The sequence below is a fragment of the Pelophylax lessonae genome (assembly GCF_965119305.1).
Source record: "Pelophylax lessonae genome assembly, chromosome: 10".
NCBI classification, from domain to species: Eukaryota; Metazoa; Chordata; class Amphibia; order Anura; family Ranidae; genus Pelophylax; species Pelophylax lessonae.
Genome location: NC_138777.1, coordinates 237846232 through 237907179, shown reverse-complemented (window position 1 = coordinate 237907179; position 60948 = coordinate 237846232). Strand labels below are relative to the sequence as shown.

Here is a 60948-nt window from a genome sequence, read left to right as displayed (position 1 = left end):
CATTTTTGACACTTTTGGGGGGACCAGTGACATCACTACAGTAATCAGTGCTAAAAATATGCACTGTCACTGTACTAATGACACTGGCAGGGAAAGGGTTAACACCAGGGGCGATCAAAGGGTTGAATGTGTTCCTAGGGGGTGCTTTGTAACTGTGGGGAGACGGGCTTGCTGCATGAACACAGAGACCTGTGTTCCTAATAGGGATAGACCGATATGCTTTTTTCAGGGCCGATACCGATATTTTGGTCACAACGTATCGATATCGGCCGATATTTTGTACATTTAAAGTTTTGAAAAATAAAGACAATTTTTGACACAAATCTGGTACTGAACATGTTCATTTTTGTTTAATGCTTAATGGCTGGCTGGTACAGGGCCTGTGGCTGGCTGGTACAGGGCATGTGGGTGGGTGGCTGGCTGGCTGGTACAGGGCATGTGGGTGGCTGGCTGGCTGGTACAGTGCCTGTGGGTGGCTGGTACAGTGCCTGTGGCTGGCTGGTACAGTGCCTGTGGGTGGCTGGCTGGCTGGTACAGTGCCTGTGGGTGGTTGGCTGACTGGTACAGTGCCTGTGGCTGGCTGGTACAGGGCCTGTGGCTGGCTGGTACAGTGCCTGTGGGTGGCTGGCTGGCTGGTACAGTGCCTGTGGGTGGTTGGCTGACTGGTACAGTGCCTGTGGCTGGCTGGTACAGGGCCTGTGGGTGGCTGGCTGGCACAGTACCTGTGGCTGGCTGGTACAGGGCATGTGGGTGGCTGGTACAGTGCCTGTGGCTGGCTGGTACAGTGCCTGTGGGTGGCTGGTACAGTGCCTGTGGCTGGCTGGTACAGTGCCTGTGGGTGGCTGGTACAGTGCCTGTGGCTGGCTGGTACAGGGCATGTGGGTGGCTGGCTGGCTGGTACAGGGCCTGTAGATGTGGTTGGCTAGCTGGCACCGGGCTGCTGTGGGTGGGTGTACGACTGTGATACACTCCCACGAGACTAGTCCCGACTCCAGACAAGGCTGTTCAAGGCGAGGGAGGCTGCCTAAGAAGGCAGAATGACGTCACAAAAATATCAGCAATTTCGGCCAGTTCCAGGGGCCGATACCGATATATCGGGGAAACTGCATATCAGCCACCGATATATCGGCCTATCCCTAGTTCCTAAATAAGAGGATCCCTGTGTTCATTACTGACAGAACAGCGGTCTGCCATGTTTACAATGCCGTTCTGTCTCTACGGGGATCGATCGTGGGTGCCTGGCCGCAATTGCGGACGCCAGACCCGCTGATTGGCTCTCCCTGTCCCTCATTAGTGCGTGGGTGCTCCCCACTGGCGGTGCCGCGAAATGACGTTCAGTTACGCCGTTTTGTGGGTCAGAGCCGACTTGCCGCAGTATATGTACTGCTGGCGGTCAGCAAATGGTTAAAAGTAAAACAAAAAATGATTATGAAAGGGGTTTTCCTTCACCTTGGAGAGATCTTCTCTCACTTCCTCTCTTCTCTTTGGGGCAGGAAATGAAGGCCCCTTTCTCACGGGGCGGATCCACTCGGCAGACTCCGCTAGTTTAGCTAGCTATTCCCCATCCGGGGGTTCATCTTCTCTTTGCTGGAGTGATTTCTGCCCTAACCTCTACTCCTGCCACAACATTACGGATATTGGCCTTATAACAAACGCTCTACTTTGATGGATCTTTCGGCCTTTTTTTGCCTCTATACTGTCTGAATTTTTGGCAGATACCGCAATTCCAGTGAGCCTTCAGGCTATATGGAGATACTTGTTTACCCATCGCTATAATTATCTACACTTGACCTTTTGGGCGTTCCCTGGCAGCACACTCCAGAAAGAGAAGACCCCCTCGTTATTTGCTATACCCGTCAAGGTTAATCTCCCCTATATGGTTTTCTATCACTACTTGGCTCTAATCCAGAAACTTACACATCAGTAGCTCCAGAGGAAGCGTGCTACGTAAGCGAAACATGTAGGGCAACCTGGCTACATGCAACGTCTACCCACCAACTCTTGTACAATGGAACTCAGGGACGATTGAACAAACTTTCTGTCATCGTCTATGAGGCCTACTAGATGTGATGTACCATTTACTTTTGCAATATGTAATGTAGTTTTATTATGTACCATATGTGTGATTTTTCCATATATGTTCATTGAGGCACTGTGCTTCTACTATATATGACTATTGTTTCCCCCTTTTTTATATACAACAATGTTGTTGTATATAAAGCATTGAGCGTCCTGCCGTCCAATCAAATCACCCTGATGAAGACATGTGGTCCCTTGTGTCGTCACGCGTAGGGGAGGGGCAAGGACGGACGGAGCGCTCCACTGTCAGTGAGACTGTCGGGCTGTGTCAGCGTAGGAGGACACACACAGCCGCGGCGCCTCCCACTCCATCACCAGGGTACCTGCTTGGTGATCGGCTGTTACCATATGGTGTTTGAAAGGCGCATGGATGCACCGATATATGTGAGTGCAATAGATTACCTTTCTATCTGAATAAAGTTTTTTAAAAAGTTATAAGCACTATTGGAAGCTTTTTGTCTCTACATGTCACGCTGGTATTGTGCTTGATTGACCTGACTTGAGCTACTGAAGTGATATCACCCGGATGAGTCATCTCTAAAGATCCCCCGAATTTGTGCCTGATTGCATCCTATATGAGGTGAGCACCCACTCACAAGGGTGGATTTTTAGGGAGCTTAGTGGACTTACTAGAGGCGGCGGCGGGCTTCTCAGAACCCCTCGTCCGCTGTGGTAGACCGTGCGCGGCGCCATCTTGGGGCCCAGACATCCTGGAGTCCTCCCATAGTTTGCGGCGGAGCATCGCCCGGAGACCAACCGGAGAGAGCTCAGGCGTGTACCCGACGGCACAAGGATTCCACGGTGACCCAGTAGGTGTATTTGGAGACCGGGGAAAGGATCAGTGCACGGATGATAGCGGGAGCTCAGTGAGATGCGTCCTCTCACATGCCACTCCTGGCCACGCCCCCCACCCACTCACAAGGGGGTGCACAGCTAATATTTGATCTGTGACACTCTGGTCACTCACTCTCCTGAGGAAGCACCAGCCACCCTCAGCTGGCCTGAGCACATACTGAGGATTTTTGGTTATTTGCACTTTTCACAAAGACTATTATTTAAACTTTTTATTTATATTGTTCACAATTATTTTTGGTCTGGTATATATTTATATATTTATTCATCATCACTGAGATTAGCACATTGAAGATTTTCCAGACACTTGTTTGCACCTTTTTGGCTGTCAGTATTGATTTTATTGAGGAATTATTGTGCCATATTTTTTCATAGTATTTTATACACCTACTTGAGTACATTTTATATGAGTGTATTTTATACACCAGTTATATATATATATATATATATTTTTTTTTGCCATCACTTTATGCTTTACAGGTATTTATTGTGCAACACTATTATTACACTTGATTGCTTTTTGCACTTTTTATGAGAAGTGAGGTGCCTGCAGTACTTAATATCTGTTAGGCTGCATTCACATGTCAGCGTATGGATCACGTGCAGAATCGCCGCGATTCCGCCCGCGATCCAAGGATCATTGCAAATCGCGGGACGCCTGTGCATTGCCCGTGATTTGCAATAGCACCCCAAATGCTGAGCGATGTTGCCGCGATTTCCACCTGCCGAATCGCGGTAACATCGCGCGCAAAAAAAATCGCGGAACGCATTACGCCCAAAAAAGTACAAGAGCTTCTTTGGAGCATATTGCGCCCCGCATTTTTGCGCGATGTTACCGCGATTTGGCAGGCGGAAATCGAGGCAACATCGCTCAGCGTTTGGGTGCTATTGCAAATCAGGGGCAACGCACAGGCGTCCCGCGATTTACAATGATCTCCGGATCGCGGCGATTCTGCCCGCGATCCATACGCTGACATGTGAATGCAACCTTATAGGGAGGTTGCTTGCAGGAACTTTTGTTTGTTTTGTGAAAGATGATGTTACGCCGAGTAAATAGATACCCAACATGTCACGCTTTAAAGTTGTGTCTGCCTGTGAAAAGCGGCAAAATACAGTGCTCAAAATTCTCCTTAGGCAACGCTTTAAATGGCAAGAGAGAAACCCAAAGTGCTCTCTTGCCTTGTATTTACAAAGAGTTGATTCTCTCTTCAACCATCAGCAGCCATCTAAGTGGACCAGAACCTTTTGGACTCATACTGGACCGGTTATAACCCCCCTCCCCCCCACCTCTCAGCCCAGCATAGTCTGCTCCAGTATCACTGGCATTTGCTTGCGCCAAATTTCCCTTATCCTCAACGCTTTAAATGGCACCAGTTTAGAGTTATACATGAGGTCTGGTGATAGAATTATTGCTCTTGCACTGACGTTTGCGACAATACCTCAAATGTGTGGTGAGATCACCGTTTACATGTGCAGGAGTAACGCATGCGTTCGCATTTGCACATAAGCACAGTGGAAGTGGGATGCTTTAATTTTTTTTTGAATGAACTTTATTGCTATCACAAAAGTTGAACATCATCCCTTGTGACAGCATGGTCTGCGATAGATCCTCTTTATGGAGAGATCTGGGGTCTATTAGACCCCCAAATTGCTCCTCTAGCACCCAATGCAGACGATCAGACACAGATCAATCTGATCAGCTGCTTTCCTAGCCGCTGGTAGCCAGGTAAACAGAGGTGGAACCGGAAGTGACAATATACCCATCGCTCCTGGGGTTACAGAGAGAGGGGAGCGGTTAAGGATTTATTCAAAGGCAAAAAAAATGTAGCTAAATAAAGATACAAATATATATATATTTCATTAGTAAGCCTATAAAACTAGAATTTATTCGGAGTCAAAATTCAAATTTGTGGCAAAGCCCAGTCAGGACGAATTCTCCATAATGTACAAAAAAAAAAAAAAAAAGACCCTTTGGGCATTGCTTCTATACAGAGCGACCTTCCTGTACAATATTGTTGCACAGAGTAGGCAAGTATCAACCTTTTTTTTTTTTTTATTAAATAAAAAAGTGCCTTTAGTATCACTTTAGAGTCTCATATAAGAGACTTGTAGTTCCGCAACAGCTAGAGGGCCACAGGTTGGACACCCATGAGTTAAAGGAGAAGTTCAACTACAGAGAGCCTTTGTGGCTGTCGGTTTGTAGTTCTCAATGAACTACCATGGTGCTATGGTAGTTCCTGGTCTCTTCCTGTCAGTGTGCATCTGCCTGTCCGTATCGAGGTATGAGCAGACAGATACACTGACAAGTCTGCCTGAGTCCTGCATGGCACCCGTGATCTGCTGATCCATAGTGTAATGCTTTACAGGCTCCAAGAAAAAAAATAACAACAATAAATGCACATTTGTTTACCTGCAGAAAGATGTGCACTTTCTTCTAAAAAGGTGAACTTCTCCCTTAAGGACTCCATTGGAAAGATTTACTAAAACTGCTGCATACAGAATCTGGTGCAGCTGTGCATAGCAACCAATCAGCTTCCAGGTTTCACCCCCCTGTTCACATTGGCGCGATTTGACATGATTTTGCGGCACCGCACCGATTTCCAAAAGTATTTCCTGCACTACTTTTGGCAACTTTGGGGCGATGTCAATAGACATCAATGCACAAACCCGCACAGATGGCTTTCAAATCGCCCCCAAAGTCGCACTGAAATGCAGGTTTGAAATCGTGCGAGTTCAGCTGAACGCACTGAATGTGGGGTTCAAAATCGTGCGTACCCTTGTTGTCAAAGCCTAATTGAAGCATAGTTAGAAGCCGATTGGTTACTACCGTGTTTCCCCCAAAAATAAGCCCGGGTCTTATATAAATTTTTGCACCAAAAGACACAGTAGGGCTTATTTTCGGGGTAGGTCTTATAATGTTCTGTCCTGTCCCTGCGTGCCAAGAATCCAGTGTGAACCTAGTTTACAGTAGTGTATATACAATCCTAGGATGCACTTTATTGGTGTTTTATATACGTCCAGTGTGTGTTTTTGTAATACAATAGTCATTACATCACTGCTCTGTGCTCCGCTACGGTAATCTCCCACTCCCGTCTTTCTCCTCTCAAAGCGTGGCTGTCAGAGGGGGATCTCAGGCCCTCCCCTCTGCAGTTTACACAGAAGCGCAGCATAGATTAGATTACAATAGTGTGAAATACCTTCTTCATCGCCGTTCCGGGCTCAGCCGATCTGCCGCCCTCTCCTCCCCCGCTGACAGCTGGGGGTCACGGAAGCGCCGATGTAAAGGTATTTCCCACAATTCTAATCGAACACCCAGCTCTTCTGTGTTACACTGCAGAGGGGAGGGGCTGATATCCCCCTCTGACAGCTACCGTATGGTATGAGAGGAGAAAGACACAGCGGGGAAATCAGCTGAGAGCGGAGCGGCGATGCAGGGAAGGTATTTCACAGTATTATATTACAAAAACACACATTGGACATTATTTAAAACACTAATAAAGTGCATCCTAGGATTTTTCATACACTAAACTAGGGCTTATTTTCAGGGTAGGGCTTATATTGCAGCCCTCCCCAAAAATAACACTAGGTCTTACTTTCAGGGTAGGTCTTACTTTCAGGAAAACACGTTATGCACAGATGCCCCAGTTTTAGTAAACACCACCCCCCCCCCCCACCCCCCACATTTCTTGAGGGATCACTCATAACATCCAGCAAAATCTACTTGGTAGGACACAAAGGATGCAGCAAAGAGAAGAACTGTAAAAAGGCAAACAAGTCTAATTAAATAGAACAAAGTAAATGAATACAAATCTAAAGCCACAGGCAGAAAACAATATAATGATAAAGTTGGATTTTAGCAGATTAGGAACGTTGATCCGTTGGTTCTGCATTAAGCGAAGATTAGACGCCGTAAAGGATCTTCAGTCTTCTGTGGCATGATTGGCAGATTCTGATCCCATAGTCTGTATATTGTATGAAGCCTCCTCCCTCCTCCCTCCTCGCTGCTGTCACACTGGGTTCAGGTTTGTGTCATTTTCTGGGTCTCGTGGAGGCGGCGGCCGGCGTGGCTCCTCCTCTCCCGTGTCCTGTTGGTCCTTCTCGGCCTCAATCCAGCTCTGTGGAGCGATCGTTCTCTTAGGTCCATGTGGAGGAGGGCCAATCAATGCTTCAATGTCACTGTAATCAATGACTTCACGCTCCAACAGGGCATCGGCCAACTGAGAATACACAAAAAGGGAATTTATGAGCAAAAATGGTGACAGGTCACGTCTCACATAAAAAAATCCCTGCTCCTGACTTTCACAAACTCTTAGGCAGACCATACTCAGATACAGTATCTCACAAAAGTGAGTACACCCCTCACATTTGTGTAAATATTTTATTCTATCTTTTCATGTGACAACACTGAAGAAATGACACTTTGCTACAATGTAAAGTAGTGAGTGTACAGCTTGTATAACAGTGTAAATTTACTGTCCCCTCAAAATAACTCAACACACAGCCATTAATGTCTAAACCCCTGGCAACAAAAGTCAGTACTCGATACCAATTACCAATACCTATTTTTCCCTTAGATGCATTTATTTTTTACGGTTCACACTAGTGCAACTTGTTATGCGATTTGACTGTTTAAAATCACAATAAGTCGCACTCATTTGCAATTTCATTGTGACTTGCATTGACTTCTGTTAACCGGTTGCCGACCGCCGCACGACTATATACTGCGGCGGTCAGCCCCGGCCAGGCAGAGTGACGTATCGGTACGTCACTCGCCTGTCACTGACTTGCGAGCCTATAGCGAGCGGGCGCGCGCCCGCCGAGGCGCGCGCCCGCCGCGGCTCGTTCACAGGCAAGTCAGTGCGTGTGACCGGCGGACTCGATGTCCGCCGGCCACACTACGATCGCTCCTGTGAAGGGAGAAAGACAGAGCAGCTTGTGTAAACAAGCTGCCTGTCAGTTCTCCCTGTGTAAAAGTAAAGATCTGACCGTTCTACTATGTAGAACGGTTGATCTTTGCTTTTACACCAATAGCAATGTCCCTACACAGTAGAAAGCACGCCCCTAGGACACACTTAACCCCTCCCTTCCCAATAAAGTTAACCCCTTCCCTGCCAGTGTCATTTTTGCAGTAACAGTGCATATGTATAGCACTGATTACTGCAGTAATGTCACTGGTAACCCCAAAAGTGTCAAAAATGTCAGTCAAGGGTCCGATCTGTCCGCCGCAATGTCGCAGTACCGAAAAAAAAATCGCAGATCGCCGCCATTACGCGTTAAAAAAAAAAACACCAAAAATGACAAAAATCTTTCTCTTTGTTAGTAAACGCGATAACTTTTGCGCAAACCAATCAAAATACGCTTTTTGCGATTTTTTTTACCAAACATAGGTAGCATAAAACAAATTGGCCGAAAAATGTTAAAAAATTTTGATTTTTACTTTTTTTTTTGGGGAATTTCATATAAAAAAATGTGAAAAATATTGTTATTTTTGCAAAATTTACGCTCTTTTTTTGTTTATAGCGCGTGATCAAAAAATCGCACAGGTGATCAAATACCACCAAAAGAAAGCTCTGTTTGTGGGAAAAAAAGGACGTCAAATTCGTTTAGGTACAGCGTCGCACGACCGCGCAATTGTCCGTTAAAGTCACGCAGTAAAAAATCGCAAAAAAACCCCTGGTCCTTTAGCAGCCAAATCCTCCGGGGCTTAAGTGGTTAAAGTGGTTGTAAATTCCCATAGATGAATTGTACCTATAGGTAGGTCTATATTAAGACTTACCTAAGGTACTGTAAATATCTCCTAAACACGCACCGTTTATTTCCTGTATATGCAGCCGATGACGTCATTGCCTCATACATTATGAAGGAACAGCCACCCGTGTCATTCCTTCAGAGCAGCTTCCACGTGTATGCATGGGAGTGACATCACACGGATCCGGCCAGTCACACAGCCGGAGTCCGCGAACCAGAAAGCAAGACAGTTGAAGATGGATGCGGCCTTCAGCCATGACAACGCATTGGTGGAGGGCTTCGTTTGCAGGTAAGTTTCACCTAATGTGCTAGTATGTGAGGTATATAATAATAAAGCCGCGCTTATCCTGACATAGTTAATATCAATAATCAATAAATATAGGTGAACAATTAATATTGTGTTAAATCAGTAATAGATCATTCATATATTCAAAGTGTTCCTAGTGTCATCCAATGTGCAAAAATATATATTAACATAAATAATCTGTGAAGTGCAAACTGCTGTGACAAAGGTGCTAGGTGCAAACAAATTATATATAAATCCAGGGACGTCAATACAACTCTTCATCCCAGTGTGACGGCTAACTATACCTCCAAAAAATATATAGTGAATAAAGTGACAGGTGCACAAGCTGATGAGGTGGGCTGGTGCAGTGCATTCTGGGACCGAAGAGGACACCAAAGACGACGCTCTGACTTCAGCTACCCACACCTGAGATGGCAGCGCTGGAGAAGAAATTTTCAAGGTAAGTTTTTCTTCTAAAAGGTAAGTGCGACCCGGGACAGTTCAGAGGCTAGCCATTATGGAATGTACTATCCCTGACTGTCCCGGGGGGATTTTTATCTAACAAAAAAAAAAAACTTTCCGAGGCCGAACTCCGCATTAAGCAGCCCCATGCATAGTTCAGCCTGCAGATGAATCCAGACAGGCAAGCTGTCTCAGCTGTTAGCAGGAAATAGGATCCTTGAGCACCGGTCCAACTTCTACCAATGGCATCCATGGGCGTAAGAAACAACACCCCTCCCCCTATAGAATATTTCTAAGTACTTTTAAAACCAGAAAAATGAAACAAGGAACCCATACACCTCTTCTTTCTTCAGCTTTTATAAACTGACACACAGATTACTACACTATGTACAGACACGCGGGGTCCAGGAATTATCAGCTCTCAATGATCTCATTCTAGAGTATAGGGATCGTTCACACTTGCGGTGCTCTCTGAAGAGCGATTCACCTTGAATGGGTCGCGTTTGCCCACCGAAAGCAAAGGGGGTATAATTCCTGTTGCATCCTCAAAGCATAGAAGCAGCAGAAGGTGTAAACTCCTGGCCACCGCTTCTGCAGCTAAAAGGAGGTAGTGGTTGGGGGGGGGGGGGGGGGGCAAAAGTGTTGCTCAATCGTGGGGGTATTACAACTGCAGAACCTCACATGTGAATGAGCCTTTACTCTTCAATTGTCAGTTGCATTAAAATTCTGTTGATTTGAAGTTGATTTACTAAAATTGGAGAGTACAAAATCTGGTGGAGCGGTGCATGGTGGCCAATCAGCTTCTAATTTCTGTTTGTTCAATTAAGCTTTGACAATAAATCCTGGAAGCTGATTGGTTTCAATGCAGAGCTGCACCAGATTTGCACCCTCCAGTTAGTAAATCAACCCCGATGAGTCTGGTTGCTGAACACCATTATTACATGAGAGAGTGAAAACACGCCGGATGCACCATACATGACCATAGCCTGACACTCACCAACTGTAATTTCTCCTTGTTGTCCAGCAGTAATTTCTCTGTATGTTTAAAAGCGGAGGCCACCAAATGCTGCGCTTCCTGAGCCAAGAAAAAAAAAAAAAGGGATATGAATATTAGGAATTACATGCTTGAAAAGAAAATCTGGCAAGTAGAAAAGAAAAAGTTCCTGTATGAATTTTAACTGTCTACTTATCTGCCACTAGTCTGAAGTGGCTGTAAAGGCCAAAAGTTTTTTTACTTTAACCACTTCTGGACCAGAAGGTTTTACCCCTTAATGACCAGGCCATTTTTTGCAATTCGGCACTGCGTTACTTTAACTGACAATTGCGCTGTCGTGTGACGCTGTACCCAAATACAATGCCTTTTTTTCCCCCACAAACAGAGCTTTCTTTTGGTGGTATTTAATCACCTGTGCGATTTTTATTTTTTGCGCTATAAACAAAAAAAAAAAAAAAGTGACAATTCTGAAAAAACAAACAAAAATTTTCACATTATGATATACAACATTCCCAAAAACAAAAAAAAAAAATTAATTTTAGGCCAATTTGTATTCTGCTACATATTTTTGGTAAAAAAAAAGTATCCCAATAAGCGTATTTTGATTGGCTTGCGCAAAACTTATCCCGACTACAAGCTAGGGGAGAGATTTATGTCATTTTTAAAGGGTTAAGTGTGAGCCTAGGGGAGTGTTTTCTAATTGTGAGGGGGGTGGGCTTGTGAAATCAATACAGAGACCTGTGTTCCTAAATAGGAGGAGCTCTGCATTAATTCCAGAGAGACCAACGGTCTGTTGCGTTTACAACAGCAGACCGCCATTTTTATTTATTTTTTTTACCAAAAACATGTAGCAGAATACATATTGGACTAAATTCATGAAAAAATACTGCCTTCTGCCTCAGGGTGCCTGCACCCCGCTTCACTACTGCCTCAGGGTCCCTGCACCCCGCCTGCCTACTGCCTTAGCGTGCCTGCACCCCGCCTGTCTACTGTCTCAGCATGCCTGCACCCCGCCTGCCTACTGTCTCAGCGTGCCTGCACCCCGCCTGTCTGCTGCCTCAGCGTGCCTGCATCCCGCCTGCCTACTGCCTCAGCGTGCCTGCACCCCGCCTGCCTACTGTCTCAGCGTGCCTGCACCCCGCCTGCCTACTGTCTCAGCGTGCCTGCACCTCCCCTGCCTACTGCCTCAGCGTGCCTGCACCCCGCCTGCCTACTGCCTCAGCGTGCCTGCACCTCCCCTGCCTACTGCCTCAGCGTGCCTGCACCCCGCCTGCCTACTGCCTCAGCGTGCCTGCACCCCGCCTGCCTACTGCCTCAGCGTGCCTGCACCCCGCCTGCCTACTGCCTCAGCGTGCCTGCACCTCCCCTGCCTACTGCCTCAGCGTGCCTGCACCCGCCTGCCTACTGTCTCAGCGTGCCTGCACCCCGCCTGCCTACTGCCTCAGCGTGCCTGCACCCCGCCTGCCTACTGTCTCAGCGTGCCTGCACCCCGCCTGCCTACTGCCTCAGCATGCCTGCACCTTCCCTGCCTACTGCCTCAGCGTGCCTGCACCTCCCCTGCCTACTGCCTCAGCGTGCCTGCACCTCCCCTGCCTACTGCCTCAGCGTGCCTGCACCTTCCCTGCCTACTGCCTCAGCATGCCTGCACCTTCCCTGCCTACTGCCTCAGCGTGCCTGCACCCCGCCTGCCTACTGCCTCAGCATGCCTGCACCCCGCCTGCCTACTGCCTCAGCATGCCTGCACCCCGCCTGCCTACTGCCTCAGCATGCCTGCACCCCGCCTGCCTACTGCCTCAGCATGCCTGCACCCCGCCTGCCTACTGCCTCAGCATGCCTGCACCCCGCCTGCCTACTGCCTCAGCATGCCTGCACCCCGCCTGCCTACTGCCTCAGCATGCCTGCACCCCGCCTGCCTACTGCCTCAGCATGCCTGCACCCCGCCTGCCTACTGCCTCAGCGTGCCTGCACCCCACCTGCCTACTGCCTCAGCATGCCTGCACCCCGCCTGCCTACTGCCTCAGCATGCCTGCACCCCACCTGCCTACTGCCTCAGCATGCCTGCACCCCACCTGCCTACTGCCTCAATAGGAATACTCCAATGTGGTACAAATGTGCACATTCATAAACTGATCACATGACGATAATGACTGTTCAGCAGCTGAATTATGTCTGCAGATTACATACAAAAGTGATGATAGGCTGGGGTGGGGTGGCTGTGCCATTTCTGTAGCAGTATTCATCTACCATTCTTTCTTCATGTGTTCTCAATGTGGTAATACTCACATAATCCATCATTTCCTGAAGCCCCTGGCTGAATGGTCGTCTCCCAATGCCGGTCTTCTCTCCATCTGGGAATGACACTTGTCCGATGCTGGGCACCATGCCGTAATGCTTCACCATGTCATAAGCCACCCGTGTCACCTTCCGCAGGTCATCCTGAGCTCCTGTACAACATAACCAGCAAGTCACATGAGTCTTTCACACGTTTGGTATCCATTTACTCCACACAACCTTATCTTTCATACAAGTTTCTGAATCAACACAGCTAAAAGATCTAAAAGAAGGAAATGATACATTGTAATACATTGTGTATTAAATCCTTAACAATGTTAGTAAACATGTGCTGGGGCCCTTTTTGACAGCTGTGGGTGAGCAGAGAACGGCTCTGTAAGAATCGAGGACACGCCATTTTAAGATCAATTGTGAGGGGGGATGAATCGAGATTGCGATTTTTTAACGATTAATCGTGCAGCTCTAACACACACACACACCAATCAATATATACTTATTGCGAGGCACCTCCTAATTTTAATTCTTTGCTTGCTCTGGTCAGTCAAGTCTGGACCCGTGGGTAAAATCGAAGGGTCCATTCACACGGAGCATATCGATTTATTGGCATTTTGTCTGGCGTTTTTTAAGCTTTTTTGCAGCTCTTTACAAGCGTTTTAGAAGTGTATTACAAGCATTTTACAGCTTCAGGCTTTTTTGTTTAGTCAAAAGAAAGCAGTAGAGGAGGAGGAGAGGGAGAGGAAATTAGAGGTGGAGAGCCGCTACTTGAGCGTTTTACAAGCATTTCACGAGCGCTTTATGAGCGCTTTTTTGCTCAAGTCAGGCGTTTTCTATTGATATCCTGATAGATGTTGGGGGTGCACTGAATGGATGTTTATTTTTTTATGTCATATACTGTTGGTGAAAGAGCGAAGTGTGCTCTAGTTTTTATATTTGGCTTTTGAAACTAATAAAGCCATCTAAAAAAAAAAAAAAAAAAAAAAAAAAAAAATTACATTACACTGTATTTATTTATTTATTTTTATATATATATATATATATATATATATATATATATATATATATATATATATATATATATATATATATATATATATATATATATATATATATATATATATATATATATATATATATATATATACACACACACACACACATACACACACACACACATTATTATTTATATATATATATACACACATACACACACTGTGCGTGAGTGTATATATATATATATATATATATATATATATATATATTACATATACACACACTGTATATAATATATAAACACACACACACACACACACACTGTATATAATATATAAACACACACACACACACATACACTTATTGGGATTTTTTTTTTTTTCAAAGACATATAGCAGAAAACATTTTGGCCAAAATTTATGAGGAAATTCGATTTTTTACATTTTTTATTGAATATGTTTTATAGCAGAAAGTAAAAAATATTGGATTTATTTTGTTTAAATAATAATAAAATAAATAAAAATGCAGAGGCGATCAAATACCCATCAAATGAAAGCTCTATTTGTGGGGAAAAAAAATATATAAAATTTTGTTTGGATACAGCTTTGCATGACCTCGCAATTACCAGTTAAAGTAGCCCAGTGCTAAATAGCAAAAAAAAAAAAAAAAAAAAAAAAAAATGGTCTGGTCATGAAGGGGGGTAAAATCTTCCAGACCTGAAGTGGTTAATTAACCACTTGCCGACTGCCTAACGCCGATCTACGTCGGCAGTCAGCCCCTCACAGGCAAAGTGACGTAGGGCTACGTCACTAGCTTGTGAGGGTCTAGGGAGCGCGCGCGCGCCCCCGGAGGCGCGCTCCCGCTCCCGCGTGGTCACGGACCCCCCCGCGCGTGTGACCAGCGGACCCGATGTCCGCCGGTCACTCGGCGATCGGCGGGGGAGAGGGAGAATGTCAGGCAGCTTGTGTAAACAAGCCACCTGTCATTCTCCTCGGTGTAAAGACACTGATAAAACGGATCTAGTATGTAGATCCGTTGATCAGTGTCCTTACAGCTCAAGCCACAGCCAATCACAGTAGAAAGCACGCCCCTAGGGATACACACAGCCCCTCCCTTCCAAATAAAGTTAACCCCTTCACAACCAGTGTATTTTTACAGTAACAGTGCATATGTATAGCACTGATTACTGTAGAAATGTCACTGGTAACCCCAAAAGTGTGACAAATGTCAGTCAAGGGTCCGATCTGTCCGCCCCAATGTCGCAGTACCGCAAAAAAAAAAAATCGCAGATCGCCGCCATTACGCGTTAAAAAAAAAAACAACAAAAATGACAAAAATCTTTCCCTTTGTTAGTAAACGCGATAACTTTTGCGCAAACCAATCAAAATACGCTTTTTGCGATTTTTTTTACCAAACATAGGTAGCATAAAACAAATTGGCCGAAAATTTAAAAAAATTTTGATTTTTACTTTTTTTTGGGGGGAATTTCATATAAAAAAATGTGAAAAATATTGTTATTTTTGCAAAATTGACGCTCTTTTCTTGTTTATAGCGCGTGATCAAAAAATCGCACAGGTGATCAAATACCACCAAAAGAAAGCTCTGTTTGTGGGAAAAAAAGGACGTCAAATTCGTTTAGGTACAGCGTCGCACGACCGCGCAATTGTCCGTTAAAGTCACGCAGTGCCGAATCGCAAAATACCCCCTGGTCAGGAAGGGGGTAAAATCTTCCGGGGCTTAAGTGGTTAACCAGTTCTGGACAGGAAGATTTTCCCCTTTAATGACCAGGCTATTTTTTGCGATTCGGCACTGCGTTACTTTAACTGAACATTGCGCGGTCGTGCGACGCTGTACCCAAATAAAATCGATGTGCTTTTTTCCCACAAATAGAGCTTTCTTTTGGTGGTATTTGATCACCCTGATTTTCATTTTTTGCGCTATAAATAAAAAAAGAGCAACAATTCTGAAAAAAAAATAAATAAATAAATAAATATATATATTATTTATATATATATATATTTTTTTTTTTTCACTTTCTGCTATAAAACATTCCCAATATAAAAAAAAATAAAAAATCTAATTTTTTCATCATTTTAGGCCAATTTGTATTCTGCTACATATTTTGGTAAAAAAAATCCCAATAAGCGTGTATTGATTGGTTTGCGCAAAAGTTATCACGTCTACAAACTACGGGAAAGATTTATGTCATTTTTACTTATTTTTTTTTTTTTACTAGTAATGGCGGCGATCTGCGATTTTTAGCGGGACTGCAACATTGCAGCAGACAGATCGGACCCCTAACTGATATTTTTGACACTTTTGGTGGGACCAGTGACATTACTACAATAATCAGTGCTAAAAATATGCACTGTCACTGTACTAATGACACTGGCAGGGAAGGGGTTAACACCAGGGGCGATCAAAGGGTTGTTGTAAAGCATGGGTGTCCAACCTTTTGGCTTCTCTGGGCCACATTGAGTGTAGAGAGATTTTCTCTGGCCGCATATAAAATATATACTATAGTCTGAGGCAGCCTCTGCCTACGGTTAGTTGGAAGCTGCTGCGGCGGTGTCCCCGACCTGACTTCCTTCCTCCCCAGCAAAAATTGTCAGGGGGCAGTGGGCCGCATTGCCTGAGGTTCCGGGCCGCAGGTTGGACATGCCTGTTGTAAAGGAAAAACAGGGCCACTCTAAGTGCAGTAGGAAGGCTTTAATAAAAAAATGGTAATAACCAATGTACTCACAAGAGAGTATGTATACATGGCATCATAAGGTAGTGTCAGTGATCCGTTCGTGGGAGCAGTGATGCAGGGTGGCTCCGGGGTCCCAGATGCTTGGTAAAAACCAATGGATGCGGGCGCTTCCTGGTGGCTGAAACGCAGAGGCACTGCCCGACGTCACTTCCCAGACGCGACGTGATGACGCAGGCAGCGACGCGTTTGCGGAGTATGCGCTCCTTCCTCAGGCCTCTCTCAGGCAATCAAAGGGTTAAATGTGAGCCTATGGGGGGTGTTTTCTAACTGTGTGGGGGATGGGCTTATGGAATCAACACAGAGATTCTGTGTTCCTAAATATGAGGAGTCCTGTGTGGACTGCTGACAGAACAACGATCTGCTGTGTTTTCAACGGCAGACCGCCGCTCTGTCGCCACAGGGAGCGATCAGCTTCCCCACTAAAGAATGGGCACACGCGCGCCTTCACAACCGCTCCCGCGAAGTGACGTACAGATACGTAGCTTCGCGGGAACCTGCCGTCCTATATCTGCGGCAGGCTGCTCGGCAAGCAGTTAACGATGACAACATGAGAGTGTTTCCCACAAAAGGACAAATTGGCTTTTCGATGTGAGGCTCACGTACCGGTGGTGACCTTGTTGAAGGTGATGACCTCGGCTACTCTGCCGCCCAGCGCCATACACATCCGCTCAAACAGCTGCTCCTTGGTGAAGAGATACTGATCCCTCGGCAAGATCTGAGCAAACCCCAGCGCTGCATTGGTTCTCGGAGCAATGGAAACCTGCGGGAAATAATCTCTTCATCAGGTCTGCCCGTCATATTACAGCTCACAAAATTTATCAACTACAACCCATAATACAAAGAAAATTTACACTGAGCATTTGTCTTTCGTCATCAATGGACAGACCCTTTACAGGCAATATAAATTATTTTCAGGTAGATATTCAAGCATTATGCAAATTTATCCCCAAATATCCCTCTCCCACTCTACGGCATGTCCCGATATTATTTAGTTACATAGTAGGTGAGGTTGAATAAAGACAATAGTCCATCCAGTTCAACCTGTGTAGGTGTGTGTGACCGTAATCATCTCACATACCCCTGAATGTTCTGATCCTTGAGATGTACGTCTAATAGTCTTTTGAAAGTCACCATACTTCCCGCAGAAACCACCTCTTGTGGTAGAGAATTCCACAATCTTGTAGCCCTAACAGTAAAGAACCCCCCACGTTGCCTGAGGTTAAAACGCTTCTCCTCTAATAGCATTGTATGTCCTCGAGTCCTCATGCAATTCCTTCGAATGAACAGCTTTTTTTCTAAGCTGAGATCCCCATTAAGATATTTATAAATTGCTATCATGTCCCCTCTCAGACGTCTCTTCTCCAGGGAGAATAAATCGAGCGATTGCAGCCGCTCTTCATAATTAAGGTCCTCCAATCCCCTAATCAGTTTAGTTGCCCTTCTCTGGACTTTCTCCAGCTCCAACACATCCCTCCTGAGGACTGGCGACCAGAACTGGACGGAATACTCCAGATGCGGTCGGACCAGAGTTTTATAAAGTGGAAGGATTATAGTCTTATCTCTGGAATACATCCCTTTCTTTATGCATGCTAATATTCTGTTGGCTTTGGCAGCTGCCGCTTGACATTGCATGCTGTTGCCTAATCTATCATCAACCAAGACTCCCAGATCTTTCTCCATTTTTGATTCCCCCAAGGGTTCCCCTCCTAACGTGTATTGTGCTTTTATGTTTCTAGTCCCCAAGTGCAAAACCTTACACTTCTCCACGTTAAACCTCATTTGCCATGTCATTGCCCACTCTGTTATTTTGTCCAGGTCATTCTGTAGGATATCCGCTTCATGCTGTGCAGTTATTGCCCTGCCCAATTTTGTGTCATCTGCAAAAACTGATATCGAACTACTGATCCGTCCTCAATGCTGTTTATGAATAAATTGAACAAGGTTGGTCCCAGGACTGAGCCCTGGGGCACCCCGCTTACTACCTCAGACCAGTCTGAGTATGTGCTGTTTATTACCACCCTTTGGACACGCCCTTTTAGCCAGTTCCGTATCCAAGAGCAAACCCTGCTGTCGATGCCTGCAGACCTTATTTTATAAATTAAGCGCTTGTGGGGAACTGTATCAAACGCCTTAGCGAAATCCAGGTACACCACATCCACTGGTCTCCCCCTATCTAGGTACACCACATCCACTGGTCTCCCCCTATCTAGCTCACAGCTCACCTCCTCGTAGAATGTTAATAGATTGGTTTGACAAGAACGCCCATTTGTAAACCCGTGCTGATTACTGCTGATGATGTTGTTGTCTTTAGCATATTCTACGATATAGTCCCTTATCATCCCCTCCAAAAGTTTACATATTATTGATGTCAAGCTGACAGGCCTATAATTTCCCGGGATATGCCTCTGCCCCTTTTTGAATATCGGAATCACGTTAGCCTTCCTCCAATCCCATGGTACATCTCCTGTCCTAATACTGTCAGCAAAGATCAGGAACAGTGGTCTGGATATAACCTTACTGAGTTCCTTGAGTACTCTCGGATGTACGCCATCCGGGCCTGGTGATTTGTTTGTGTTAAGTTTATCCAGTCTTTCCCTGATTTCACCCTCTGTTAGCCATAGTGGCAAATCCTGTGTATTACTACTAACCATACAGTCATGGTCAGTGTACTCCATACAGTCATGGTCAGTGTACTCCATACAGTCATGGTCAGTGTACTCCATACAGTCATGGTCAGTGTACCCCTCCGTTTCCTGTGTAAAGACTGACGAGAAAAAAGCATTCAGCACGGTTGCTTCTTCCCGCTGACTCTTCCTTTTAATACCCCCTGTGATCACCGCGCTTATATAAAATTCTCATAGGGGGAACTGCTGGGAGCCCAGCTCCTGCCGACGCAGGCACATCCCCCAGAACTACATCTCCAAAGAGATCAGGAAGTTGGGTCAGCGGTTGCCATCCTGGATCCAAGTGGAAGAGTAACCATATTGAATGCTGGCATTTCTGTTTTTAAAAGGGAGTGCAAAATTGGAAATGTTTTTATTTTTACTGTTGCACTAAAAATGACTGCACTATGGCTTTCTATTTTATTATTTATTCATGATGGCCACAATGCATTTGGAGGACTAAAGGGTTTAAAGATCAGAAGCTGGATGGAGGTGACTTGGAAGGCTGGAAGACTCCCTGGAAGGACTGTGTGAATCTAAGCTACTGTGGACCCACTTATTAACCACTTGAAGATCAGGCATTTTCTGACACTTTTTGTATACAGTAAAACCTTGGATTGCGAGCATAATTCATTCTGGAAGCATGCTTGTAATCCAAAGCACTCTTATATCAAAGCGAATTTCCCCATAAGAAATAATGGAAACTCAGATGATTCCTTCCACAACCATTTATTCATAAGTCCTTCAGTTTATAGTCTATACACAAAGATTATAGCAATGTGATTGGTTGTGTCATCATAAAATGTCCATCCACAAATGGCGCCTCCACAAGGGGATTAGAAGCAAAATCCAGCAGGAGCTCCAGAGTATAAAAGAGAAGAGAGAGTGCCTCTAAGTGTAGCAATATGGTTACATTTAATGAAGGTTCAATATTTAGCAACTCACATGGTTGATGATTAAAGAGGCACATCTAAGCATGCCGGCATCCGGGGTAAAGCCGTCCACATAGACCATCCTCTGAACCACTGACTCTCACCGATGTCAGTCTGCAATTGTGATTGGAAAGACTACCCTGCAGTAGAGTGATCTGAAAGCGAGACTTCGAGTCGCTCGTGGAGCGCAGCGTGGAAGGGTGTGATGAAGATGGCAGCGCGGAGGATGGTCTATGTGGACAGCTTTACCCCGGATGCCGGCATACTTAGATGTGACTGTTTTAATCATCAACCATGTGAGCTGCTAAATATTGAACCTTCATTAAATGTAACCATATTGCTACACTTAGGGGCGCCTCTCTTCTCTTTTATACCCAGTTGTGACATGACGCTACTTGTATATCAAGACATCGCTTGTATATCAAGTCAAAATTTATTTGAAAAATTTGCTTGTCTTGCAAAGCGCTCTCAAACCAAGGTTTTACTGTACATGTAAAAATCTGTTTATTTTATTTCTGCTAGAAAATTTCATAGAACCCAGAAACAATATATATCCTTTTTTTTAAAGCAGAGGATAGAGAGCAAATTGGTGGGCTTTGCAATTTTTTATGTCACACGGTATTTGCGCAATGGTTTTTCAAATCCAATTTTTGGGGGAAAAATTACACTTTTTTAAAATTTTAGTGCAAAAAAAAAAAAAAAATACATAACCCAATTTTTTTTTTTTTTGTAAAATATAAAAGATGATGTCAAACATATACCAAACATGTCACGTTTTAAAATTGCGCACACCCGCACAGCTGCGAAAAAACAACGTAAATGTTACTATCCATAGGCGAGACTTTCAAAGCTTTTACAGGTCACAACTTTATATCTACAGAGGAGGCCTGGTGCTACAATTACTGCCCATAATCTCACATTCATGGTGATACCGCACATGTGGGACGATTACTGTTTGCGCGACCAACGCACGTGTCCGACTTTGTGCGCTAACACGGGAGCATTTTCAATTTTTTTTCTTTCATTATTAATTTATTTTTACAGATATACAGTAGATAGAGAAAACTCTTCTAGGAAGGCTGTCCACAAGGTTTAGGAGTGTCTATGGGAATGTTTGACCATTCATCCTGAAGCGCATTTGGGAGGTCAAGCACTGATGTTGGATGAAAAGGCCTGGCTTGCAGTCTCCACTGTAATTCATCCCAAAGGTGTTCTATCAGGTTGAGATCGGGACTCTGTGCAGGCCAGTCAAGTTCCTCCATCCCAAATTCGCTCATCCATGTTTTTTGGACCTTGCTTTGTGCACTGGCCCAAATCATTTGGTGGAGGGGGGATTATGGTGTGGGGTTGTTTTTCAGGGGTTGGGATTGGCCCCTTAGTTCCAGTGAAGGGAACTCTTAAGGTGTCAGCATACCAAGACATTTTGGACAATTTCATGCTCCCAACTTTGTGGGAGGAGTTTGGGGATGGCCCCTTCCTGTTCCAACATAACCGCCCACTAGTGCACAGGGTAAGAGTCGTACCCTGAAGAAGTCACGTGACTAGTGACGCAACGCGTAGGATCAGCCAGTGACGTCAGCTTCGTCTGTCCACAGTGTGATCCGTGTTGGGTGGTGGGGAATTGTAGCTGCACATGAAATGTAGAGATGAGGATCATATGAGGTTTAATGTCTAAATAAAATCATACCCAGTCTGATTCATGAGGAGGATACCAGGGGAACCATAGGACTCCCCCAGGTGGATTGGCTTACTATATACTGCACATTACTTTAGTTCTGCAGGTGAGCACACACTGCACTCAAAGGTGGACACCTGGTGGATGATTTTAGCACATTGAGCACTGAATTTTTTTTTTTTGAAGAAGCACTGCATGTCAAAAGTGATTAACGGGTGCACTATTCATTGGGTAATACTCTTCCCAATACGTTGTCATTCGTTATCTATTTGTATGAACTCATTCACACCTACCTTGGATTTACTGCAGGGTGCACGATTGGCACATATGTATATGCTTATATACTTTTATTAGCTGTGCGAGTTTGAATATGCTTTTGCAAATTGATTAGCACTTTTATTTTTATTCTCATCTTTCATTATATTCAGAATAGTGCATCACCTTCACATAATTAAAGAAACACGGTGCCGTATAGCAAGAAATGCCCTGGTAATGAAGGGGGGAGGGGGTAAATATTCCGGAGGACAAGTGGATAAAGATTGAACACATAAGTGATTTTGTTAGTATTTTCCATCAATCTGGAACTGTAGAACAGTATACATGTTATCCTCACCTTCAACACAGCTTCAGTGTTTTCTAGCAGCCACCCCACCAGGGCATGTCCAGACTCATGATACGCTACCACACGCCTCTCCTCCTTTGACATGATCTTGCTTTTCTTGACGGTACCTGCAGGAAAACAGTAAAGAGATGAATAAATGTTTTCCCCAATAGCAGCCCTGCTTCTTGGGACTACAGGAACTGCCTACACCTCGCCCCTCTCCATCCTACACCTCGCCCCTCTCCAGCCTACACCTCGCCCCTCTCCAGCCTACACCTCGCCCCTCTCCAGCCTACACCTCGACCCTCTCCAGCCTACTCCTCGCCCCTCTCCATCCTACACCTCGCCCCTCTCCATCCTACACTCCTACTCCTCGCCCCTCTCCATCCTACACCTCGCCCCTCTCCATCCTACACCTCGCCCCTCTCCATCCTACACCTCGCCCCTCTCCATCCTACACCTCGCCCCTCTCCATCCTACACCTCGCCCCTCTCCATTCTACTCCTCGCCCCTCTCCATCCTACTCCTCGCCCCTCTCCATCCTACTCCTCGCCCCTCTCCATCCTACTCCTCGCCATCCTACACCTCGCCCCTCGCCATCCTACACCTCGCCCCTCGCCATCCTACACCTCGCCCCTCGCCATCCTACACCTCGCCCCTCGCCATCCTACACCTCGCCCCTCTCCATCCTACACCTCGCCCCTCTCCATCCTACACCTCGCCCCTCTCTAGCCTACTCCTCGCCCCTCTCTAGCCTACTCCACAAGTGTACATTGATTTTTTTTTTTTTTTTTTTAACAAAACAATGCTGACTCCCAAGAGCCTGCCTAAACACTGCATGTAGGAAAAGGGCTCTTGGGAGATGTAGTTCTGAGGGCATGCTCACATTAACAGGAAATGAGCTATCCCTGCAAGAATTTTTAAGCGCGAGGATATCACAGGGAGTGATAAAAGCCGTTTCTTGCTACAAGAGCAAAATAGGAGACAAAAAAAAAAAATACTGGGACATTATCCAGAGGGGGGAAGTTTTGAGGTAAATTTACAAATCCTGCAAACTGTTATAACCTTGCTGTGCATGTTCACAGAGATGGACTACAAGCGGCTTTGGCAGTAGGCAGCACACCTAAAGGAGAAGTTCAGGTTTTAAAATAGTAAACATTTTTTTGCAGGTAAAAAAATGTGCATTTATTATTTTTTGTTGCAGGAACCTGGAAAGCTTTGCACCAGCGATCAGCAGATGCTAGTTTCCCGCACACTGTCAGTGTATCTGTGTGTACATCCTGTACAGGTGAGCCGATACTCCCTGACAGGAACACTCAATGAACCACCAAGCTCCTCCACATTTGAGAACTACAAGATAACAGGCACTAAGGTTGCTGGGGCTTGTAGTTCATTCAGACACATGGATCCGTGTGTCTAAAGGACGCGGCCGTGTGGGCGGAGCCCCGCACGGCCACGCCGTTTTTCAGTGGCAGCTAGTATGGGGAACTTCTTCCTCTACTGCTGGCACAGGAAGGGGGGGGGGGGGAAGCAGGCTACGGCTGCAGCATTGGGAACATGTTACATGTTCCACCCTAAAATCAGGTGGAACATGTAACATGAAGCCAAAGGTGAACTTATCCTTTAAATCTTCCCATCAGTGATGCATAAGCCTCCCGCAAAGCCCTGACAAACTTGATTGACAGCTGCTGTAGTAGGGAGGATCATAGACAGCAGTGGAATGGAGAACAGGAGCTGCTAAAATTAGAACTTCTTAAACTGGCAGCAACATCGCCACTGTGGGTTCATACCCACCCATTGCCATGGCTATGCACAGCATGAAAAGCCAGGCACTGGTCATGTAACCAATGAATTGAACTACACAAAAATACACCTAAAGTGGTTCTAAAACCTTAAGATTTTCTCTGCATTAAAGGTAAAACACCACCTGTGCTGCAGGGTCCCCCCTTGTACTTACCTGAGCCCAATTTTGATCCAGCATTGTGCACGGGAACAATGGCTCTCTCTGTTCTCTCTCCCCCCAAAGTGCAGATTGAGCCATTGGCTCCTGCTGCTGTCAATCAAATCCTACGGCAAGGGAGCAGGGATTATGTTAATGGACGCAGGCAGTGGGGCTAACAACTGAACCCACAGGAGCACCCCCCCCCCCCCCAGCAAGCGGCTATCTGGGGGGGGGGGGGTACTCAGAAGGAGCCAGGAGAGTTGGAGGGGGACCCCAGAAAATGAGGATCGGGCCTGCTCTGTGCAAAAACCATTACACAGAGCAGGTAAGTAGAACATGCTTGCTATTTAAAGAAAAAAATAAAGGTTTAATATCACTTTAAAAATGTTTCTTAAAACACCTTTTTTTAAATAGACCGCCTAATTTATAGAATTAATATGTGTTAGTTATTAAAAGTGATGCCTCATATCTGCTTCAATTTGACTCTTGTCAAACAGAAAGAATATGGGGAAATTTCACCTTTCCCATTAGGCAGAAAATTATGAAAATCTATCAAATGAGGAAACAGGAGGCAAAAAAGTTGACAGAAGGGTGGAATGCCTCAGCACATTATCCACAGGTAAAAAAATAAATAAAAAAACAACTTTGGGTTGAGTTGGTTGTCATTTTTTATTAAAGCCTTCCTACTGCACTTAGAGTGGCGCCTATTTTCCTTTACAACAACCCTTTGATTGCCCCTGGTGTTAACCTCTTCCCTGCCAGTGTCATTAGTACAGTGACAGTGCATTCTTTTAGCACTGATTACTGTATTAATGTCACTGGTCCCCCCAAAAGTGTCAAAAATGTCAGTTATGGGTCCGATCTGTCCGCCGCAATGTCGCAGTCCTGCTAAAAATTGCAGATCGCCGCCATTACTAGTAAAAAAAAAAATACAAAAATAAAACTGACATAAATCTTTCCCCTAGTTTGTAGACGCGATAACTTTTGCGCAAACCAATCAATATACGCTTATTGGGATTTTTTTTTTTACCAAAAATATGTAGCCGAATACAAATTGGCCTAAAATAATGAAAAAATTTGATTTTTAATTTTTTTTTATTGGGAATGTTTTATAGCAGAAAGTGAAAAATATATTTTTTTTTTTTTCAGAATTGTCGCACTTTTTTTATTTATAACGCAAAAAACTTAAAATCAGGGTGATCAAATACCACCAAAAGAAACCTCTATTTGTGGGGAAAAAAGCACATCGATTTTATTTGGGTACAGCATCGCATTGCCGCGCAATTTTCAGTTAAAGTAAGGGTGGAATGTCTCAGCACATTATCCACCGGTAAAAAAATAAATAAAATAAAAAAAAAAAAACAACAACAACTTTGGGTTGAGTTGGTTGTTAATTTATAATACTAACCAGACCAGATGAGATCGGGCGTGTTCAGGGTGATGTGGCCACAATGCCATCCATGTCTGTATTGGGTTTGTTCTGTTCTCTATCAGTATGCACATAAATAGCTATACCTTCTATATAAATTGAGATGTATGTAACTCTTACCTGCAATCACTCTCTCCACAGCATACTCGAAGTTGGAGGTGTGCACGGACTGATGTCCCTCCCGTGCTGCGTGCAGAGCGGCCTCGTTACAAATATTAGCAATATCTGCTCCTAAAAGGGAGAGAGGTGCAGGTTTGCAATTACTACTTCAAAAAAGGTCTTTCCACCTAAAAGGTAAAGCTTAAAATTTAGGAATATTTCAGGGGACTGAAGTCACCCACTAGATTATATTCACTTCTAGGGATTCCAGGAATGAGATCTCACTGCCTCAGTTTCTGGCTCTTTTCCAGCTTATTTTGGGGTTCACATGCAGCAAGGAAGTCGTGACTCTCCCAATGGCTGAAACATTAGTGCAGGTACGGCAATTCAACAGCAAAAAATCTCACTACCAGTTTCACCAAGACAACAGGTTTAGCCTGCGGTCACACCGCGGGTGCGATTTAAAGTACAACTTCAGCACTACTTCTGTGAGATTTGGAACGATTTGATAAGACTTCAGTGCTACTTCAGTGACAGGGGCTGTCCCAGGGGCGTAACTACAGTGGTTGCAATTGCAACCGGGCCCCTTGCTCCAGGGGACCTGTGTGGCTTCCCTGTACAACTGGATAGGAGGGGCGGCAGGGGCAGTGTGACGGTATTACCCGTCACTGGGAGTGAAAGACTGATGGTCTGGATTGCTTCAAATGGGGTCTGTATTAACAAGTAATGCTAAAGTGTATTCCAGCTTCAATGTAAGAGAGACACACAGACTGTCACTGGCAGCCTTGTCCTATTGTTTGTGTATTGGGAGGGAATGTGGATTGTGCCGTCCCATTGTTAAATGTTAATGACCTCACATTGTTCGGTCCAGATGGCTAGATAATTAGTTCAGGTTAATTCTGTTCCTGTATACACTTTCATCTGCATATGCTACTGTAATTAGGCAGAGAGGAGAGATTGTGTACACTGTATGGGAGTGTAAAACTCTGTTTTCATTGGATTGTGAATATCATGTCCTATTCTCCACAAGGTCCACCTGGGTGGTAACCTTGTGGGGGAAAACTGTATAAAAGTCTGATTCTTGTTCAATAAAGTTTGAGTTCTAGTTCACCCTCAATCTAGAGTCCTGTCTCTTATTGGGGGAATCAGCTACAAGGGATTACTATGCTCTTCATTCTCCCTTAAATAATCACTAAGCTCTTGTAAGAGCTTGTTCCTGTGTCTGCTGCACTCTCTGGGGAAAGAGATGTTCACCCACTGAACCCTGTCTAGGTCCAGGGTGGGTAGGAGATGGTGAGACCCCAAACAAGCTGCAGCAGTTTGTGGGGTCTGAGGTGGTTATGGTGTTTGGTGGAGTGCTCGGAAGCCCTTGAGAAGCACTAGGAGCATCCGTCAACGGAGGTACCAGGCCGGGGTGCTGGTTGATCCGTTACAGGCAGCATGTAGAGAACTCCCTGTTCTTTTTTCCTCCTGTAGCTTCAGGAAGAAAATTGAGGAGATTGGTTCCGCTGTATGCTGCCCCCCCCACTCCTCCTATCCAGTTCACTTGTGTTCTACTGTCTCTGGGCAAAAAAAATAAATAAAAAAAATCGCACAGGTGATCAAATACCACCAAAAGAAAGCTCTATTTGTGGGGAAAAAAAAAGGACATCAATTTTATTTGGGTACAGCGTCGCTATTGTCCATTAAAGTAATGCAGTGCCGAATGACAAAAAACTGTATCGCAAAAAATGGCCTGGTCATGAAGGGGGGGGGGGGGGGGGGTAAAACTTCCAGGGCTGAAGTGATTAATGTAGGGGTGTATGTTTTTGTTCTTATGGGTAAAATTTCGCTTTAAGAACATTGAAATACTTGAATGACAATCGAATTAGGATTTTGAATTAGGATTTGGTTCGGATGGCACTCTTACCACTGAATCCGGGGGTAAGTTCTGCCAGACGCTGGGAGTAGAAGTTTCCCGGTTGAGTCAACTTCAAGCTCTTTAGGTGCTGCTCATAAATCTCTCTTCTCTCCTGGAATTTAGAGAGGAGCTTTGCTTCAGTCAAAAGGCACAAAACCTACGACTAGGAATAACGACATAAGATGGAATTATGGAATCCGACTCACCTGTAATGTGGGGAGATCGATGAAGATGTGTCTGTCCAGTCTTCCTGGCCGCATCAATGCGTTGTCCAGAACGTCAGCTCTGTTGGTGGAGGCGAGCACTATCACATGATCTGTGGTGCCCATACCTGGCAGAGACATCAGAAGACACAGACATTAAAGTGGGTGTAAACCTCTCCATATCCCCAGTGAAGTGACTGGCCTCAGGTAATAACACAGAGATGAAACACATCCTCCTAAATAAGTTGTACCTGTTTATCTGCGGTCTTATTTTCTCTACATCCGTTCAAAGTGCTGAATTTATAAGCTTGTCTGAGAGTTCAGAAAAATGGGGGCGGAGAGCTGAAGTTACACTTTGTACAGCTCAGTGAGGAGAGCTCTGAGAACTGATTGGAGGGGAGAAGAGGGAATGGGCACCCCTCCCCCCTACTCCCCCTTTCACACAGCACACAGGAACAGAGCTGAGGCTGTCAATCACAGGCTGTGTGCTGGAGCTCCCTCCCGTCACCTTTTATCTCTTAGTGTCAGAAAAACTTGTCAGAAGTGACTCATGCAGATAGCAGAGGAAGGAGGCAGCAGACAGAAATAACACTTCGGCTCGGTTCACACTGGGGCAAGTTGTCAGGCGACTTAGACGAACTATGTACATACATACAACTATGTAATTTTTTACCCTGCTGGAGCAAATGTAAATCATGCTTTGCTGGGGTTTTCAGCTTCCTCTGGATCAACTGCGGGTATAGGATTGTGTATATGGGATTGTATGGTTGGGGTGGGTATAGGATTGTGTATATGGGATTGTATGGTCGGGGCAGGTATAGGATTGTGTATATGGGATTGTATGGTCGGGGCAGGTATAGGATTGTGTATATGGGATTGTATGGTCGGGGCAGGTATAGGATTGTGTATATGGGATTGTATGGTCGGGGCAGGTATAGGATTGTGTATATGGTATTGTATGGTTGGGGAGGGTATAGGATTGTGTATATGGGATTGTATGGTTGAGGTGGGTATAGGATTGTGTATATGGGATTGTATGGTTGAGGTGGGTATAGGATTGTGTATATGGGATTGTATGGTTGAGGTGGGTATAGGATTGTGTATATGGGATTGCATGGTTGAGGTGGGTATAGGATTGTGTATATGGGATTGTATGGTTGAGGTGGGTATAGGATTGTGTATATGGGATTGTATGGTAGGGGAGGGTATAGGATTGTGTATATGGGATTGTATGGTTGGGGAGGGTATAGGATTGTGTATATGGGATTGTATGGTTGGGGAGGGTATAGGATTGTGTATATGGGATTGTATGGTAGGGGAGGGTATAGGATTGTGTATATGGGATTGTATGGTTGGGGAGGGTATAGGATTGTGTATATGGGATTGTATGGTTGAGGTGGGTATAGGATTGTGTATATGGGATTGTATGGTTGGGGCGGGTATAGGATTGTGTATATGTTATTGTATGGTTGGGGCGGGTATAGGATTGTGTATATGGGATTGTATGGTTGGGGTGGGTATAGGATTGTGTATATGGGATTGTATGGTTGAGGTGGGTATAGGATTGTGTATATGGGATTGTATGGTTGGGGTGGGTATAGGATTGTATATATGGGATTGTATGGTTGGGGCAGGCATAGGATTGTGTATATGGGATTGTATGGTTGGGGCGGGTATAGGATTGTGTATATGGGATTGTATGGTTGGGGCAGATATGGGATTGTATGGTTGGGGCGGGTATAGGATTGTGTATATGGGGTTGTATGGTTGGGTTTTCATTACTGTTTTTTATTGGTTGAGCCGGATGGACTTGTGTCTTTTTTCAACCTGACTCTGTAACAATGTAACAGATTTCTGGCATAAAGCTTATGATTGGTTTTGGTCCAATGGCAGATTTATACACAAAGTTGGTCGAATGATTAATGAATGGATACAAACTAAACCACATGATGAGCGGCTGTAATTGGGACGTCACCTCACCATCCATCTCTACCAGCAGCTGGTTCAGGGTTTGTTCCTCCTCAGTGTTGGAGAATGTAGACATGTTTGTGGATCTCTTCTTTCCTACGGCATCGATCTCATCAATGTAAACAATGCAGGGAGCTCGGGCGCGAGCTTCTTTGAAGAGGCTGCGCATGCGTGCCGCACCTAGACCTGATGGGACAGGGGAGACCAGAGAGGTAATGAGGCATTTACATGTTTACAGCAAATTAAAATAAATCTAAAAAACAATCCTAGCCTTTAGTTGGAGCTCCATACACATCAACAGGAAATTGAATTGGTCTATGGCAGAGATGAAAGGACAGTATGTAGAACAGCTTTTCCCAGCCAGGGTTCCGTGGATCTTGGGGTTCCTCCAAAGGTTGCTGGTTAGGGTTCTTTCACACAGGTTTTCTGCCCGGCAGAAGTTTTGCTCAGTAGGTATCGATCCGCCGATCCCCGCTGAGCAGGCTGATGACAGCTCTGTCTCCGCTCTGTGTGGGAGATCGAATGAAAACCGCCTGTCCATTTTCATCCGACCCGATCCTCCAGATGGATGGAAAATAGGGTCTCCATCTGTCCGGATTCACGGACAGGATCAGATCGGATAGCAGCGGGTGTCAGGGGACATGTCACCACTGACATCCGCTGCCCCATAGGGGGTGCATGGAGCATCCGATCCGGTCCGCCTGAAAAACTGACAGGGATCTGACCGGATCGGAAAGCCCGTGTGAAAGGGGCCTAAGGTTCGATTTCTAAAGCACTGTCCGTTATTAACCATTGCTGTGGCCTTTTTCAAAAATATCCTTTTTTTACACCCTTTGGGTTTATTTACTGAAGCTAGAGAGTGCAAAATTAGTCACAATTCTGCATATAAAACAATCAGCGTCCAGGTTTTATCGCTAAAGCTTAATTTACCACTTCTGGACTGGAAGGTTTTACCCCCTTAATGCAGGGCTCGACAAACCCCGGGCGCCAGGTTGCATTCGCGACTAGAATTAGCGACCTGGCGCCTGGGGTGCACTGCAGGAGGTGTCCTGTCCCTTTTCTGCCCCCCCACCCACTCACCGAGTGCACAGACTACCGCGCCATCCGATAATTGAAGCCTTCAGTCAAAGAACGGGGAACTGGCGCCCTCTTGGGTTGGCCAGGAGTTTGACAAGCAGTCACTAATGTCTGTCCTCAATGCTTGTCCATCTCCTTCCTAAGAGGAGATATGGGGAAAGTTTTTGCAGGCTTCGTCTCCCTGTCCACTTACCTTTGCTTAACCTCCCTGGCAGTATGATTCTTTCGGATTTTAGGTGCTGAAAGCGGTACAATTATTTTGCATGTAATTCTTAAGAATGAGCAGCCCAAACCAACTATTTACATAGGTTTTTTTTTTTTTACAGTGTGTTCTTCTTTATAACATCTCAGGTATGATAAAGTTTGAAACACAAAATCATAAATTATAATATAATAAAAAACAATAAATAATTTAATGTATGTATGCATGCATGCATGCATGTATGTATATATATATATATATATATATATATATATATATATATATATATATATATATATATATATATATACACACACAGTGGGTACGGAAAGTATTCAGACCCCCTTAAATTTTTCACTCTTTGTTATATTGCAGCCATTTGCTAAAATCATTTAGGTTCATTCTTCTTCCTCATGAATGTACACATAGCACCCCATACTGACAGAAAAACACAGAATTGTTGACATTGTTGCAGATTTATTAAAAAAGAAAAACTGAAATATCACATGGTCCTAAGTATTCAGACCCTTTGCTGTGACACTCATATATTTAACTCAGGTGCTTTCCATTTCTTCTGATCATCCTTGAGATGGTTCTACACCTTCATTTGAGTCCAGCTGTGTTTGATTATACTGATTGGACTTGATTAGGAAAGCCACACACCTGTCTATATAAGACCTTCCAGATCACAATGCATGTCAGAGCAAATGAGAATCATGAGGTCAAAATGAACTGCCTGAAGAGCTCAGAGACAGAATTGTGGCAAGGCACAGATCTGGCCAAGGTTACAAAAAGATTTCTGCTGCACTTAAGGTTCCTAAGAGCACAGTGGCCTCCATATTCCTCAAATGGAAGACATTTGGGACGACCAGAACCCTTCCTAGAGCTGGCCGTCCGGCCAAACTGAGCTATAGGGGGAGAAGAGCCTTGGTGAGAGAGGTAAAGAAGAACCCAAAGATCACTGTGGCTGAGCTCCAGAGATGCAGTCAGGAGATGGGAGAAAGTTGTAGAAAGTCAACCATCACTGCAGTCCTCCACCAGTCGGGGCTTTATGGCAGAGTGGCCCGACGGAAGCCTCTCCTCAGTGTAAGACACATGAAAGCCCGCATGGAGTTTGCTAAAAAACACCTGAAGGACTCCAAGATGGTGAGAAATAAGATTCTCTGGTCTGATGAGACCAAAATAGAACTTTTTGGCCTTAATTCTAAGCGGTATGTGTGGAGAAAACCAGGCACTGCTCATCACCTGTCCAATACAGTCCCAACAGTGAAGCATGGTGGTGGCAGCATCATGCTGTGGGGGTGTTTTTCAGCTGCAGGGACAGGACGACTGGTTGCAATCGAGGGAAAGATGAATGCGGCCAAGTACAGAGATATCCTGGACAAAAACCTTCTCCAGAGTGCTCTGGACCTAAGACTGGGCCGAAGGTTTACCTTCCAACAAGACAATGACCCTAAGCACACAGCTAAAATAACGAAGGAGTGGCTTCACAACAACTCCGTGACTGTTCTTGAATGGCCCAGCCTGAGCCCTGACTTAAACCCAATTGAGCATCTCTGGAGAGACCTAAAAATGTCTGTCCACCAACGTTTACCATCCAACCTGACAGAACTGGAGAGGATCTGCAAGGAGGAATGGCAGAGGATCCCCAAATCCAGGTGTGAAAGACTTGTTGCATCTTTCCCAAAAAGACTCCTGGCTGTATTAGATCAAAAGGGGGCTTCTACTAAATACTGAGCAAAGGGTCTGAATACTTAGGACCATGTGATATTTCAGTTTTTCTTTTTTAATAAATCTGCAACAATGTCAACAATTCTGTGTTTTTCTGTCAATATGGGGTGCTATGTGTACATTCATGAGGAAGAAGAATGAACTTAAATGATTTTAGCAAATGGCTGCAATATAACAAAGAGTGAAAAATTTAAGGGGGTCTGAATACTTTCCGTACCCACTGTATATATATATATATATTACAGTAAAACTGCAGGAAAGGGCACTGGGGGGGCAAACTAATGTGATTTTTTTTTTATTTTGCATTGTATCAGTGTGTTTTACATTTGAATTTGCCGCGTCGCAGGAGACGGAAGCCGGGGCATGGAGAGGATCGGGAGGAAGATCCGCCGCTAGACACTGCCGGGATACATCGCTGGATCCCGGTGACAAGGTAAGTAACCCCGCTTTCAGGATCCAGCGATGCTTCTGGCGGTACCCCAAGTGTGGCTCTGAAATTTAACCCCGAGCCACGCTCGGGAATACCGCTAAGAAGGTAAGTGGACAGGGAGTGTGGTTATCATTTATTTATTCTGTAAATTATTTAAAAAAAAAAAAATAAGAATTTTCTTATATATATATATATATATATATATATATATTTTTTTTTTCCTCATCGCCATGCCACAGCCAGAGGCCCCTTTCACACGGGCTGTCTGATGAGGTCCGCCTGTCGGTTTTTCAGGCAGACCTGATCAGACCCTTCAGTCTCCTCTATGGAGCAGTAATCTGCCGCCATCTCATCCTGTCCACCAAAAACAGACGGGAGGTGATTTTATTTTCTATCCATCCCGTGGATCGGATCAGATGGCATGGGATGGAAACAGACAGTCTGTTTCCATCCGATTGCGCTATAGAGGAGAGTGGGGTTCTAGTCGTCTTTATGTGTAAATTTAGTATGTTATTTTTTTGGAAATAAAGCTTGGTTTAAAAAAAAAAAAAAAAAAAAAACTGGCTCCTAACTTTTTTAGCTGGCTCCTAGATTTCAGGCAAATTTGTCAAGCCCTGCCTTAATGACCAGACAATTTTTTACAATTCGGCACTGCATTACTTTAACTGACAATTGCACAGTTGTGCGACGCTGTACCCAAATAAAATTAATTTTCCTTAACTGGAACCAATTCGTGAGTAGAATACTTACCACGTTTTACAACAATAAAGTCATGTTTTTAGGATAATGCACTAGGCCGCTGCGCCTTCCATCTTGTTTTGTGATATAAATTACAATATAATTAAGTAAACAGCATAAGACAGGGTGTGCACAGAGGAATTGTCAAGCCCAGTGCTGTGGGCCAATGAGCTCGTTTTCAAGCAATCGTCTTACCTCCGATCACCTCCACAAATTCTGAGCCGGCCATTGCCAGGAATGGCACCTGCGCTTCTGTAGCTACGGCCTTAGCAAGCAGAGTCTTCCCGCATCCTGGCGGCCCGAGAAGTAACGCGCCTTTAGGTACCTTAGCCCCCAAGTGTAGATATCGCTCTGGATTCTGCACATTAACATAAGAGTCAGAAGTTCAATCACATCAAGAGATCCTGAATATATCCTATATTATATATATTAGATCCTGTATATGGCAGAAATTTAATTATATAGACCAGCCTTTCTCAACCAGGGTTCCTCCACAAGGTTGCTTCCTCCACAAGGTTGCTAGGGGTTTCATGATCAATAGCCAACATATATATATATATATATATATATATATATATATATATACCCTTACCCTTTAAGGATTTAGAGAAGATCTGTAAAGAAGAGCGGACCAAAATCCCTCCTGAGATGTGTGCAAACCTGGTCACCATCTACAAGAAATGTCTGACCTCTGTGCTTCCAACAAGGGTTTCTCCACCAACTACTAAGGGGATCAAATACTTATTTTACTCACTGAACTGCAACTCCATTTATAACATTTGTATTATGTGTTTTTTCTGGATGTTTGGTTGATATTCCGTCTCTATCATATAAAGTACACCTATGATAAAAATTATACACCCGCCATTTCTATGTAAGTGGGCAAATTTACACAATCTGCAGGGGATCAAATCATTATTTTCTCTATATATATTATATATATATATATATATATTTTATATACATACATACACATATACATATACATACACACACACACACACACACATAAAAGAAAAGTTTAGGTTTGCTGATGCTTTGGTCCTGTATGCCCTAATACTGCAAGAAGAACTGTATACATGAATTTATTGTTTTTAACAGTGTTTTGTATTTTACTGATGTTACCCTTTATGGAATATAAATTGGTAATTTTGTTATTTTTGTGTTTTTTTCTTGCTGGCACATACAAAGTCCCATCCATGGTCTCCCTGCCTTGTTTTGCACTTAAAAATGGGGACGTTCTTCAATTTATACATAAAGGGATGGTGCCCACTGAGAAATAAGAAAATGGTATATATGTGTTGACAAAAACAGGACTTCTTTTATGTGTGTGTGTGTGTGTGTGTGTGTGTGTGTGTGTGTGTGTGTGTGTGTGTGTGTGTGTGTGTGTGTGTGTGTGTGTGTGTGTGTGTGTGTGTGTGTGTGTGGTGAACGGCACTCAGCCTTTTAGGAAAAAAAAAAAAAAAAGTCCAGGATTGCTGTGAATTTATTGAAATAAAAAAAAAAAATAATAATCTATACAAATATACAAAAATAGGAAGGTTCCATAACTGTTTTGGGCTAAAATTCGTTCATGCCCTTCTCCGGAGGGAGAAGATTGGAGGAAGATTTTTAATAAAAGGACTTCTCTTGTCATTAGTTACACTGCCTTTTTTGGGGGTGAATGGGTAGGGGGTACAATGTACCCCCTACTCATTCAAATAGGGAGGAGGTCTGGGATCTGGGGGGGCCCCCTTGTCACAGGGGGCGTCCAGATTCCTATAAGCCCCCTGCGCGCAGACCCCCACAACCACCGCCCAGGGTTGTCAGGAAGAGGCCTTTGTCCTCATCATTATGGGGACAAGGTGCTTTGGGGCCGGGGGGGTTCAGAGCCCCCCCCCCGCTCCAAAGCACCCACCCCCTCATGTTGACAGTGTGTGGCCAGGTATAGTCCAGGAGGGGGTGGGGCCGCTTGCTCCTCCCCTCCCCTTTCCTGACCTCTCGGGCTGCATGCTCGGATAAGGGTCTGGTATGGATTGCGGGAGCAACCCAAAGTCGTTATTTTCGACATAGGGCTCCCCTCAAAATCCATACCAGACCCAAAGGACTTGGTTTGGAACCTGGGGGGGACCTCCACGCCGGTTATTTTTCCCATTTTGGCATGGAGTTCCCCCTTAAGATCCTCAGAGCGCAAGTCGCACCACAAGTCGGATCATCCTGATCCGACTTGTGATGCGACTTCCATAGGGAACCATTGATTTTCACATAAAAAAAAAAAAAATGTATAACGTAGCTTAACGCTGTATAAGCAACATTAAGCAGCCTTTAGCAGCGTCAGATGTTTTATACAGCTCTGATGCTGGTCCTCAGAACGCACTGGCCCTGGGATTTTTTGCAGCTTGAAAACGCCTGTGCCACTTACAGCTGCAAAACGTCTGTGTGTGCATGAGGCCATAAGATAACATGGAAGGGTGTTTTTAAGCTGCAAAAAACGTCTGACGCTCCTAAAAAGCTGCAAAAATGCCCTGTGTGCCTGAGGCCTTAAGATCATGAGGGGGAATGGAGATCGCGATTCTTTTAACGAATAATCATGTAGCTCTAACTCTTTGTGAATTGATCCCACAGTGCTTTAGCTAACAAAGTGACAATCAGTGAGGATTGAACTATACTCATCACTACAGTTAAAAGTTACCTTTAGGTAATCCACAAATTCCTTAACTTCCATCTTAGCCTCATGCATCCCTGCAACATCTTTAAAGCTGATTCCTTTCCCAGAAGCTCCGTCTACAATGGTGAAACGAGCCAATTTCAGCTGATTCTGAAAAGAGAGAGATGTAACATTGAGTGCTCAGAAAATAAAGCTGAATGGCTCCAAAGACAATCATAAAGACAAATTGCATACGCCAAAAACGCCCCAGCATTGGCTGGTACTCAACACTCAAGGTGATCTTTGGCCTATTAGGTCTATGAAAGCCTAGACATGTCTTTTAGGCTCTTTTATGGGTTCCCATGAAGGCCTGAACATGTCTTTTAGGCTGGGTTTGCATACACTATATAACCAAAAGTATTGGGACGCCTGCCTTTACACACACATGAACTTTAATGACATCCCAGTCTTAGTCCGTAGGGTTCAATATTGAGTTGGCCCACCCTTTGCAGCTATAACAGCTTCAACTCTTCTGGGAAGGCTGTCCACAAGGTTTAGTAGTGTCTATGGGAATGTTTCACCATTCTTCCAGAAGCACATTCATGAGGTCAGACATTAATGTTGGACGAGAAGGCCTGGCTCACAGTCTGTGCTTTATTTAATCTCAAAGGTGTTCTATTGGGTTGAGGTCAGGCCAGTCAAGTTCCTCCACCCCAAACTCGCTCATCCATGTCTTTATGGACCTTGCTTTGTGCACTGGTGTGCAGTCATGTTGGAACAGGAAGGGGCCATCCCCAAACTCCTCCCACAAAGTTGGGAGCATGAAATTGTCCAAAAGGTCTTGGTATGCTGACACCTTAAGAGTTCCCTTCACTGGAACTAAGGGGCCAATCCCAACCCCAGAAAAACACCCCCACACCATAATCCCCCCCCTCCATCAAATGATTTGGACCGGTGCACCAAGCAAGGTCTATAAAGACATGGATGAGTGAGTTGGGCTTGGCCCTAAGTTCCAGTGAAGGGAACTCTTAAGGCGTCAGCATACCAAGACATTTTGGACAATTTCATGCTCCCAACTTTGTGGGAGGAGTTTGGGGATGGCCCCTTCCTGTTCCAACATGACTGCGCACCAGTGCACAAAGCAAGGTCCATAAAGACATGGATGAGCGAGTTTGGGGTGGAGGAACTTGACTGGCCTGCACAGAGTCCTGACCTCCACCCGATAGAACACCTTTGGGATGAATTAGAGCACAGACTGAGCCAGGCCTTCTTGCCCAATGTCAGTACCTGACCTCCCAAATGCGCTCCTGGAAGAATGGTGAAACATTCCCATAGACACTCCTAAACCTTGTGGACAGCCTTCCCAGAAGAGTTGAAGCGGTTATAGCTGCAAAGGGAGGGCCAACTCCATATTGAACCCTACGGACTAAGACTGGGATGCCATTAAAGTTCATGTGTGTGTAAAGGCCGGCGTCCCAATACTTTTACTGGTAATATAGTGTATGCGAATTGGATGAGTTTTTACCCACTTTCAATGGAGCCGGTTCACACATGTCCGGGCGGCCACGGTGCGGTTTTGAGTCTGGTTCAGGTGGGAATTTCAGGACAAAATTTGGCCTTGAATCACACCTGGACCGATGAACAGAAACGCTCTGGACTGGAATCTGAAGCCAGACATGTGTATCCCAGCCTTAGGGTTCAGCATGCATATGCTTGTAAGGGGATCGCAAAGTCTGGAGCCTCTGTAAAAATGTTCTCAGGACCTGCAGCTGCTGCATACAGCCATTTATAGACAGCGATTAGAGGATGCAGCTGTCTGTAGTTACAGTCTGGGCCGGGGCCGGGGGGGGTGCATAAAGCGCGTGCACCGAACGCAGACTGTGATGAGAAATCAGTGATGAGAAAGCCTCACAAAGGGACACAGCCAACAAAACAAAAAAATACAAACTGGCTCAGCTTTTCTCCTAAGCAGGCAATCTTTTGCTCTTCTTGATCCATTCATACTTTTCCTCCTCGGCTGTCACTGACTTCCTTAAAACAGGTACAGTACTTTGCAAAAGTTTTAGGCAGGGGTGAAAAACGCTGTAAATAAAATGCTTTCAGAAATCAAAGTGTTGATAGCTTTTTTGTTTTATCAATTAACAAAATAGAAATGAAGAGAAGAAAAATCCAATATTTGGGGTAACCCCCCCCCCCCCACCTTCTTCTATGTAGACTTGCACACAGTTTTTGGAGGAACCCGGCAGGTAGGTTGTTCTATGTACATCTTGAAATACTAAGCACAGATCTTCTGTGGATGTCGATTGCCTCACATCCCTCATCCCAGACAGACTCCATGATGTTGAGATCCGGGCTCTGTGGGAGCCAAACCATCACTTCCAGGACTCCTTGTTCTTCTTTACTCTAAAGATATTGTTCTTGTTCTCCTTTACTTCTTAATGACATTGGCTGTATGTTTGGGGTCTTGTCTGGCTGCAGAATAAATTCAGGGTCAATCACACGCCTCTCTGATGGTATGGTCATGATGGAGAAGTATCTGCCTGGATTTCTAAGCCATGAGGACACCATTGATCCTGACCAAATCTCCAACTCCATTTGAGGAAACACAGCCGCAAACTTGCAAGGAACCTCCACCATGCTTCACAGTTGCCTGCAGACACACATTATTGTACTGCTCTACAGCCCTTCCTCCGACAAACTGCCTCCTGCTACAGCCAACTATTTCTCATTTTGATTCATCAGTCCAGAGCACCTGCTACCATTTTTCTGCATCCTAGTTCCTATATTACCCTCCACTCCCAAATAATTACCTGAGCCAGATCCTAATCTAGTTCTGTGCCCTAGAGCAGTGTCGCTGCTCTCTCTCCTTCCTTGCTGCACTCAGTGAGAGCAACGATTGGCTCCTGTTGCTATCAATCAAATCCAGTGATGGATAAATGGGGAGCAGGACCCAGCCTCACTGTGTGTGTCAAAGGACACACAGAGCGCGGCTCAGTATTGAGCCTACACATGTGCCACCATAAGAAGTGGCTTCCTATGGTGGCACACGGAGAGGTGGCAGAGCCCAGAGCGTGGGCATGGGACCTCAGAAGAGGAGAATTGGGGGTGCTCTGTGTAATAACATTACACAGAGTTGGTAAGTATAACATGTTTGTGATTTAAAAAAAAAAAAATTCTAATCACGTTATTAGCTGAGGGTGGACTCCCCTTGCATTGTCGATTCCTCCAGTCTAAGTGAAACATTGACAGTTATTTATGTGTAAGTGTTATTACCTCCATATAAATAATATTGTAGTATGTTGGCTGTAAATCATTATAGTATATGCGATTGTTCATAATCTATTGATATTCTTACCTTCTGTATTTTTTTAAAGAAGTTACAGCTGGCCCACGTTGACCATCTCCTAAGGAAGCGCAATTGCGCAAAACATGGTAGACCCTAGACAAATGTCAACCGCTGGATCCACATTCTTGATGTTCTGTCATCCATACCCAATTAAAGTCACCATCTTTGTTGGTGGGGTTTACTCACTTGGTTATAATGAAGTTTGATTTTCAACATCAGGATTGTTAGTGTTATCCGGGGCCGTCCGTACATTGGAGGAGGGTATTCTCTGTTAATTCACTGTTTTTATGCAAAATTCATTTATGTATGTGTAAGATTTTTTATTATTTTTTTTTTTTTTTTTTGATTTTTTATTATTAATGGAATAAAATATATTTTTTATATAACTTACCGTATATACTCGAGTATAAGCCGAGTTTTTCAGCATGTTTTTTCATGCTGAAAATGCCCCCCTCGGCTTATACTCGAGTCACTGGCTTCACTGTCTTTTCAAAAATGGCGCTACTTGGCGCCGACGTGTCACTGCGCATGTGCCGCATGCCCGGGAATAGCCGAACGTGTTCAGGCTTTCCCGAGCATCGGCGGCGCATTTGCGGTGACTTATTGGTGCCGGGCGGCGCGATTTTTTAATCGAAGGCGCCTCACCGACAGGTAAATGAGACTCCTCCGCAGCCCCTGCATTTCCTCATACAGTGCTGCGGGCATGGTACAGGACATTCTCCTGTACCATGCCCGCAGCACTGCATCTCCTGTGCCATGCCTGTACATACTGCGCCATGCCTATACCTACTGTGCCATGCCTGTACATACTGTGCCATGCCTATACCATCACCTGTACCATGACCTGTGCCATGCCTGTACCATGACCTGAGCCATGCCTATACCATCACCTGTGCCATGCCTGTACCATGCCTGTACCATCACCTGTGCCATGCCTGTACCATCACCTGTGCCATGCCTGTACCATCACCTGTGCCATGCCCTTACCATGACCTGTGCAATGCCTATACTAGGACCTGCGCCATCTCCTGTACCATGCCCGCAGCCCCTGTTTTCTGTCTTGTGGTGGTCCAGTAGCTGCTGCATTTCCCACCCTAGGCTTATACTCGGGAAAACGTATTGACTCACTTTTTTGTGGTAAAATTAGGGGTCTCGGCTTATATTCGGGTCCACCTATACTCGAGTATATACGGTACTGGTTTGTGATAGAATGCTGTGCCATCAAAGTCCATTTTTGTTTCTTTTTTGGTTTCTATGATTTAGGACGAGGCACTGAGTATCATGGCGTGTCCATAGTGCCACTCTATGATGATACTTTAGAATTTGCCATAATCACATTAATAGATTTTTAATATGTCGGTAGGGGATCATAAACTTAAGCAAACAGTAGACAGAGCAGAAGAAACCAGACACAAGAATATTACGCTCTAAAACTTACAAAAGCGGAAAAACCTCCTTGACGGCCAGTCATCCCGGCTGCCCGGAAAAATAAGTATAAAGCGCCAGCAGCAAAGCAAGCGATGATTAAAGCGTACGTAAATCTGTGAGGGGGAGAAAAGCAAAAAATAAAGATGATTAATTACCTGAGATGTGTAGGAACACAACAATCAATTGTGAGACAAAGTAAAAGACACATCCAGTTATACGAAGTAACACGTACAAAGAGTAAGACTAGTGAGCAAAAATGCTATGAGAAGGGTAAGTGTCGCTGCTCTAGTGCGCAACTATGGATCAGACTCAGGAAAGTATGGAGGGGGCGGGGCTCCTCCCCCCAGACAGGAAACTCATTGCCATTAGCTCTTTAAAAAGATGGTCCCTCAGGCACCTGGTCAGTTTATCCAAGAAAGGAAGGACGGAGCTGAAAAATAGTTAAACAGTACACCAAATCACCTTATAAATACAAAAGGGTGGGAACATGCTGTCCTGGAAGATTCCTGGAAACCGAGTTACCGGTAAGTCTAACTCTGGTTTTCCCCCGGTCATCTTCCAGGACAGTCCTTGAGAGGATGAACAAGTACTCACCCAGTTTTTTTTTTTTTTGGGGGGGGGGGGGGGGGCTCGGCTTGGAGGACTTTCCTTCCAAACGATTGATCCTGGCTACCCGGAATGTCCAATCTATAGCGTTAAATGAACGTTGACATACTTGACCACGTGGCAGCTTTACATATTTGTTTCTCTGGTTTGGTCTGGTTTCTCTGTCCTGTTCTCTATTTTGTTCCCTCTAGGGACGAAAACTTTTTCTAGGAAAGGACTTCTTTTTAACTGGGAAGGTTTTCTTCCTATCGGCTGTACGGTCCAGGGCTTCATCCAACTAAGGGACGAAAAGAAAAATGGCAGAAAAAGGCACGCTTCATAAGTGCAACTTACAGGCTGTATCCCCCCGGCCAGATTTTGAGCCAAAGTGCTCTCCTGGCTGCCACGGATAGCGAAGCTGCTCTGGCTGATAATTTCACTGACTCAGCTGAGGCCTCTGCAATAAAGAATACTGCTTTAAAGAGCATGGGAAAAGATTTTAACAACTCCTCCCTGGAGGTACCCGCCATCAGGTGCTCTTGCACCTGAAAATGTCTTGCTACACCGGTCTTAGCTAAAGCCGGCCTGAGGTTGGCCAAAGAGGTATCCCATGATCTTTTCAGGATTATATTGCACCTTTAATCCATGGGGTCCCCTAGGTGCCCCTTGTCCTCAGAGGCCAGATCTAAATGTTTTAAAACCTACACTAGGGGGGGCATCCAGCTTTGGGCAAATGGTTCCAAACTGACTTTGGATCCTCATGAAAGGGGAACCTTCTTTTTAGGCTACTTGGAAAAAAAGGGGCTCTTCTCTGGTTCTGGCCACTCCCTGAGCACCATATCCGTCATGACTTGGTGCACTGGGAATACCTTGGGCTTCTTCTTGCTCGGGCCCTGGTACATTCTATCATGCCTTGAAAGCAGAGCTTCTTCTTCCATAATCTCTAAGGTATCGTATATAGCTCTGAGAAGTTCATCCACTTCTTTCAAAGAAAGTCAGATCCTGGTAGATTTTGAGGCATCTCCCTGACCCGAGTCTGACTGGGAGGAATCTGGGTCAGTAATATTAGGGGGGGGGGGGGGGTTCTCCCTATTCTCTGAAGGCTCTCCTGAGCCTAAAGCTAGAGGAGTAGGAGAGGTGGGCAGCTGATCGGACTCGCAGCCGTGTTTGTCCCCTGCGCATCCGCAATAAACTTCTCGAAAGATTGAAAAGCGTATTGCACCTCATCCTTGAAAGAGCAAAGAAATTTTGAAAATGGAAAATCGTCCTCGCTTTTTTTACTGCGGTAATGCATGTGGGACATAAGGTCTTAGTATAGCCGGATGACAGCCTGGCAGCACAGGAAGAACACTTTCTCTTTTCAGTCTTAGCCGCTGCTTTTTCTGATCTAGAAGTTTTTTTTATGAGAGGGGATAGATAGAAAAAAAGGGAGTCTGTTTATTAAGAGGCCCCTTGTCCAACCCCTCCTCACAGTGTCTAAGCTCAGGGTGCCCAAAACAAACTGCTAAGATTCCCCCTGGATCTTCAGTCTGTAAGGCCCAACCACCTCCATTCCAAAAATACATTACACAGGATAATATGGCTCTGGCCACTGCCAGCCTACCTGTGATGAGCCGGTGCTTGCCTCCCCTGTAGCGTGGGATGCCGCCATGATGTCCCTCTGCTCCTGGTCACTGGCGCCTTAAGCTCGTGCTATCGTCCTTTAAGACAGTGGCTCGGCGCTCCCCTTGCACTCTGCGCCTAGAGGCCAGAACCACGACTTCCGGCGCCCAGTGATGACCTATCATCCACCAGAAATTACTTCCGGTGTCTTCCTGCAGAGAGAACGTCTAGGATATAGTACTACCCTCTTTCTGCAATAGACCATCTAATAGCAATGAGGAGCAGCTACGTTTACTAGATGTCAGAAGGTGTCTTATTTGGAGGCAAAAAAGAGCTTTAGAACATCAGAGGCCTTGTTTATCCTCTTCTCAGGAAAGCGTAAAGGGAGGCCAGCCTCTAAAGGGACTATAGCTAGGTGGATAAAGATGGCCATCTCAGAGGGTTACAAGACTCTACACTTGGATCCTCCGCAGGGACTGAATGCACATTCCATCAGAGCAATAGCTACATCCTAGGCAGAGAGAGCCGGTGCTCCCCCAGAACAAATATGTAAAGCTGTCACGTGGTCAAGTATGTCAACGTTCATTCAACACTATTGATTGGACATTTTGGGTAGCCAGGATCAAGCGTTTGGAAGGAAAGTCCTCCAAGCCGTAACCGCCCCCCCCCCCCCCCTAAAAACTGGGGAGTACTTGTTCATCCTCTCAAGGGCTGTCCTGGAAGACGACTGGGGGGAAACCGGAGTAAGACTTCACGGTAAGTCGGTTTCCAGGAGTCTTCCAGGACAGAACGTTCCCACCCTTTTGCATTTACGGTGATTTGGTGTTCTGATTAACTATTTTTCAGCTTTGTCCATCCATTCTTGGATAAACTGGTCAGGTGCCAGAGGGACCGCCTTTTAAAGAGCTAATGGCAATGTGTTTCCTGTCTGGTGGGAGGAGCTCCATCTCTCAGGGGTTGTCCTGGAAGATGACTGGGGGAAACATGCGATATGCATAATATTAATATGGAATATTAATTTAAAAATGTCTCATTCATTCTCTGCATTATATTATATTATATATATATATATATATATACACATATACACATACACACACAAAAGTATTGGGATGCCTGCCTTTACACGCAAATTTTTTTATTTATTAATTATATATATATATATATATATATATATATATATATATATATATATATATATATATATATATATATATATATACACACACACACACACACACACACACACTAGGATTGCACCGATACCCCTTTACGAGTACAGATACTTTCAGTCAGGTACTCGTCGATACAGCGTGCTGATACTTCGTGTTGCGATTTGCACCCATACAAAATGAATCTGTCTGAATTGCATGTGGTTTCCCCACTGCTCCTGTGTGAGCCCAGGTTTGCCATAGTCATTTCACCCCGGGTTCACACAGGAGCAGTGCGGGGAAACTGCATGCGATTAGGACAGAAATCGCACTGCATTCCTATTCAAATTGCATGTGATTCTTTGAATTCATTTTGCATGGGTGCACTGTAAAGTATTTGTTTCCGGTATTGGACCATTTTCATGAGTACTTGTGCAATTACACGGTATCGGCACCGATATTGGTGCGTCCCTAATATACACACACGCTTTTTTTTTTCCTTTTCTTTTTAGAGAAGGAATTTGATTAGTCGCTGTGGGCGGCAGGAACTTTGCCTCCCAAATTAGGCTAAACCTCTGCTGGGAAACACAATACTGCTGTTCTCCATTCACCACAATTGCTTCCCCGCCTCAAACGATTCAATATGGCTGAAAAATGTCTGCTAGACAAGAAGGACTCGCCGTACTTTCCATAAAAGTCAGTCCGCCGGTATGTGACGGGGATTCGATCCATCACCGAAATGTTTAAGTCATCTTCTGCAGCACGAAGCTTTTCCTCAAACTTGTCTATGTTGGCAACTTTCATTCTGTAGACTTGGCGTCTGGCCTGTGTAGAAGAAGAAGAAGCCTCCTTTAAATGCTCGCTTTTACATCATCATCCACTAAGCTGCGTTCTATAGAAAGCACTTCAAAATGTCACAACTTTATTAGAAACACAACCCTGACCTACTGAAAACAAAACATTCTGAAATCAATCTATAAAGATCTTACCATGAATAGAGAACAATATGTTCACCAACCAATAAACGTTTCAGGTTTTAACCACATCCCCTCTGGAAGATTTTACCCCCTTCATGCCCAGGCCATTATTTGCTATTCAGCACTGCGCTACTTTAAGGCGGTCATGCAACGCTGTACCAAAATTACATATATATATATATATATATTTTTTTTTTTTTTTTTTTTTTTTTACACACATAAAGCTTTCTTTTGATGGTATTTGATCACCTCAGTTTTTTTGTTTTTAGGATTATATAAACTAAAGAAAACAAAAAATGTTACAAAATATATTTTTTACTTTCTGTTATAAAATATATATATATATATATTTTATTTTCATAAATGTAGATGTAGGCCAAAATATACAGTATCTGACAAAAGTAAGTACACCCCTCCCATTTCTGTAATCATTCTATTCTATCTTTTCATGTGACAACACTGAAGAAATGAGACTTTGCTACAATGTAAAGTAGTGAGTGTACAGCTTGTATAACAGTGTAAATTTGCTGTCCCCTCAAAATAACTCAACACAGCTATTAATGTCTAAACCACTGCCAACAAAAGTGAGTACACCCCTAAGTGACAATGTCCAAATTGGGCCCAATTAGCCATTTTCCCTCCCCGGTGTCATGTGACTCGTTAGTGTTACAAGGTCTCAGGTGTGAATGGGGAGCAGGTGTGTTAAATTTGGTGTTATCGCTCTCACTCTCTCATACTGGTCACTGGAAGTTCAACATGGCACCTCATGGCAAAGAACTCTCTGAGGATCTGAGAAAAAGAATTGTTGTTCTACATAAAGATGGCCTAGAGCTTTTTTCAAATACCTGTAGGGCCAGATTTGATGAAGTGAACATGTGTGAGGGCCGACCATTTTGCCTGACATTCTTTGGACCATTAAAATAAAATGCAAATTAACTATTTTATGCAAAGTTTATTGCAAACGGCATACTTTTCATTTCATCACATGGAGGTGTTAAATCTCTCTGCCTTTTCTATCTGAAGGTCAGATGAAAAAAAAATCCAAAAAGATGAAATATATGTAAGGAACATTGTAAAGTACATTACATATTATTGGTAATAAAGGTTGTCTGTTAACTTTTAAGTTAAAAAAAAATATGAACAGGAACATAACACCAAGCATACATGTTGTGTCCAAATATATTTATAACTGATTTAGACCAACTAACATGAACTGAGATTTTACAATATATTCATCTCAAATCGGAGCATGCGTGCTCCCTAATCAATCACACAAGGGTTAACCACGTGTAAGCACTATATGAACCCACTGATGATTAATGATGGCAGCAATAAAAGTCTTGAATGATGCCAATGTATTTTCCCAAATTACCTGTGGGGCCGTATTAAAGCGGCCCATGGGCCGGACTTTGGACATGCCTGGCCTAGAGCAGCTGCCCCGTCAACGTATATGTGCACGGGGAAGTCTGCAAGTAGTTTAACCACCTAAGGACTGGGCCTATTTCTGACATTTGTTGTTTACAAGTTAAAAATCAGTATTTTTTGCTAGAAAATTACTTAGAACCCCCAAACATTATATATATATATATTATTTATTTATTTTATTTTTATTTTTTTGCAAAGACTCTGGAGAAAAAAATGTCAGTGGTTGCAATATTTGTTGTCAGGTGGTATTTGTGCAGTGGTCTTTCAAACACAAGTGTTTTGAAAAAAAATACATTTATTGAGGGATCGGGGGTCTAAAAGACCCCAAACACCCCCACTGCACTTTAAAGTATTCAAAATGCCGAAATCTGCATTTTTGAATACGGAGTTCTGATCCAGAGCCAGCCGAGACCATCAGAGTGCCTACTACCATCTGTCTTGGTGGCGCAGGCAGGGGGGGAGGGCGGATCTGGGGGAGGCGGTGCTTGAGCATGTCGTGTGATGTCATGGTGCAAGGGAGCTGACCGAAGCGGCCGGTGCTTTGTGTGCGGGTCTACAGGACAGGAGCAAGGCAAGTCAGGAGCAGGACTGTCAGTGATGTTAGGACTGAAGGAACCACCTGGCGTGGAGAGAGACTGTCACTGTGACTCAGGAGGTGATGTGTCATGTTGGCGAGGTGTCATCATGATCTGTACGCTGCCGTTAGTGTCACTGACCTACTTACTATATAAAAAAATAAAATGAGAAATATGTCTTTTGCTTTAATAACTACCTTAAATCACATTGCTAATTGCATATTGTTTGTGTTTGTAGCCTAAATACTGACATTCGCACTTAAATCTGTAATTTTGTAACTTTTAGAAATGCCAGTAAAAACTTGGCTGTGCCAGTAAATTTTGGGTGTCGTGTCAGTAAATGTCTTGTAGGTTGGCAACAATCAACGTTTTCATGCGTAGGCGCCCCCACACATGCATTTACGTTTGTATGTGCGTATATATATGAGTGTAATTTTTTTTTTTGGGGGGGGGGGGGTTAAATGTGCTTGGGAATAACTTTTTTTTTTTGCAAGAAAATACATTTTCAAACTTACCATTTTTTTCCCCATTACATAGAGGACAGAAAGCCTGATGTGCTGTTTTTTTAGGGGACAGGTTCTCTTAAGGCTCCATTCACACTTGCGCAACTTGTCCTGCAACTTAGGACTGCAAAGTTGCATGACAAGCCGTACCCCATGATTTCCAATGGGTACCGTTTATATCTGTGCAACTTCAAGTCGCAGCAAAGTCAAAGTAGTCCCTGCACTACACTGGTTCAATTTGATGCGATCTGAGGTCCACGATTACACAAGCATTGCTTCAGGTCACACAAGTGTGATCAGGACTAAAAGATCCCCAATGTCCTCTGGGCTCCACTGAATGTTTTGCAATGCCGATCGCACTGCAAAAAAAAAAAAAAAACTTTTCCTGGCTAAACTAGCAGGAGACATTGAGATCCTGCCCCCGAAGTGACATCAGAGACGTCACTTTCCAGGTCACAGCTAGAAGGGGAGGAGAGCGGAATTGTGTCCACTCTTCTCCTTCCCCTCCAGCCACCACCACCTGCCATCTCGCTCCTGGGCCTGCAAATGACCAAGCAGAACTCAGATGGCGGGCAAGGCAGTGGGGGGGGGGGCGTTTTGGGGCACCGTTACCAGGGAGGGGTGTGTGAGCAATCGGGCAGCAGTGCTGCCGCACAAATGCTTTCACCTGCCAGGCAGGAGTGTGCCTCTCAGTTTTACACTCAATCCCGGAGGCTGAAGCCTCCCAATTGTTTTTGAAACCCCCCCACTCTCAGGCCTGGCAGATATAGGGTTAAAAGGTAATGCTACACTATTTTGTTTTTTGTTGGGATTCTCAACTTACTTTTATAGCATAAAATACAAAAAGTGCCAATACTGCCATGCTGCAATGTCAATGATGCCACCTAAAGATTTAATAAGATAAATAAACTAAGAAAAAAGAAAAGGAAAAGGACTCACCACTTGGCCCACCAGCACTGCATCACTATACAGATGCACATACACATAGTCCCTCTCCGGGTCAACTTCCACCCGTGCCACCTCACCCTTGGCTAACATTTCATTTACAAAGTCGTTCCAGGAGATTTCTACATTTTGGCTCCTAGTAGCCAGGATATTGAACAATGTGAGCACCACCAGCACCACAAAGAACCGCCGATACAGCATGAGAAATCCTTGCTCCTTATTCTTCTTCTCATCTAAGAAACCACAAAGACCGCAGTTAGTGACAAGCACCACACATGACTAAAGAATGTTCAGCCAGACAGTAAATTATTTTGGTTTGAACAATAAAGTGGTTGTAAAAGGCAAAAAGGTGCATTCTATGCAATAAGATAAAAAAAAAAAAAAAAAAAAAAAAAAAAAAAAACCTGTGTGCAGCCCCCCTAATACATACCTGAGTGCCGTCTCCATCCAGCGATGTGCATGAGTGCCTCGGCTGTCTCTCCCTCCTGATTGGCTGAGACACAGCAGCAGTGCCATTGGCTCCCGCTGCTATCAATTCAGTTAGCCAATAAGAAGAGAGAGGGGGCATGGCCGAACCAGGGCTCCGAGTCCAAATGGAAAAACAGAGCTGCGGCTCGGCTTGGGTGCCACCTATAGCAAGCTGCTTGCTGTGGGGACACTTGGCAGAAAGGAGGGGCCAGAAGCGCCGGCGAGGGACCCAAGAGAAGCATCGGGGCTGCTCTGTGCAAAACCATTACACAGAGCTGGCAAGTATAACAGGTCTGTTATTTTTTGCTGATTGATAGGGTATCAAATACTTATTTCACTCATTAAAATGCAAATCAATTTAGAACTTTTTTTAAATGCGATTTTTTGTATATTTTTGTTGTTATTCTGTCTCTCACTGGTAAAATAAACCGACCATTAAAAGCTCTAACAAGCCGGGCCCTCTAATTCCTCCTGTATTGAATTGTATTGTAACTGCATTGTCTTCCCTCACATTGTAAAGCGCTGCGCAAACTGTTGGCGCTATATAAATCCTGTATAATAATAATACTTAAATTTATAGACTGATCATTTCTTTGTCAGTGGGCAAAGGTACAAAATCAGCAGGGGGTCAAATACTTTTTTCCCTCACTGTATGCGCTGCTATAAGAGAAAATCTGCCCCAAAGGAAGAACAGCTGTGCTGCCCCAGGCAAGCCGCACACAAAATACAAGAACTGTAATCAAAAATCATAATCTAGGTTATATACCTTCTATTTATGGCTCACTTTACAATTATAGTTACAAGACTCCTTGAGTAGAGCTCCAGCACCCTTCTTGCACAAAAATCCTAGCAATATTTTCCACCCATTTGAAGGGTGACTATAGTGCAGTTATGGGGAACCTTGGCACCCCCAGATGTTTTGGAACCACAATTCCCATGATGCTCAACTACACTGCAAAGTGCATGAGCATCATGGTAAATGTAGTTCCAAAACATCTGGGGTGCCAAGGTTCCCCATCACTGCAGTATAGGAAAATATTGCTGCTTCTCTGTGCACTCGCTGTACATAGAGAAAGTCATACACAATATTCTATGAACACGTACAAGACTTTCTCCGATGGATCAGCCTCCACCTCAGCCAATCAGAGGAATCCTTGTACTTCTCAATAGAATTACAAAGCTTTCTGTGAATGGCTAAGCAGCGCTCAGACCAGCTCGATTTTGTTCTGGGAATGGGATAAGAAGTCCCTGCACCACTGCTGGCACAAAGCTGCATACAGCAGAGATGTATAGTAACTAAGTAGAACTACTTCACTACTGTACTTAAGTACGGAAAGGCGGTATCTGTACTTTCCTGGAGTAGAATTTTTTTCTCCTACTTCCACTTTTACATCACTACATTTTTTCGATGATTTCAATACTTCTACTCCGATATTTTTTTTTTGTGCTGCATAGTTACTCGTTACTATTATAAAAATTACCACTGCCAGAACAGTAGATGGCAGGTTTCATGAAGGTAGTAGAAAGTGCAAAAGAAGTTGCCCCGGCGCTACCTCTAAGTGACACCTTGTCACTTTAAAATATATGTGCCATAGTGTGAGTGATTGGAAAAACAGTGAATAAAAATAAATATAAATAAATAGTGCACATATAAAATTAAATAATCCTTTTGTGAACAAGGATATTTCTTTGTGACCACTGTGAGAAGGTGCTCGTGTGCAAGTTGCAAATAAATAAATAGGTTGAAAAGATGAAATTTTTTTATTCCAATCAATAAATAAATTAAATGAATTCAGGGCAATAAATAAACAAATTAATCAATTCAGTGCAATAAAAGACAAATGAATAGTGCCACTGGATAGTGTGCCAGTGTAAAATTATAATATTGCTTGTAGAAGGTGCCAGTGAGGCAAGTGAAAGGAAGAAATTCCCACTGTGAGAGAAATCAGTGAATGAAGGTTGCATACACTAGCGTGGCCGCTAGATGTCGCAACTACAATACGACCTGTTTGGTAGTATTTGCTGGATTAGGTGAGCACAATCATGAGGGTTCCTTCTCCACGGCGAACAAGTATTGCCAGTTGATGTCATGTAACATAAGAAAAAGGGGACCCCATTTGTATAGGTAATAGGTTTGTAATTATATGTAATAGGTTTCATGAAGCTCAAAACGTGTATTATCAGCGCATACGAAAATAAAAGCTACTGTATGTATAAATAAAAGCTGCATTTGAAATAATAAACAATATGATGTTCAAACTTTTGACTTCTTTCTTTAATAACTACATAACACAGTACTTGAACTTTTACATTCAGTACTTGAGTAGCAAATTTTTTTAAAAAACTACTTGCAATACTTAAGTACAAAAAATGTTGAATACTTTAGTACTTCTACTCAAGTCACTTTTTGATTGAGCACTTCCACTTCTACTCAAGCCACTTTTTAATCGAGCACTTGTACTAAAGTATGGGTTTCGAGTACTTTATACAACTCTGGTATACAGTATGTAGCTCATGCTACATAGAGTTTACACAGTGCTCACAGCGGGTGCATCTATTACAGTGTTAATTTTGGCAGCAAATTTCAATTTAGTTTTAGTCTTAGTCTTAGGACTAAAATGGCATTTTAGTTTTAGTCCCATATTAGTCTTCTGCAAGTGTTTTAGTTTTAGTCGTATTTAGTCGACTAAAACTCCAATATATTTTAGTCGACTAAATGTCTTACATTTTAGTCGACTAAAGCTCATTTTAGTCCTCTATATTCGAATGGGTGTAGTTCAATTGTAATTTGTAATGCATTATTTAAGCATTTCTCTACAATTTCCAAACTTATTATATACTACTGCTGGTCCTGGAGTGAAAAATCTAATATTCAAAATCTAAATTTTCATTTAGTTTTAGTTGTCTTTTGACTAAAATGCCATTTTAGTTTTAGTCGTATTTTAGTCATCTGAATTATGTTAGTCGACGAAAACGTTTTAGTCGACGAAATTAACACTGATCTATTAGCGGAGGTAATAGTTCGTTGGACCAGCTTCCATCCAACAAACCATTTTAAAGTGTCAAAAAAAATGGAGTTATGCAATAAAACCATGTACCAAATAAAAATCTGAAAAAGAAAATGTAAAAATAAATTTAACTAGGCAAAGTAGTAATAGTTACTGAATGCATACTGATGTAGTTAAATGCAGTCTGGGCCCCTAAGCATCCTACTTCTGGTCACTAAATAGTTAACGGTAAGGCTAAAGCTGGCCATAAATTGATAAACCAGACAAAGTTGAATGAGTTGGTGGCCTTGTCGCCACCACTAAGCCCGATGTCCCTGGCAGAAAAATGTAAAAAGCCAGGCAGAGAATTGTTGGCTGAACAGCTCCTGCGTGCAATCAGAGGCAGGCAGTGTAAATAACAGCCGTAGCCGAAGATTCATCCATTGACACTGATTGGAGTGGATAGAGGAATCTGTTACATTTGTTTCACTCAGCCCACATGCAAAACAAAAGAAATCTATGGCCCCTTTCACACCAGCAGACCGATCAGGTCCACCTGTCCATCTTTTCCGATTGGACCACCCATTGTTGTCTATGAGGCAGTGGATGCCAGGGACATGTGTCCGCTGTCACCCACCGGCATCTGATCTGATCCTGTCCACTAAAAACAGACAGATGGGGGATACATGGGGAAGACATGCAGTCCGTTTTCATCCGACCGCTCCATAGAGAACAGCGGCTTGACCTGTCATCTGCCTGCTCAGTGGGAATAAGCAGAGAGATCCCCCAATGAGAAGGCTGATCCTCTTGGACAGATTCCGCCCTGTGTGAAAGGGGCTTTTGGGTGTCTGATAGGCTTAATAGAAGAAGTGGCTGGGGGAAGGGGGGCTGTTGTGTGTTCTGTCCATCAAACCAATACAAAGGTCTGTTCTCCTACCATCATCGTCTTGTTGACTTCTCCCATTTGAATTTTCTTTTTTGTTTTCTTGTCTCCTTGATTCAGTATTCTGAAAATATTGAATTCCCCCTAAAAGAGAGAGCACAGAAAAAATGATATCGCCGTAGACAAAGCTCTGCAGTCTGTTCTTTATTACTGAAGAAGAACCACCAACCTAGCAGCCGCCATAGCTGAACCGGGTCTCTGATAATATGCTTCTTTACCAGGATGCCAGTTATCCCCTTACAGGTGGGGGTTATCCTCCTGCACAGCAAAGTCTGGAATAGAAATACACACAGCAAAGATGTAAGAAAGAATCAACAGTAAAATGTACAACTGAGTGTTAAAGTGTTACTAAAGTAAAAAAAAAAAAAGGTTAATTAAAAAAAACAAACATGTTATATTCACCGGCTCTGTGCAGTTGTATTGCACACATAGAGTGCGGGAAAGCCGCAGTTGCCAATCATAAGAGGCCGAGGCATTCCGGACCTGCAGCCGCCAATCATAAGAGGCCGAGGCATTCCGGACCTGCAGCCGCCAATCATAAGAGGCCGAGGCATTCCGGACCTGCAGCCGCCAATCATAAGGAGGCATTCTGGACCTGCAGCGGCCAATCATAAAGGGTCGAGGCATTCCCTGACCTGCAGCCGCCAATCACAAGGGGCAAAGTCATTCCTGACCTGCAGCCGCCAATCACAAGGGGCCGAGGCATTCCTGATCTGCAGCCGCCAATCACAAGGGGCCGAGGCATTCCTGACCTGCAGCCGCCAATCTCAAGGGGCCAAGACATTCCTGACCTGCAGCTGCCAATCATAAGGGGCCGAGGCATTCCTGATCTGCAGCTGCCAATCATAAGGGGCCGAGGCATTCCTGACCTGCAGCTGCCAATCATAAGGGGGGTCGAGGCATTCCTGACCTGCAGCCACCAATCATAATGGGCCGAGGCATTCCTGACCTGCAGCCGCCAATCATAAGGGGCCGAGGCATTCCTGACCTGCAGCTGCCAATCATAAGGGGCCGAGGCATTCCTGACCTGCAGCTGCCAATCATAAGGGGCCGAGGCATTCCTGACCTGCAGCTGCCAATTATAATGGGCCGAGGCATTCCTGACCTGCAGCTGCAAATCATAATGGGCCGAGGCATTCCTGACCTGCAGCCGCCAATCATAAGGGGTCGAGGCATTCCTGACCTGCAGCCACCAATCATAATGGGCCGAGGCATTCCTGACCTGCAGCCCCCAATCATAATGGGCCGAGGCATTCCTGACCTGCAGCCCCCAATCATAATGGGCCGAGGCATTCCTGACCTGCAGCTGCAAATCATAAGGGGCAAAGTAATTCCTAACCTGCCAATCATAAGGGGCAAAGTCATTCCAGACCTGCAGCCGCCAATCATAATGGGCCGAGGCATTCCTGACCTGCAGCCCCCAATAATAAGGGGCCGAGGCATTCCTGACCTGCAGCTGCCAATCATAAGGGGCCGAGGCATTCCTGACCTGCAGCTGCCAATCATAAGGGGCCGAGGCATTCCTGACCTGCAGCTGCCAATCATAAGGGGCAAAGTCATTCCAGACCTGCAGCTACAAATCATAAGGGGCAAAGTAATTCCTGACCTGCCAATCATAAGGGGCAAAGTCATTCCAGACCTGCAGCCGCCAATCATAAGGGGCCGAGGCATTCCTGACCTGCAGCTGCCAATCATAAGGGGCCGAGGCATTCCTGACCTGCAGCCGCCAATCACAAGGGGGGGGGGGGGGGTCGAGGCATCCTGGACCTGCAGCCGCCAATCATAAGGGGCCGAGGCATTCCTGACCTGCAGCCGCCAATCACAAGGGGCCGAGGCATTCCCTGACCTGCAGCCGCCAATCACATAAGGCAAAGTCATTCCTGACCTGCAGCTGCCAATCATAAGGGGCTGAGGCATTCCTGACCTGCAGCCACCAATCACAAGGGGCCGAGTCATTCCTGACCTGCAGCCACCAATCATAATGGGCCGAGGCATTCCTAACCTGCAGCCGCCAATCATAATGGGCCGAGGCATTCCTAACCTGCAGCCGCCAATCACAAGGGGTCGAGGCATTCCCTGACCTGCATGTATACACACCCCTTGTATGTGGGCGGCCATGGTGCATGCCATGCGTCGGCTGCCCATGATGTGCGGCCTGCAGTGACAGCTTCCTGGCGGTCAGAGGAGGTTCTGATCCGGCCTGAGCTCATCCCTGGTGGCCACAAGTAGAAGGAAGCCGTGACCCCCCATAATTTTCTGATGATGGGGACACTCTGGGATGACCGGTCCTCTTTAGAACTTATAACAAGTAAACAGATTGCATTCAGCAAAACAAATCTTTGCTATAACTGCAAATATTAAACCCCAGAATACCTCCATGTTTGCAGGGCCTATCCCTGTAAATGAGAGGAAGGTGTCACCTCCATTGCTGGCCTCCATGTCCTGTCATAATAAACAATAATAATCCATTATATTCCTCCATTGGGGCCAGCAATCATCTTCTTACCTGCACCAGGCTGCCCTGTGACCCGCTCCGGGCCAGCAGCCGCCGGATACCCGTCAGGCAGAGGTGGCGCCCCCGCACCCCGAGCAGTAAGGGCCCCATCGTCGGCCACGCCGATCACTCCAGCCCGAGGCTTTTACTGCGGCCTAGTACAGCAGGCGGCTCCCGTGTGCTGTGTCTGCTCTCCGCCCACAAACACCCAGCCAGGCTCGCCATCCATCCAATGAGAGCCGGGGCTGTGACCCTGGAGGTGACTTTGTTGTATAATGCTTCACACCCTCCACTTAGATAACAAGGTGGAGCAGCATGTTGTCAGTGAAGTCTTCAAGTTTAAGCAGCACTAAACCCAACTTTTATTTTATTGCAGCTTGCCAATTCCTAGATCTGATGCCTGCATTCGTTTCCTTTTTTGGACTTTCTTTCCCTTTACAGTATTATTACCCAATGATCCTACCAGCAAGTCTGATGTTTCTCTATAGAAAAAGCTGTCCTGCAGATGTAGCAGTTACAGGAGTGAGGAGACCAACCACTTACCACTGATAGGGGGTGCTTACTTTATCACAAAAGGAACAAAACTGTCCCTGGAAGTGATTATAAGGCCCCTTTCCCAGTTCTGCAACTTGTCCTGTGATTTGGGACTGCAAAGTCGCATGACAGATCGCACCCCATGATTTCCAATGAGTGCCGTTCATATCTGTGCCACTTTAAAATACTCGCTGCACTACTTTGGACCGACTTCGATGCGACTCAAGGTCGAGGTCCACTTTAACGAACAGCTGCACCCAAATACACTTGATGTCCTTTTTTTTCCCCACAAATAGAGCTTTCTTTTGATGATATTTGATGACCTGTGCGATTTTTAGATGTTGCACTATAAGGCTCCATGTACACGGGACGCTGGAAATGGCCGTTTAGGAGCAGTTGGGCGTTTTTTTCAGAAGCCCCCTGAACCCATCTACATTTTATCTTATCTGTCCATGTACACCAGGCCGTTTACAGTCATTTGCAGGCAGTTGCGTTCAGGGACTTTTTTTAGAACGCAATTATTTGCGTTCGAACGTGTGTTTCCCGGCGTTTCAAACGCACAAATGCGTCCGAACACGTCTGAACGCGTCTGAACGCGATGACCCGCGTTTAGCGTTCGCGTTTTTCCATTTTAAAGGGGAATCATTTTTTTGACCTCTAGGAACGGTTCTAAACGCAAACGCCCGCAAACGCCGCTAAACGCGGGTACAAACGCGACTGAACGGACGTTTCAAACGTCCTAAAAATTCCAGCATTCAAAGGGACTTTTAACAACGTCCCGTGTACATGGAGCCTAAATGGAAAAAGAGTGACAATTTTGAAAAAAACGCAATATGTTTTACTTTCTGCTATATAACAATCCCAATAAAACATTTTTAAACATCACATTTTTTTTATCAGTTTAGGCCAATTTGGTGAAAAAAAATCCCAAAGAGAGTATTTTAATTAGTTTTCACACAAGTTATCGTGTCTACAAACTATGGGATAGATTTTTGGACTTTTTATTTATTTATTTTTTTGTTTTATTAGTAATGGCGACGATCAGCGATTTTTAGCGGGACTGCGACATTGCGGTGGACAAATCTGACACGGGGTGACACTTTTTGGGGACCAGTGAGACCAATACAGTGATCAGTGCTAAAAATAATATGCACTGTTACTGTTTAAATGACACTGACTGGGAAGGGGTTAATACTGGGGTTGATCAAGGGGTTAAGTGTGCTCCTAAATTGTGCTTACTAACTGTGGGGGGAGGGCTCTGTGACAGGCACACAGAGATCGGTGTTTAAGCTTAAGGCCCGTACACACGTGCAGATTGTCGGCCGAAAAGATTCGGCCGACGACCGATCGGCCAATTTTCGGCTTGTTAGTATGATGCTTCCGACAGCCGACAGCGCACTTTCGGCCGAACAGAATCTGTCGTGCAAGCATTAAAATTTTTGTATGCCGACACCAAAACGGCCGATTGTTTGCCAGTCAGTACAGAATTCGGCCGACAGACAGCAGATTTGCAAGACTGGGCATGCTCAGAGAAGAAAAAACACAGGGAAAGTTATCCATCACATGACATCACTTCTGCAGTCGGCGGACAAAATTCGTGTGCAGTCTTTTGCACTTTTCAGCGGACACGACAGCCCGTGGACAAAAGACGGCCGATCGGTCGGCCGACGATCGGTACGTGTGTACGGGGCTTTAGCTCAGACACACAATGCGCCTGTGTGAAAGGAGAGCTGCCTGCTTTGTTTACATAGGCAGACCTCTCTCCTGTCAGTTTGCATAGGAAGCCAGCGGTATTTGTGGGAGGCCAGCGGAGATCCAGCTGCTCCTCCCGCGGTCTGGCTCCCGTTGTGTCTAATCACAGTGGGAGCTCGGCTCTGGCGGCACGCGCGCGTTGCCAAGACCGCGTGCACATAATCCTATACCCCCTGCTGCAGTAAATCTGCATGGGGCGGTCGGCAAGTGGTTAAACACCCCAAATCTTTTCTTTACCTTTAACCCCTTAAGGACCGGGCCTACTTCTGACACTTGTTGTTTAAAAGTTAAAATCTGTATTTTTTTGCAAGAAAATTACTTAGACTTGACAATTCGGCTTGGGGTGCGAACATCGCGGGATCCCTGACAGGTAAGGCTCCATGTACACGGGACGCTGGAAATGGTCGTTTAGGAGCAGTTGGGCGTTTTTTTCAGAAGCCCCTGAACCCATCTACATTTTATCTTATCTGTCCATGTACACCGGGTCGTTTACAGTCATTTGCAGGCAGTTGCATTCAGGGACTTTTTTTAGAACGCAATTATTTGCGTTCGAACGTGTGTTTCCCGGCGTTTCAAACGCACAAACGCGTCTGAACGCGATGACCCGCGTTTAGCGTTCGCGTTTTTCCATTTTAAAGGGGAATAATTTTTTTGACCTCTAGGAACGCTTCTAAACGCAAACGCCGCTAAACGCGGGTACAAACACGACTGAACGGACGTTTCAAACGTCCTAAAAATTCCAGCATTCAAAGGGACTTTTAACAACGTCCCGTGTACATGGAGCCTTAGTGTCTTTATAATAAAAGTCAGCAGCTACAGGATTTTTACCGGATTTGTAGCTGCTGACATTTAATTTTTTTTGTACTAGACTGGAGCTCCTCTTTAAGCCCTCGATTCACGCTCAATGCGGCTTTGACATTGCAATTTCAGTGCAATTTCATCTGCGGCTTGCTGACATCTGTAGATTTCATGCACAGATGACAATACAAGTAGCACATAACATCACTAAAAATAGTACAGGAATGACTTTTTCTTTTTTTTTTTTTTAATTAAACTTTTTTATTGACAAGGATTGTAAGTGACCATACAGCCCAAAAATATGGTATACAGATCAATCAGAACATAATTATTGCACATACTGATATAGTCAGAAAAATGAAAGGAGATCACCTGGTATATAGCACAAATGTAACATGGTTTTTTTTTTTTTGCAAAAATTGAAAACAAAAGGAAAAAGAAAGAAAAAAGAAAAACGAATCAAACCACCCGAGCTTGTTAACCACTTCTGGACCGGAAGGATTTGCCCCCTTAATGACAGGTCATATTTTGTGATTCGGCACTGCGTTACTCTAACGGACAATTGCGCAGTCGTGCGACGCTGTACCCAAATAAATTTGATGTCCTTTTTTTCCCACAAACAGAGCTTTCTTTTGGTGGTATTTGATCTCCTGTGCGATATTTATGTTTTGCGCTACAAACAAAAAAAGAGCGACAATTCTGAAAAAAATAAATAAATACTTTTCACTTTCTGCTTTATAACATTCCAAAAAAAAGAATTAAAAATCAATTTTTTTCATCATTTTAGGCCAATTTGTATTCCGCTACATATTTTTGGTAAAAAAAAATCCCAATAAGCGTATTTTGATTGGTTGGCGCAAAAGTTATCATGTCTACAAACTAGGGGAAAGATTTATGTCATTTTTATTTTATTTTACAATTAATGGCGGCGATCTGTGATTTATAGCGGGACTGCGAAATTGCAGCGAACAGATCGGACCCCTAACTGACTTTTTTTACATTTTTGGGGGGACCAGTGACATTACTACGGTAATCAGTGCTAAAAATATGCACTGTCACTGTACTAATGAAACTGGCATAGAAGGGGTTAACACCAGGGGCGATCAAAGGGTTAAGTGTGAGCCTAGGGGGTGCTTTCTAACTGTGGGGGGTTAGGCTTGTGAAATCAATACAGAGACCTGGGCTCCTAAATAGGAGGCGCTCTGTGCGGATTCCTGAGAGAACAACGGTCTGCTGTCAGTGGCGGCTGGTGCTCAAAATTTTTGGGGGGGCGCAAAAAGAAAAATGTAATAGGTATTGCTTCGCGGCAAAAAATGCGTGACTTTGAGGTCATGGTACAGGCATGGCACAGGTGATGGTATAGGCATGGCACAGGTGATGGTACAGGCATGGCACAGGTGATGGTATAGGCATGGCACAGGTGATGGTACAGGCATGGCACAGGTGATGGTACAGGCATGGCACAGGTGATGGTATAGGCATGGCACAGGTGATGGTATAGGCATGGCACAGGCATGGCACAGGTGATGGTATAGGCATGGCACAGGTGATGGTACAGGCATGGCACAGGTGATGGTATAGGCATGGCACAGGCATGGCACAGGCATGGAACAGGTGATGGTATAGGCATGGCACAGGTGATGGTATAGGCATGGTACAGGCATGGCACAGGTGATGGTATAGGCATGGCACAGGTGATGGTACAGGCATGGCACAGGTGATGGTACAGGCATGGCACAGGTGATGGTATAGGCATGGCACAGG

At 44.6% G+C, this 60948-nt stretch overlaps 1 protein-coding gene across 1 annotated transcript; it reads right to left on the bottom strand.

Annotated features, from left to right (window-relative positions):
* Positions 1-6685: 6685 nt before the first annotated feature.
* SPG7 (SPG7 matrix AAA peptidase subunit, paraplegin) lies at positions 6686-56269 on the bottom strand. Its single transcript, XM_082270747.1, has 17 exons — positions 56113-56269; positions 53776-53878; positions 53601-53690; positions 49203-49441; positions 45469-45608; positions 41456-41558; positions 36717-36842; positions 34241-34403; positions 29880-30053; positions 27903-28027; positions 27706-27808; positions 25818-25928; positions 22339-22454; positions 17059-17215; positions 12705-12865; positions 10425-10502; positions 6686-7148 (listed from the first exon to the last, which is right to left on the bottom strand). The coding sequence occupies exons 1-17, from the start codon at positions 56209-56211 to the stop codon at positions 6939-6941; spliced, it is 2298 nt and encodes a 765-aa protein (XP_082126873.1). The 5' UTR covers positions 56212-56269; the 3' UTR covers positions 6686-6938.
* Between the last annotated feature and the right edge of the window lie 4679 nt (positions 56270-60948).

Bases quoted from the DNA above. Each gene is read 5' to 3' on its own strand.
- SPG7 (XM_082270747.1), bottom strand. From the start codon at position 56,211: ATGGGGCCCTTACTGCTCGGGGTGCGGGGGCGCCACCTCTGCCTGACG. The intron at 34,404-36,716 runs GTAACTTTTAAC...GTTAATGTGCAG, and splicing joins AATTTGTGGATTACCTAAAG to AATCCAGAGCGATATCTACA. The intron at 22,455-25,817 runs GTAAGAGTTACA...GTTTTCCTGCAG, and splicing joins TGTGGAGAGAGTGATTGCAG to GTACCGTCAAGAAAAGCAAG.